The sequence below is a fragment of the Rutidosis leptorrhynchoides genome, chromosome 2 (assembly GCF_046630445.1).
Source record: "Rutidosis leptorrhynchoides isolate AG116_Rl617_1_P2 chromosome 2, CSIRO_AGI_Rlap_v1, whole genome shotgun sequence".
In the NCBI taxonomy this organism is placed as follows: domain Eukaryota; kingdom Viridiplantae; phylum Streptophyta; class Magnoliopsida; order Asterales; family Asteraceae; genus Rutidosis; species Rutidosis leptorrhynchoides.
In genome coordinates, this window is record NC_092334.1 from 343,800,476 (window position 1) to 343,872,564 (window position 72,089).

Consider the following 72,089-nt stretch of genomic DNA (forward strand, 5'->3'; position numbering starts at 1 on the left):
CTTTTATTATTACCTTGAGGTGATACTATTCTTAATTATACCGTGTCTTTATATTGCTATTCGTATTAATATCCACGGTTTGTAACCTCCGTGTTGTTATTGGGCTTTATATTTTCTCTTATATTTTGGAACTCTTTGCCCTTTTATTATCTTCTCGACCTCTAGTAAAGCGAGTAATGGTCCAGAATTCGTAAGTATGGAGTTTCAAATGAACTTAATGTTCTAAACAAGAAAGAACGTAATCGCACGATTTGATTTGTCAAATTACCTGAATCACTGAGAATAGAACTATCAAGAATATACTTTCTTGATATGTTCAGAAGTTAAGCAGAATGAAAAAGTTATGTAACATGGCACATGATGATGTTATGATCTGTGAATCATCACGTTCCATTAGAAACTCAGCATGACTTACTGTAATATAATCACATTGATCAAGTGTCATTCATTATATTATACTAATTCATGCATCAATTTCTTTATATTTCTCCAGAATTCATTCATTAATTAAACTTAAATTTTACAGAAGTTTCCAATATAATGAAACACATGAAGCACGAAGAGGTATATAATTTCAGACGAGATTATTTATGAAAATATCCTCAGAAATATCGAAGATATTTATGATGATATTTTGAAATTTCCAAGTTCAAAGGTTGATGAAGAAAAATTTTCCGCAAGATTTTAAGATGACTTTGGAGCAAGATATTCTCTAAAGATTTCAACGGATCAAGAATTACCTGGATTCTTTGAATATAGGGTATGGTCCTTATATTTGTCCTTGGTCTCCTTCGTGGTTAGCTCAATCCGTTTTCCAGTTCCAATTTTTTTGAGCTTTTCCAACATACTATTCTTTATCATCAAACTTCCGACGATTAAGATCGTTTACGGTTATCTACAGTTTCTGCTGCTTCATTTCAGCTTTTTCAAAGTTCAATGTATTGATTCGTAGGCTGGGTGCTTTTCAAAATTTCAGAATTGTAAGTCATGATTCTAAGAGATAAATGTTATATGTATACATATAACTGTTGATGTAGGCATGCTGCGAGATTTCAAAATACCGATTGTCGATTCTTGATAATTGGCATGGCTATTCTTGTTACAATATGCGGATGAGTATATGATAGTGTTTTAATGAGCAAATATAATGATTCTTCGGAGAGATTTAAGTCAATGAGTAACGAAGTTGCTGGTAAGTTTACTGCTAATGTGGTGGAATATAAACGGTAACGATGACGAAAGGTAAACTTATATATCAAGGTTATAATAAGGCTAATCCGGATGAAAGTCGAAGTTGATTTGTTGGAGCTGCGACAAAATTGGCTAATTTGAAAAAGAGTTGCAACGTTATTTTCGGTAATAACAATGCCAAAGGAGCTAGCACAGACACGTGTTAAACGTTTACTCAGGTTCCGAGTGTTTTCAGGTGCATAACTATATGCATCAATCTCTTCTTCCGTAGATGAAGTGCGGTTGGTTCATCCTATCGATTGAAGTGTTTTCAAGAATTATGAAAGGTTTGAATCACAGATTGTAATCGTCAAGATACAAATGAGGTTTAAGATGAAATCAAGTGGCAAACTTGAAGAATTGTTTAGTTTCATATGTTATAATCAATATTTTAATTCACTTTTAATTGTCCAATGTTGGCAGTCCACAGTTAGCAGTCCACAATTAGTAATCCAATAATTCATATATAGTTTAATATATAATATTCAAATTAATTAATAAGTATTCGTGACACATTGTATACATATCTCAGACTCGATCACAACTCAAAGTATATATATTATTGTAGAATCAACCTCAACCCTGTATAGCTAACTCCAGCATTACCGCATATAGAGTGTCTATGGTTATTCCAAATAATATATATAGATGCGTCGATATGATATGTCAAAACCTTGTATACGTGTCCCGATATTTAAATGCGTAAATAACAGTATTTAAATTACGATAAATAAAGTGCGTAAAATAAATAACAGAAATTAAATGACGATAAATAAAATTGCGAGAATATAAATTGCGATAATTAAATTGCGATAAATAAAATGTAATCAGTTAGCTAGGAACAGTTAGATAGGAACAGTTAGTGTGGATTCTTAACAAAATTTCTCATAGTTAATTTGTTTGTTTCTAACAAATTTTATTTTGTCCAATGTTTTCTTCATTATGCCACTTGTTGGATTCTGATAGGTCAAAATCCAATTATGAAATTGAATGAAAATGATTATTCTGCGGTGAACGGATACGTATATCTGTGGATGTAAGTAGGATAGTAAATGACTGTTGAATCAGATTTGAAGAATGTACAGTGTAACTCATTAATGTGAAATCTAAATATTCCTCGGGTATTACCTACCCGTTAAAATATTTTCACCATTAACAGTATGCACAAAAGAATTTTTAAATTACAATCTTTATGAAAACATATATACATATATATTTTCTTCAGATGTAATCATGGATTTAATGAGTAAATATAGTATTAAACTCATATGATTTACCATTAGATCTAGAATACATAATCTCCGAAACATTAGAGATTACATAATCATCATGAAGAACGAAGATAATTGATGTAGAATGTCATGTAGAACGGTGATTATAATCGAGGTACAGAATGAGATGTTGAGGCATGTGATGTTGAAACTTGAGTTGTTGGTGGTACTGTTGGGGCCGGTGATGTTGCTGAAGCTGGTAAGATTTGCACCACATTTTCCAAATTGATTACTCGAGCACGAAGTTCGTTGACTTCTTATATTATTCCGGGATGATTGTCGGTCAGAACGAGTGGATGAATAGGATCTAAAATTTGTGATAGTACGTAGTCGTGACGAGATACTCTGAAGATGAGAGAGAAAATGGTATTACGGGCAGGTTCGCCGATAAGTGCTTCAGGTTCATCGCCAAGAGGGAAATTTGGTTGATGGAATGTATCGCCTTCTTCTCGTCTCCTTTGATTAAGTCGACTACGAACCCATCAGATGAATTGGGGATGAATGATTGGTTGATTCATTCTGATGACACTGCTTTCGGAGCTTAGGTGAAACTCCATATCGGAGTAGCTGTCGGAATCTGAGGAATTCGAACTGATTGAGGGATTCATCTCGTACGATCAGATGAAGGATTTTCGATAATAAATAGATTATAAGATGTAGATTAGTACCCTGAAATACATAATTTACATATGCATATATATTACTAAATTCCCATAAGTTACGGAGGAATCTACGGAAGCTGTCAGGCAAAGGTAACAATAATAGATACGCTAAGATATGAATTTATCTATACACTGTCTATGCAATATAGGCAGTAAGACGTGTCTAGACTTTAAGGATGATAAGCAAATAATTTTTGACACTAAATGATAAGCAAAACTTTTGACATGCAGACACGGTCGAAGTCCAGACCCACTAATGCATCTAAACAACTATCAGTTAGACACACTAATGCAAGACCTGGTTTGCTAAGACTACTGCTCTGATACCAACTTTCATGACCCGTCCTAATCCATCAGGACGAGTACATTACACTTGGTTATATCGCGAGGTACTTGACCTCTATATGATACAATTTACAAACATTGCATTCGTTTTTAAAAGACTAACTTTCATTACATCGAAAGTTGATGGCAGGCATACCATTTCATAATATATCCAACTATAATTGACTTAATAATAATTTTGTTGAACTCGACGACTCGAATGCAACGTCTTTTGAAATATGTCATGAATGACTCCAAGTAATATCTCTAATATGAGCAAATGCACAGCGGAAGATTTTTTCAACACCTGAGAATAAACATGCTTTCAAGTGTCAACCAAAAGGTTGGTGAGTTCATTAGTTTATCATAATCAATCATTTCCATAATTTTAATAGACCACAAGATTTTCATTTCCATTTTTCATAAATATCATTTCATATCAGGCATTTTGCACAAACTGCATAGAGATAAAAATCATTCATATGGTGAACACCTGGTAATCGACATTAACAAAATGCTTCTAGAATATCCCCATCATTTCAGGACTCTCATCGAACATGATAAAATCGAAGTACTAAAGCATCCGTAACCCGGATGGGGTTTGTTAGGCCCGATAGATCTATCTTTAGGATTCGCGTCAATTAGGATTTCTGTTCCCTAATTCTTAGATTACCAGACTAAAAAGGGTGATATTCGATTCGATATTCCAACCATAGAATGTAGTTTCGATTACTTGTGTCTATTTCGTAAAACATTTATAAAAGAAGCGCATGTATTCTCAGTTCTAAAAATATATATTGCAAAAGTATTTAAAAAGGGAGCAAATGAAACTCACAATACTGTATTTCGTAGCAATTATGCATATGACGGCACTGAACAAGTGCAGGGTTGGCCTCAGATTCACGATCCTATATCAATTGTATATATATTAAAATATATAATCGTAATCGAACATGTTTATATATTATATCTTAAATTATATATTATACTTATCTAGTTTGTGTATATATTCAAAGTGTTTAATATTTATATAGTTATATTGATATATATTTGATTAGTATTTTAATAAAAATACTTAATATGTTATATATGAATATTTATATAAACTTTGTTAATTTGATTAAAAACATACTTACAACCTTAATAATATCTTTAAAACTTTCATTTTCATAAACGTAATTATTTTTAGTAATATTGATATAGATAATGTCGATAATAATAATAATGATAGTTTTAATGAAAACAAAATAATAATTTTTGTAAAAATAATCATAGTAATAATAATTATAACTATATTAATAATGATAATATCAGTAATTTTTAATATAATGAATAAATTAATAATGATGATAAAAATAATAATTTTGATGTTAATACTAAATGCCCATTAGTAATAATAATTATAACAATCTTTTTGCGAATGGTAATCTTAATAGTGATACTTTTGGTAATAATAATAATACGTCAAAAATGATATTGATGTTAATATTAATAGTTATAATACTTATAATAATAATAATAATAATAATAATAATATTAATAATATTAATAACAGTAGTTTTTAATAAAATGAAAAGTTTACTAACTAAGACAAGGAAAATAATACTTTTGATAATAGTACCTACTACATAATAATAACGATCCTATTGCCAATGATAATATTAATAACAATATTACTTATTAATACTACTAATGGTCATAATATTAGTAATAATAATAATATTAATCACCATAATGAAAATTATAATTATAAATGATAACTAATACTTATAATAATAATAATAATAATAATAATAATAATAATAATAATAATAATAATAATAATAATAATAACTAGTAGTCCATAACTAATTAATACTAATAATAATTATGATAATTATAATACTTGTAATGACACTAATTAATAATAATAATAATAACAACATTAATAATAATAGTAACAATAATAATAATAATACTAATAATAGTAATGATAATAATAATAATAATAATGATAATGATAATATAATATTGGTAGTGATCGTAATAATAATATTATTAATAATAATACTTATTAATATCTTAAGATCTAACGGTTTTATATCTATATTTACATATGTATAGATACTTTGTTTACAGTATGCACGATCATAGTTATTTTCTAATCAATATAAATCTTATATTTATCTAAATACTTATCTTTTTCAAGATCATAAGAGTTTCCAAAATTTCCAAGTTTAGTTCATAAATAAATAATACTTATTAATAATCATAACCATAATTGTACTATAATAATAATAAATGATAATTAATACTTATATTTATGGTAAGTTTATATTATATTTTTAATGATAATAATAATATTAGTAATAACAAAATGATAGTAATATTAACTATACTAGTAATCTTATTACTTATGTTATTAAATAACAACACTCATAAATAATAATAATAATAATAATAATAATAATAATAATAATAATAATAATAATAATAATAATAATAATAATAATAATAATAATAATAATAATTTTTTTTTTTTTTTGAAATTGAAACTACCTCTTAAAAACGAATCCTAAAAAATAGCCCCCTTTAGGGCTCGAACCCGTGACCTCTTGATAACCCGTCAACAGTCTACACCACTCCTCCGTTACTGTCTTTCTGAATTAAGCTACTAACTAAAAACATTTAACCCGCTTTCCTGTATCTCCTTCTTCTTCCTAAATCCAGGGATCCAAAAATTCAAACTTCAACTCGAATCCATTTTGGGTAAACATTTTATTTAACTCAGAAGGTAATTAACAACGATTATTATCATTCGTGAATTACTCAGTCTAAAAACAGCACGAAAATTTGATTTAAAAAGAAGAACATGCCCGTTTTTGAACTACAATTCAAATTTCAAAATTTACAGAGTTTTAGCTCATGATTTCTTTATGAGACCTGCTTTAAATCACAATTACAATATTATTGAGTTATCAATTGAACCAAAAACATCCTACAATATCCTAATTTGAATGAAGAAATTTGGTTTTACTTTTTGTTATAAAGCTTGACTATCAAAATTAACAATCAATTTGCTAAATTAAAGCCTGAAAATTTACCAATAGTTTCACTAGATGATTCCAATTAACTCTGCATTTTTTGATTTTAGTGAAGGATTCAACATTGAATTATGGATTGAATCTTACCGTGACCTGAACCGTTTCTGCCTTCATCTATTTAATTCATTCGATTAGCAGCGGTTATGATTGATAATTGATAATAATGAATCGAATGGTTTGGTGCAGAGAATATGAGGTAATCGAATGAGTTTAGGTAGGGTTGATGTGTCTCTGGTATCACGAGTTGTATAGAACAAAAGAAAGAAAAAAAATAAAGAAGACAAAAGATATACAACTATCTGATCTATTTATTTAATTTTTATTATCTATTTTATATAATACAATATATTAATAATAATATTTATTATAACTACCTTAATAATAATAATGATATAACAAATTAAGTATATATCAATTATATATATATATATATATATATAAGGTTAAAATAACTATAAAATGCTATTATCATTAATATTAATATTAATACTAATAATAAAAGTAATAATGATAATATAACAATTACAAATAACAAATTTCATATTATAACTTTTAATACTACTAATACTAATAGTAATAATAATATAACAACTATAATTAAACTTGTAATATATTAATATTACAATTTATTAATTATGTAATATTATATTATATAATAACATTTATTTAATATTTATATATTATATATATATAATATATATACAAATAATTATTAATATAATTCATGTATATATTTATATTTATTTATTTTAATGGTAACTTAACTATTTTATTTATTATTTTACCTTTTCAATTCCAATTGATTAATGTGTATATGATTACTCAAATATTATATATACTCTTATATTTATATTTGTATTTATATTTAGATTTAGATTTATATATATATTTACATATTTATTTACACACAATTGTTCGTGAATTATCAGGCATAGTCAAAGGTCAATTGAATATATGAACATAGTTCCAAAGTTTTCGGGACTCAATATTACAGACTTTGCATATCGTATCGAAATTATGAAAGAATAAAGTTTAAATTTGATCGGAAATTTTCGGGTCGTCATATTGTAGAAGTAGAGAGGATAATAGATGATTTGCTGAATCAGATTAGAAGAATGTAACATATTAATTGTGAATTTATATATCTCTCGCGTATTACCTACCCGTTAAATTTTTTTTTTCACAATTAATATTTTGTACAAAAGAATTTTTGTTACAGTCTTTATGAAGATATATATGTGCATATTTTCTTTAGATGTAACATAGATTTAATGAGTTAATATCAAATTAAACTCATTTAGTTTACGGTTGAAACTAGAATTGAGTAATCCCTAAAACTTTAGAAATTACATAAGTTTTTCTTCAATGATATTGAAATTATGAGTCAATACTTCGTTATTTGTTGATGCCCGATGTTGGCGTTTGTGGAATTCTTGTAAGGTACGAATGATGTTATTTGAAAAGTTTCGAGTACATCGATGATGAAAGTGTAAAATCAAACATATTTTTGAATAATTCGCTTGATTTATTATGAAATGGAATTTATTGAATTAAAAATAGGGATCGTAGTTAACGATGGTTAAGTTACTGACGAAGAACGTACCTCATTGCATATTAATAATATGAATTAACCGATTAGTTAAGATTCACACATAATAGCTTAGTATAGAAAGTTTTATTATGGTTTAAAAAATTATAAATATAAGATATACATATAAATCTTTCGGTGGAATTGAGTTAATACTTCATAACTCGTTGATACAATATACTCGTTGTTGATTCGTAATGATGTCCACAGTGATTCTTGAACTGACGGAGTTTGTGATGTTATAGGTGCTGCTGACTTTGACGATGCTGACGTCACTGACTGTGCTAATGATGTTAACGGTACTGTTGATGCTGTTGGTAAAACAAATCTAGCTTGTAAATCACGCACCATCTTGTCAGGGTTTCTTTTCTTCCTTCTATCATTTTGGTTCATTCATTTGATTTATGGTTAGGGTTAGAATAGATAATCTCTAAGACTTTAGAGATTACGTATTCGCCGTAGAAGGTTTCTCCAATGAAGTGATGGATTAATACTTCATCGGTTATTGTTGTTGGTACTCGAGGTACAGATTGTAAAGTTGAGGTTTACAACGCGGTTGTGACTAGGGGTGGTAATGGTACTGTTGGCGTTGATGATGGTGGTACTATTTATGCTGCTAGTGCTGCTGCTGGTGTTTGTAATCTTTGCACCATATTCTCCAAAGCCACTACCCGAGCGCGAAGCTCGTTGACTTCTTGTATTACACCGGGATGATCGGTGGTTCGAACGAGTGGGTGAATAAGATCTAGAATGTGAGATAGTATATAATCATCCCGAGATACTCTGGAAATGAGAGAAAATAGTGTCTCGAATAGGTTCTCCGGTAAGTGCTTCAGGTTCTTCGCCAAGAGGGCAATGTGGTGGATGGAAGGGATCACCTTCTTCTTGTCTCCAATGATTGAGAAGGCTACGAACCCATCCCCAATTCATCCAGAATAGATGATGGCTGATAGGTTGATCCATTCCAGTCACACTGCTTTCGGAGCTTGAGTGGGATTCCATTTCGGAATCCAAGGGACTTGAACTAATACGAATTCCATTTCGTACGAATGAATGAAGGATTTTTCGATATGAAATGATTTTCCGGCTATCGGGTGGTATTCTAACTACGTAGAATATATATATATATATATATATATATATATATATATATATATATATATATATATATATATATATATATATATATATATATATATATATATATATATATATATATATAGCAACAGATTTCGTGGATTACGGAGAAATTTGAGGAATATGTCAGGCAAAGTTTACAGTAACAGATACGCTAAGATATGAATTAGCAGATACGCTAAGATATGAATTTTTGTCTATACACTATTTATGAAATCAATGTAATAAGATGTGTCTAGACTAAGAATGATAAGCAGGTAATTTCCTAAGGATGGTAAATAGATGATTTCCGACTAGAAATGATAAGCAAAACTTTTTGACATGCAAACACAGTCGAAGTCCAGACTTACTAATGCATCCTAACAACTATCAGTTAGACACACCAATGCAAGACCTGGTTCGCTAAGACCACCGCTCTGATACCAACTAAAAGGACCCGTTCATATACATTATAAACGATTCACAATAGTTGATTACATCGCGAGGTATTTGACCTCTATATGATAAATTTTACAAACATTGCATTTGTTTTTAAAAGACAAACTTTCTTTACATCCAAAATTGACAGGCATGCATACCATTTCAAATATCCACTATCAAACTTTAATTGACTTTATAATAATCTTGATGAACTCAATGACTCGAATGCAACGTCTTTCGAAATATGCCATGAATGACTCCAAGTAATATCCTTAAAATGAGCTAATGCACAACGGAAGATTTCTTTAATACCTGAGAATAAACATGCTTTAAAGTGTCAACCAAAAGGTTGGTGAGTTCATTAGTTTATCATAATCATTCATTTCCATCATTTTAATAGACCACAAGAATTTCATTTCCATTTTTCATAAATATCGTGCATGCAAAAATCATTCATATGGATTGAACACCTGGTAACCGACATTAACAAGATGCATATAAGAATATCCCCATCATTCCGGGACATCCTTCGGACATGATAAAAAAACTCGAAGTACTAAAGCATCCGCAACCATGGATGGGGTTTGTTAGGCCCAATAGATCTATCTTTAGGATTCGCGTCAATTAGTAGATCGGTTTACTAATTCTTAGGCTACCAAGCAAAAAGGGGCATATTCGGCTTCGATCATTCAACCATAGAATGTAGTTTCAATTACTTGTGTCTATTTCGTCAAACATTTATAAAAGCGCATGTATTCTCAGTACCAAAAATATATATTGCAAAAGCATTTAAAAAGGGAGTAATGAAAATCACAATACTGTATTTCTTAGTAAAAATACATATGACGTCATTGAACAAGTGCAAGATTGGCCTCGGATTCACGAACCTATATTAAGTATATATATTTATATGTTGGTCAATATTTGTCTAACAATTTAGGTTAAACCGTAGTGTATCACAATCCTAATGCTCGAGACTAATATGCAGAAGTTAACAAAAGTCAACTTAATCTTAAATGATTTCAAAAATCTATTGAAAGGACCCGTTCATATACATTATAAACGATTCACAATAGTTGATTACATCGCGAGGTATTTGACCTCTATATGATACATTTTACAAACATTGCATTTGTTTTTAAAAGACAAACTTTCTTTACAATGAAAATTGATGGTATGCACACCATTTCATAATATATCCAACTATAATTGACTTAATAATAATCTTGATGAACTCAATGACTCGAATGCAACGTCTTTCTAAATATGCCATGAATGACTCCAAGTAATATCCTTAAAATGAGCTAATGCACAGCAGAAGATTTCTTTAATACCTGAGAATAAACATGCTTTAAAGTGTCAACCAAAAGGTTGGTGAGTTCATAGGTTTATGATAACAATCATTTCAATATATTAATAGACCACAAGATTTCCGTTTATAAATATATGTACACTCGCAAGTGTATAAAAGTATTCTATAAGTTGTAGGCACCCGGTAACAAGCCTTAACGTTCATGTTTTACCCTCTGAAGTACACCAGATCAGGTGTGTTTAAAATAACCTCGAAGTACTAAAGCATCCCATAGTCAGGATGGGGTTTGTCAGGCCCAATAGATCTATCTTTAGGATTCGTGCCTACCGTACATAGACAAGTAGTTTAATGTTACCAAGCTAAGGGTATATTTCTGGTTTAAACCCACGTAGAATTAGTTATAGTAGTTGTGCCTATTTCGTAAAATATTTATAAAAACAGCGCATGTATTCTCAGTCCCAAAAATATATATAAAAGGGAGCAAATGAAACTCACTTTTGCCTTGAAGGTATATAATTCGACTTGGTCTCCGATAGATATCACGAACCTAACCATATATATAATATATCAACATGTTTTCTTTTTAAGTAATCGTTACATATATATATATACTTTTAATACTTTTAATATTTTCTTAGTCCGTAGTTAACAGTCCGATGTTAGTGGTCCACAATTAGTTGCTTAAATAAAATAAATAAAGACCCCATCGTATTCGTATTGATCAGAATTAATCTCGACCCATGGTACCATGTTGTCAAATGACGTGTTGCGTACATAAAGTACCGTGTTGTCAAATGACGTGTTGCGTACAATCATGAGGTCTTATGATTAATCTTCTCGTGTTGTTTACGGGTGGTCCTGAAATATATAAAATCAAATCATAAGTAATTATATATAAAATATCATATTAATTAGAAAAGATATGATTAATTTACTTTTTCTTCAAATATTTTCGTAGCTAAACTAGCTTCGGATACCCAATCTTGTTTTAGTCGTAGTTTCTTCATTACAACTCCGTTTTTGTTGGTTCAACTTGCCACTTCCTTGGATCGAGTCAAATTTTAAGAATATGAACTGAAAATACCTTAGTTTGTATTCGAAGTTATAGGTCAAACTTTGGTGAAACTTATGAAAGTGATCATTTTCAATCATAAAAACAACATTTAATGATCATTTTTATAAAAATACTTACACTTTGAGTTAAACCATGAAATTTTTATGTGTTAACATATTCATAAGAAATATCATTTTTCCAGAACATGAACTTCTAATTCAAAGTTCTAGATGGTTTTTAATTATCCAACTCAAACAGCCCCCGGTTGCACTCCGACGACGTAGATTCAGTTTTTACGATGTTCTTTGTAAAACCAAGTTATATCTTGTTAGGTTAGCATATCATTATGATATATTACAGGTCTTGAAGTGTTTTAAAATTCAAGTTAGAAGGATCTATTTAGTTTGCGAACAAGTTTGAAATCATTCAAACTATGTTCTTGTTGTTAAAATTTTATACCACAAAATAAGATAGCTATATGAATATGAATTGAATAAGATTATGAACAAGGTTACTACCTTAAGTTACTTGGACAAAGTTACTGCAAAAGATAAGAAATAATCTTGGAATCAAAGAGTGGTGGAGTTAGATCAAAAGGTTGGAAGTAAACTTCTTCAAATGGGTGGTTATTTTGATATGTTCTTGAAAGAGTTTTCTTATGGTGTTTAAGGCTTGTAATTGAAGCTAAATGATAGGGAAAATGCTTGGAGATAATCAAGTATGAAGTTAGGAGTATTTTGAGAGAGAAATGAGGGTGTAGGTATGAGAAAATGGAGTGAAGAAATGGTGTTCATTTATAAAAACGTTTTTAGTTTATAAAGAAAGAAAAGGATTCCTAATTTTGTTTTCTTACTAATAATTCATACTACTTGACAAATCTTAGTTACCTCATATCTAGGGCAGTAATAATGTTGATTAGGATGTTGATTTGATGTGTATATACCAATAGTAAATACGTATAGAAGCTGGGTATGATACGGGTACATATACCCTAGATATACGTATAGAAATCTTGAGGAAACGGAACGAGAATTCAAATATAGCTATCTTTTGTGAATATTCTTATATTGTTTTATGTATTTAAGTCCTTAAAAAGTGATTAAATACATTATATATACGATATGTGTATAAGCATTATATATTATAAGTATATATATCAATGAATGTTACGTATAGTTATCGTTTTGAAAACTTAAGTTAGTAGTTTCAAAATATACTTATAACTCATTGTCATTAGTACACAATGAGATGTTAAACTATCCTTAGATCATGTTAAATATATATAAATACATATATATACACAAACGTATAATTATCGTATGTTATATAGTTCGTGATATCATCGGTCATATTGGACGGTCAAACGTTGTGTAAAACTCTTTCCAAAAACATAAGTCTCAACAATTTGGATTGATTATCATGTTGGTATGGTTTAATTTATGTAAATATTAATCTCATAAGTATAATTTGGTCGGAAAATTCCGGGTCATTACAGTACCTACCCGTTAAAGAAATTTCGTCCCCGAAATTTGATAGAGGTTGTTATGGATAACAATAAGAAGATTTTCATGACAAATATAAGGTGATAATGGAGTTTTATCATCATTGAGTAATGTAGATAAAACGATTCGATTATGCGAAGAATATAAATGAGACTATCGTAAAAGAGTGAGATGAGTAAAATATATTCGTCTTAACCGATGACGTAGTTATGATTGATTTCCGGGATTTAAGGGATTTAAAGAGAATCTTACGTAATAAGATTTGGTTCTTTGGTGATTAAGGAAATCAGGATCTTCTTTGATTATATGCAATAATCTGTTTCGATTGCTCTGTCGGATATTTCACTATAAATTCACCCCTTCGTTTCCTTATTTTCCACGACTCACACCTTCTATTCTTTCTCCTTTGATTCTTATTTTAAAGCATTCATCAATATGCTCCATCCAGTTCTGATTCTTGATATACTCCTAACTTTTATATCTGTCATTCTTCTTTTTCATCTACCACCAGAAGAATCTATTTACTTCTACTATACTCTTGTGTTTATAGTGTTTCTAATTCTCCCGTGTCTCTATATTGCTATCTGCATCGATATACACGGTTTGTAATTTCGGGGTTATTATCGAAGTTTATATTCTTCATTATTTTTCGGAGCTTCATGCTTTCGTTTTCTCTTCCCGACTTCGAGTCAAGCGAGTAATGGTTCGGAATTCGTAGATATGAAATTCAGAATGAACATAGCTAATGCTCTAAGAAGAAAATGGTAATAGAACGATTTTGATTTGTTAAATTACCAGAATACCCTGGAGAAGACCGAGTCATCCAGAAAAATATTCTCTTGATATGTTTAGAGATTAGATAGAATGTAAGAGTCGTGTAAATGGCACATGATGACGGTACTATGAATCATCATGCTTCATTAGAAACTCAGCATGACTTACTGTAATATAATGACGTTGATCAAGTGTCATTATATTATACTAATCCATGCTTCAGTTCCCAACACTACTTCAAAACATTCATATTTTAAACTCGAAGGTTTCAGAATTTAGAAACTAACACAGTTTCTTTTATGTTGCAGATATTACGGAGAGATAAATGATCTCAGAAAAGAATAGTTGTGAAAATATCGCCAGAAATATGGAGGATATTTATAATAGAACATACGAGAATATCTTAGAATTTCTAATATCAATGGATGATGAAGAAGATTTGTCTGTGAAGGTTTAGAATGAGAAATAAGATGTTTGCTAACGATTTCAGCAGGCACAGAATCATTTGGATTCTTTGAAGGCAAACTTATTCTTTGTGATTTGTCCACGGCTTTCTTCATAGTTTCGCATAATCCGCTTTTCGGTACTAAATTTTCTATCGAGCATTCCTAACACTCCTTTCTTTATCATCAAACTTTTGGCCATTAAGATCATCTACAACATGCTGCTTCGTCAGCATTTTCAAAGTTAACTGATCTGGGTCATCGGTTATCAAACCGAGGTAGTTTTAGGAGAATTGTGTTTTTAGAATGATTAATCGCTGATGGTAATATTGTGAAATATAAAAGGTTCCCCAGTAACAATAAAGAGTACGCATATATATCGCAGTTATAATAAAGTTGTTTCGGATGAAAAGTCGGAGTTGACTTGCTGGAGCTGTGACAAAATTAGCTACTTTGGAAAGGGATTGCAAAACGATCTTCGGTAATAACAATGTCAAAGGAACTAGAACATATACGTGTCAAACGTTTACTCAGTTTCCGAGGGTTTTTCAGGTGCATAACTATATGCATCAATCTTTTCTTCCGTAGATGAAGTGCGGTTGGTTTATCCTCTCGATTGAGGTGTTTTTAAGAATCATGATAGATTTGAACGCTGATTGTAATCGTCGAGATACTATGAGGTTTAAGATGAAATCAAGTGGCAATCTTGAAGAAATGTTTAGTTTCATATGTTATAATTAATATTTTAATTCATTTTAATTGTCCAATGTCATTAGTCCACAGTCGATAGTCCACAGTAACAGTCCAATAATTCATATATAGTTTAATATATAATATACGAATTAATTAATACGTGTCGTGACCCGTATACCTCTCAGACTCGATCACAACTCAAACTATATATATTATTGTAGAATCAACCTCAACCCTGTATAGAGAACTCGATCATTACTGCATATAGAGTGTCTATGGTGATTCCAAATAATATATATAGATGCGTCGATATGATATGTCAAAACATTGTATACGTGTCCCGATATTTAAAGTGCGTAAAATGATTACAGAAATTAAATGACGATAAATAAAAGTCCGATAATTAAATTGCGATAAATAAACTGCGATAAATAAAATGTAATCAGTTAGCTAGGAACAGTTAGCTGGAACAGTTAGCTAGAACAGTTAGCGTGGATTCTTAACAAAAATTTTCATAGTTAATTTGTTTGTTTCTAACAGATTTTATTTTGTCATATGTTTTCTTCATATGCCACTTGTTGGATTCTGGAAAGTCAAAATCCAAATATGAAATTGAATGAAAATGGTTATTCTGCAGTGAACGGATACGTATATCGGTGGTTGTAAGTAGGATAGTAAATGACTGTTGAATCAGCTTCGACGAATGTACAATGTAACTTATTAAGATGAAATCTAATTATTCCTCGGGTATTACCTACCAGTTAAAAAAAAAATTTCACCATTAATATTTTGTACAAAAGAACTTTTAATTACAATCTTTATGAAAACATATATACATATATATTTTCTTCAGATGAAATCATGAATTTAATGAGTTAATATGATATTAATCTCATTTGCTTTTTGGTTTGAGATAGAATAAGAAATCTCTAAAACTTTTTGAAACCACATATTCTTCGCAGAATATCAATGAAGTTATGGATCAATACTTCATCGTTCATTATTGTTGGTACTCCTTGGTATCTATGGTGCGTATGATGTTGTTGTTTGTGGGACAGATTATGATGTCGAGACGTGTGATGCGGATGTTGTTTGTTAGTGGTGATGATGGTATTGTTGATGTTATTGATGGTGGTGCTGATTATGCTGCTGGTGCTGCTGCTGGTGTTTGCAACCTTCGCACCATGTTCTCCAAAGCCGTCACGCGAGCGCGAAGTTCGTTAACTTCTGCTCGTACACCGGGATGATTGGCAGTTGGAGCGAGCGAATGAACAAGATATGTAATATGGGATAGTATATAATCGTGACGAGATACTCTAGAAATGAGAGAGAAAATGGTGTTTCGAATAGGTTCGCCGGTAAGTGCTTCAGGTTCATCGCCAAGAGGGCAATTTGGTGGATGGAATGGATCACCTTCTTCTTGTCTCCAGTGATTTAGTATATTACGAACCCATCCCCAATTCATCCAGAATAGATGATGGGAAATTGGTTGATCCATTCTGGTGACGCTGCTTTCGGAGCCCGAATGGAAATCCATATCGGCATAACTGTCGGAATCTGAAGAATTCGAACTAGATGCGGAATCCATCTTGTATAATGGGAAAAATGAATTTTTGGTATGTAATATATTATAGGAGTTAGATTTGGTACTCTTCAATACATAATTTACATATGTATATATAATACCAAAATCCCGTAAATTACGGAGAATCTTTGAAAAGATATCAGTCAAAGTTCGCAATAACAGATATGCTAAGATAAGAATTTGTCTATACACTATCAATGTAGTAAATGTAGTAAAACGTGTCTAGACTTATGAATGATAAGCAGGTAATTTCCTAAGGATGTTAAGCAGATGATTTCCGACTAGAAATGATAAGCAAAACTTTTGACATGTAGACACGGTCGGAGTCCAGACTCATTAATGCATCATAACAACTACTAGTTAGACACACTAATGCAAGACCTGGTTCGCTACGACCACCGCTATGATACCAACTGAAAGGACCCGTTCATATACATTATAAACGATTCACAATAGTTGATTACATCGCGAGGTATTTGACCTCTATATGATACATTTTACAAACATTGCATTTGTTTTTAAAAGACAAACTTTCTTTACAACGAAAATTGATGGTATGCACACCATTTCATAATATATCCAACTATAATTGACTTAATAATAATCTTGATGAACTCAATGACTCGAATGCAACGTCTTTCTAAATATGCCATGAATGACTCCAAGTAATATCCTTAAAATGAGCTAATGCACAGCGGAAGATTTTTTTAATACCTGAGAATAAACATGCTTTAAAGTGTCAACCAAAAGGTTGGTGAGTTCATAGGTTTATCATAACAATCATTTCAATATATTAATAGACCACAAGATTTCCGTTTATAAATATATGTACACTCGCAAGTGTATAAAAGTATTCTATAAGTTGTAGGCACCCGGTAACAAGCCTTAACGTTCATGTTTTACCCTCTGAAGTACACCAGATCAGGTGTGTTTAAAATAACCTCGAAGTACTAAAGCATCCCATAGTCAGGATGGGGTTTGTCAGGCCCAATAGATCTATCTTTAGGATTCGTGCCTACCGTACATAGACAAGTAGTTTAATGTTACCAAGCTAAGGGTATATTTCTGGTTTAAACCCACGTAGAATTAGTTATAGTAGTTGTGCCTATTTCGTAAAATATTTATAAAAACAGCGCATGTATTCTCAGTCCCAAAAATATATATAAAAGGGAGCAAATGAAACTCACTTTTGCCTTGAAGGTATTTAATTCGACTTGGTCTCCGATAGATATCACGAACCTAACCATATATATAATATATCAACATGTTTTCTTTTTAAGTAATCGTTACATATATATATACTTTTAATACTTTTAATATTTTCTTAGTCCGTAGTTAACAGTCCGATGTTAGTGGTCCACAATTAGTTGCTTAAATAAAATAAATAAAGACCCCATCGTATTCGTATTGATCAGAATTAATCTCGACCCATGATACCATGTTGTCAAATGACGTGTTGCGTACATAAAGTACCGTGTTGTCAAATGACGTGTTGCGTACAATCATGAGGTCTTATGATTAATCTTCTCGTGTTGTTTACGGGTGGTCCTGAAATATATAAAATCAAATCATAAGTAATTATATATAAAATATCATATTAATTAGAAAAGATATGATTAATTTACTTTTTCTCCAAATATTTTCGTAGCTAAACTAGCTTCGGATACCCAATCTTGTTTTAGTCGTAGTTTCTTCATTACAACTCCGTTTTTGTTGGTTCAACTTGCCACTTTCTTGGATCGAGTCAAATTTTAAGAATATGAACTGAAAATACCTTAGTTTGTATTCGAAATTATAGGTTATAGGTCAAACTTTGGTGAAACTTATGAAAGTGATCATTTTCAATCATAAAAACAACATTTAATGATCATTTTTATAAAAATACTTACACTTTGAGTTAAACCATGAAATTTTTATGTGTTAACATATTCATAAAAAATATCATTTTTCCAGAACATGAACTTCTAATTCAAAGTTCTAGATGGTTTTTAATTATCCAACTCAAAACAGCCCCCGGTTGCACTCCGACGACGTAGATTCAGTTTTTACGATGTTCTTTGTAAAACCAAGTTATATCTTGTTAGGTTAGCATATCATTATGATATATTACAGGTCTTGAAGTGTTTTAAAATTCAAGTTAGAAGGATCTATTTAGTTTGCGAACAAGTTTGAAATCATTCAAACTATGTTCTTGTTGTTAAAATTTTATACCACAAAATAAGATAGCTATATGAATATGAATTGAATAAGATTATGAACAAGGTTACTACCTTAAGTTACTTGGACAAAGTTACTGCAAAAGATAAGAAATAATCTTGGAATCAAAGAGTGGTGGAGTTAGATCAAAAGGTTGGAAGTAAACTTCTTCAAATGGGTGGTTATTTTGATATGTTCTTGAAAGAGTTTTCTTATGGTGTTTAAGGCTTGTAATTGAAGCTAAATGATAGGGAAAATGCTTGGAGATAATCAAGTATGAAGTTAGGAGTATTTTGAGAGAGAAATGAGGGTGTAGGTATGAGAAAATGGAGTGAAGAAATGGTGTTCATTTATAAAAACGTTTTTAGTTTATAAAGAAAGAAAAGGATTCCTAATTTTGTTTTCTTACTAATAATTCATACTACTTGACAAATCTTAGTTACCTCATATCTAGGGCAGTAATAATATTGATTAGGATGTTGATTTGATGTGTATATACCAATAGTAAATACGTATAGAAGCTGGGTATGATACGGGTACATATACCCTAGATATACGTATAGAAATCTTGAGGAAACGGAACGAGAATTCAAATATAGCTATCTTTTGTGAATATACTTATATTGTTTTATGTATTTAAGTCCTTAAAAAGTGATTAAATACATTATATATACGATACGTGTATAAGCATTATATATTATAAGTATATATATCAAAGAATGTTACGTATAGTTATCGTTTTGAAAACTTAAGTTAGTAGTTTCAAAATATACTTATAACTCATTGTCATTAGTACACAATGAGATGTTAAACTATCCTTAGATCATGTTAAATATATATAAATACATATATATACACAAACGTATAATTATCGTATGTTATATAGTTCGTGATATCATCGGTCATATTGGACGGTCAAACGTTGTGTAAAACTTTTTTCAAAAACATAAGTCTCAACAATTTGGATTGCTTATCATGTTGGTATGGTTTAATTTATGTAAATATTAATCTCATAAGTATAATTTGGTCGGAAAATTCCGGGTCATTACATCTATACATGAATATTATATAACTTAAATATAGTCGTTTAATATATTTAAATATTTTTTAACAGATTTTAATAGAGTAAATAATATAATTCATTCATTAATAAATAAAATTTTATATTAAAATTTTTGTAATAAAAATATACTTTTATATATATTAAATAATAAAATTTATAAAATTCAATTAATATCATAAAAATAATATGATAGGAATTATTAATGTAATTATTTTACACATAGAAAAATATCTTTGTTTCACATATTTATTTGATAAAATAATATCGATAATAATAATAGTAAATAAAAGTTGTATTATTTTATAATAATAATTATTATTATTCTACTAATAATAATAACAATATTTTTATTTACGAAAAAAATAGTATTATGATAAAATGATAATTCTTATTAATAATAATAATGAAATTTTATATTAACAATGATATTCCTATTACGAATAATAATTTTTGTAAAAATGATTGTTTTAATATTAATAATACTTTTAGTAATAATAGTGATAAAAATAATGAAAAACGATAATTTTATCTAAATCAATATCTTACGATATTTTAAATTTCATCACGATACCCATACTCATTATTTCCTAATCAATTCGTTTAATAGCTTTTAGTACTCTTTTATATCGCATTCATAATAATGATAATAATAGAAATAATAATAATTAGTTGATACTAATATTAGTTTTAATAATATTAATAATAATAAATACTATATTAACATTAATGATAATACTAATAACTATTTTAATGATAATAATAATAAAAATAATAATAATAATGTTAATAATAATCTTAATGATAATAATGATAGTAATACTAATAAAAATGAAAATTTGTAATGATAATACTTATAACGATAATGATAATAGTAATAATAATTATTATTATTAGATAATAATAATAACAACGATAATAACGATGATAGTAATAATAATCACTTTAACAATAATGCAAACATTTAGTTGACTATAACTTCTAATCTGTTCATCGAAACCATTCGAGTTCTAAATGAAAAGTTCTTAATTTTTCGCTAGCTTTCCAACCACATGCATATCATATACTATATCTCAGTAGCATTTGTATCTAATTCAGGATTCAGCACTATCTAAAGACAAAATTAAACGTACAAGCATACATAATCCTAAATACTCGAGCACGAGTCAGGGATACACTATTAATATATAAAAGTTAAGTTATGAGTGCTCACGTATCAATATTGAGATTCAATATTGCAGGAAAGGTACGTAGACGCAACGGAGATGATAAACACTAAGTTGGCCTCACGAGCATACCCATGAAGTTTACCCATAACCTCCATAGCTATAACCCATAATTTCCTTAGCCATATCCCACGAAAAAAATACATTTTGAAATCACGCGAGCAGAACCTCGTCGTAGTATTTTATGTAATAATAATAATACTAATAATAACGCTACTCAAAAATAATAATATCAATATTAATAAGATTAATATTAATAATAATATTATTATTAATAATATATATTAACTTTTACGGAGTGATTGAAGGAAAACATGAAAACTGATTCATCCGAAATCAAAATCGTTCGAAATATAAAGGATTTTTCACCACCTACCCCTCATGCGATCGCATGAGGTTTGTGTGGTGAACTCATGCGATCGCATGAGTTAACCATCCAGCTCACAAACACAAATTAGATTGCCGACACTTCTTTATTATATATATATATATATATATATATATATATATATATATATATATATATATATATATATATATATATATATATATATATATATAATTATATATTATATTATATTTATGTGCATCGTTAATTTGTAATTTCCATTCCGAAGTCTTTTACGTTGTCACTCGACTAGTGTCTCGGTTTTGGTTTCTCGAGCGCATGTTCGTACGTTTAGAAAACTAATACTTTACGTTACGCGACGTGTACCTTTAACAATAATTAGACCTACTCTTCGATAAATTATTTTGTAATAAATGTAACTCGTAAAATTGACCGTTGTGGTCATTTGCTTCTATAAATCAGTGGCTCATTGTTTATCAAAATATATTATTTTAAATCAGGATGTTTTATGTCTAAGTTAATATATATATATATATATATATATATATATATATATATATATATATATATATATATATATATATATATATATATATAGAATTGTAAATTTATACGTAATATATATATGTTTGAAATATTTATCTAATGATATAATATTTAGTCTTTCAAAACTAATTATATTTCAAAGTTCGTTTTAAATTTCGTTTAGAAAATATTATAACCCGTAACGTTTTCATTGGAAAACTTAAGTAGGTACAATTCATTTATGTACTAACTTTTTAAATATCAATCGCATCACTAAGCGAGTGTTACTATCGTGTACTAAACTAATTTGAAAACATATATATTTAATGAACACGTTTTAAATATACGTTGCTAGTTATCTATATATTCAACAACTCATATTCCAACATACGTTATTTAAACAAAGACACTAATAGTCTAGTTCTATTATATCGAATTTTTTTTTTCGTAAATTTGAAATTAAGTCAATTGATTCTTATGTAATTTAAATATTCCACTAACTTTTGTCTAATCCTTGTTAATGACACTTTTGTTCTTATTTATAAATCACATTAATAAATATTCCGAATACCGTTAAAAGGAACAGATTTCCTAAATCAAAGTGGACCTCTCAACAGAGACTTGTAATCATAATTCAATGTATCTGATAATTCAATCATTTGATCTTATCTTCTAATTCCATCGATAAACATTTTGAAACAAATACAATCATGTAAAGTATTAAATTTAATATTTTGTTTACGTTTTCAAGTTATAATATATATATATATATATATATATATATATATATATATATATATATATATATATATATATATATATATATATATATATATATATATAAAATCATTTTCATTTAATGGCTCGTGAATCGTCGAGAACAGTCGAAGGGTAATTGGTCATATGAACATAATTCAAAGTTTTTGAGATTTCAACATTACAGACTTTGCTTATCGTGTCGAGAACATATAAAGATCAAGTTTAAATTTGTTCGGAAATTTCCGGGTTGTCACATAAATTATATTTAAGAAAATAACAATAAACCTTACAACTTCCGATTTGCCTATATATAACATGAAAGAAAACCACAATTTGTACCTTTTATTTTTAAACATCAAAAACAAAAAACAAACAAAAACAAAAAGAAAAAATGGATTCAAGTATCTCTCCACCACCACCAACAATCCAAGAAACCCAATACTTTGCAAACAGCAAAGTAGATCAAGATTTCATTAACCATTATGTTAAAAAAGCAAACAAAAACATTGAAGAAATGAACATAATCTGGAAGAGAATGGAAAAGATGAATAAGGACATAACATACTTCAAGGGGCCTTTATGGAGAAAGTATGGAGATGGTGTTTGGACCAGCTAGAGGTTATTAAAGATGAAGATTATTGTATTTTGGTAGAAGTTATTTTTTGTTTTGTGGAAATTTTAATGTCTGATGTCAAAGTTTAATGACTAAAGTTGTATGAATGAAGTTTCGATTAGTATGTATATTATTTTTTAATCTTTTTGTTAAAATGAATATTATGTTATGCATATACAGATTTATAAATGAAATTCTGTTAAGAATAATAAAAAAAAAAAGTTAACATGTACATGTAAGAATGAATATATGAAACATCAAATGTATCATATATTCATTAAAATTTATCAGAGTTTTAACTTCGATTCCAGCACATTGATAATCTACATAAAATGTATGTTAAAAACCAGCGATCTAAAAAAATAAATATATTAAATTAAAAAAAACTGAATAAAATAAGTTTTTAAAACATTGATATCATTTAAGAAAAAAAGGTAATATATATATATATATATATATATATATATATATATATATATATATATATATATATATATACATTGATAATCTACATAAAAATGTATGTTAAAAACCAGCGATCTAAAAAAATAAATATGTTAAATTAAAAAAACTGAATAAAATAAGTTTTTAAAACATTGATATCATTTAAAAAAAAAGTAATATATATATATATATATATATATATATATATATATATATATATGTATAATACGGTAAAATGGAAAAATTAATATAAAAAAGGTAAAAAAGAAAAAGGTAAATATAACCGCAAAGTAATACCTGCACAAAAAAAAAGTAACCGCAATAAAAAAACTTATACTCAGTAAATAAAGTATAAAGTAAAAAATTCAAAACACGATAAAAAAACTCCCAAAAAAGAATACACTCACACACATCACTCAAAGTTTCAGAAAAACACACACAATTATCGCTCTCATATTTGAACGAACCCTAATTACGAACTCAGAGAAAAACTCCATACAAAATTTACAGAAAAAAGAAGAGTAACAGGATGGAACGAAAAGGTGAACTTATAAAACACAAATTCATTATGATCATCCTTTCTATATTTGTTTTTAAATATTCTGAAAAATATTGATTAACGTTTCATATACAAACTTAAAAAAAGCAGGACCAGGAAGCCTGAAGATTGTATTCAAGCGCAGAGGTAAACAATAAACACATCTATAGTTTTGTTATAATTCATGTACTGTATGTTAATATGATGGTTCACTTATATGATGATGTTTTTTTGTTATCGTTCATCTACTGTATGTTCATATGTTTTTTTTCATCAGATTTGTAGTTTTGTTATCGTGCATATGATGTATTTTATTAATTTCTTCTATTCTATTATATTGTTTTGTAGTATAGATAATCTATAAATAAATAAAAACATATGAGTTATCATTCATCTACTGTATGTTAATATGATGATGCATTTATATAATGATGAATTTTTTGTTATCATTCATCTACTGTATGTTCATATAATTTTTTTTAATCAGCTGTATAGGTTTGTTATCGTGCATATGATGTATTTTAGTATTTCTTTTGTTCTATTATATTGTTTTGTAGTATAGATAATATATACAGAGTCAGCTTGTCTAAAAAACAATGAAAGTTTCTTTTATAAAACATTAAATGTCTGATAATACAACAAAGTTGAAAAAAAATTTGGTTGTGATATCATTTATAATACTTATACATGAATCCAAGTAACAAAAAAAAAAAAAAAATAACACAAAGGAATATAGATGCATTACTACTATTTATCATACAATCAATAATGTAAAAGATACATTGATAGATACATTGGGATTATCGAGCATTGTTGGAGAAAAAGATAGAGAGAATCTATCATATGAGAATAAAACTCGAGAAGAAGTACTCGTAAACGAGCAACATGGAAAGAGTGCAGAGAAAACAACATACAACTTGAATGAAAAAGGTAAGACATACAAAAATAGTTTTATCAAAATAGATTGTTTCATCTTTAGAATTGTGAATAAGATAAACTGACAATTACTAATGGTTCAATATTCATTTCATAATAAACACAGAGAATAATGTGAATGTAGAAGAAGAGTATGTGTCTGATTCAGACAATGTTACGAATGAAAAAGGTAAAAGAAAGCCTACGAGATTTAATAGACGAATAAAAGATGTGAAAAGGGCGAAAAAGGAGAAAGGTATAAAAATAATATAAGCTTTATACATCTTGAAATATGGAAATGAAAAATATTAAAAATATACATTTCAGGTGAACTATTGGATAAAAAGGAGCGGTGCAAATCAATAATAAAGAAGAGTAGAAAACAAAAAACTGAAAAAGAAAAGAAAAGTGGAAATAGAAGAAAAGAAAAAACACTTGTGAACCATCGAGAACTAAAAAAAATGCCTTAGAAACAAGAATGTCTCCCAAATCATTATACGAAACAATTAAAGTGATGAATGATGAGCAGAAAAAGTTGTAAAGAAGATTGGTTTTGGACAAATTCTACAAATGGAATTCTGTGAAATACCTACAGCGCTAGCATATTTCTGTTTGATGAAATTCGACTATGAACAAAGCCAAATTGTGTTGCCGAATGGATCTGTAAGTGTAACATAAAATAGTTTGCACAAGCTATTTGGTGTTCCGATGGGACCAAAAAAGATAAACCCTAGTGAAAGGGCACTAAAGGGAGACGAGATGACTCAAAAATGGAGAAAACAATACACAATCGAAGGGATTAGATCAAAGCATGTAGCAGAAAAGATAAAAGCGTCAAATGAATCAGGATGGGAGTTTATATTGGATTTCTTAGTGTTCTTCAGTTCGATAATGATTCAAGGAAATAAAAATGGGAATGTCAATCAAAACTTTCTGAGTAACATTATAAATGACGAACATATAAAAGAACTCAATTGATGTGAATATATGCTGGAAAGTTTGAAAAAAGCTGTGAAGAAGTAAAAAGAAGGGCAAATGTTTGTCGAAAATATATCTGCTTTAATTGTAAGTTTAAAGAATAAATAGCACAACAATCTATTAATACAAATACAAATTATAGATGTAAAAATTACGTTATATAAAACTAACAAATGTTTAAATCACAGATGCACTATGTGGAATCAACAACTATTGGGACCATATACGTCCCAGATAAAGGCTTGACAATCAACAAATGGACAACATCTCTATTGAAGCAAAGAGAAGAGACAGAAATGAAGCTTGGATTTGTTAACGTTGAAGTGACTGCAGAAAAGAATGTAAATAATGATGAAGAAGACAGATTACCTGAAATCAAAGAGGTAAGCACTGAAAATGATGATTTATTCTAAACAAAGATGAAAAAATAATAACACACGTTTAATGTGTGTTATAAAAAGTTGAATATAAAGAAGTTTATAACACATAATGCTTTATGTATAGATTTTGATGATCAAATACAAAAATGTCGAGGAGGAAGGAAAGCAAGAAAAAGAAGAGGTAAAAAATAAAAAAAAAATAAAAATTATTTATAATAAAAAATCAAAAATTTTGCAGTACTTGTGATTGTCAAACAAGCTTGATGTTAAACGATAACAATATTCGAATGTATGTTAACTGATAACATAAATTAGATGTATGTTAACCGATAACATTGATTGTATGTATGTTAACTGATAAAATTCATTTGATGAATGTAAACTGATAACATTCATTGAATATATGTTAACATGCATACGTATAATTTTAAACATGCATCAAAATGCATTCGAATTTTAGCTTGTTGTATACAATCAAATGGATGTATGTTAACTAATAACATTCATTACATGTATGTTAAATAATAACATTGATTGGATGTATGTTAAATAATTACATTGATTGGATATATGTTAACTAATAACATTCAAATAGATATATGGCAATTGATAACATTAATTGGATGTATGTTAATTGATAACATTTATTGGATGGATGTTAACTGATAACACATGTAATGTCTATTAACTGATAACATTGATTGTATGTATGTTAACTGATAACATTCATTTGATGTATGTTAACTGATAACACATGTGATGTTTGTTAACTGATAACATTATTTGATTGTATGTTAACATGCATTCGTATAAATTTAAACATGCATCTAATGTATGTTAAAAAATATACGAATTTTAGCTTGTTATATTCAAGTGGTGGTATCATACAAATCAAATGCATGTAAAAAAAAAAAGCTTCATCAAAACTATAAAAAAATGACATGTATTATTTGCAGCAATGTGAGAAAGAGATTGATGAAGGATATGAAGATGTGGAAAAGTATCTTAAGAAAGTTAAAGAAGGTTTGATCAAGTATCCAGATAACATGAAGATTAAAGAAGTTTCAAAAAAACTTCAAAGTATTTTTGAAGGTATGAATTCAACATCGTCTGAAGAAGGAATCCTTTGCATTTGATTGTAACTGAAGGAAGATGTAATAGCTACAAAGAATATTCTGGAGTAGAATTCAATTTAGATTATGAGATTGAAGGAATAAACAGAGTAAACACCGAGAGAGAGAATGAGGGAGAAGATGTGAATGTTGAAATGGATACAGATGGAGTGGAAGGTTTGTTTGAAAATGAGGAGATGATAAACAATGTGAATGTGGAAATGGATAGTCATATTGTCGAAAGTGTGAACGAAAAGCAAACTGATGATTTGAATGTTACAATGGAGGATGTAGTAGTTAAAAATTTGAGTGAAAATGAGAAAACTGGACAGAAAGTGAATATTAAATTGGATAAGCCAAATGATGAGGTAAGTGTTGGGATTGAGGAAGATTTAAATGAAAGACTGAGAGAAGAAAACAACAAGAAAAAAGATGTGAATGATGAAATGGATACATATGAAGTGGAAGGTTTGTTTGAAAAAAAGGAGATGACAAACTATGTGAATGTAGAAATGGAGAGTCATATTGTCGAAAGTGTGAACGAAAAGCAAACTGATGAGATAAATGTTACAATGGAGGATGTAGTAATTGAAAATTTGAATGAAAAGGAAGAAAATGTACAGAAAGTGAATATGGAATTGGATAAAAATGAACAAGAGATTATATTTGAAAAGACAAATGATGAGGTAAGTGTTGGAATTGAAGGAGATTTAAATTTAAATAAAAGAATAAGATAAGAAAACAACACACAACAGGATGTGAATATTGGAATGAATACAACTAGAGTGGAAGATTCATTAGAAACAGAGGAGATAAAAAAGAATGTGAGTGTGGAAATGGAAAGTCATGGTATGAGTGCTGGAACGGAGAATGATGAAATACAAGATAAAAGTTGTGATGAAGAAGAAGCAGCACAAGAAGAAGTGATGGAAAATGTTTCCAAAGAGTCAATCAGGATAGTTGAAATAGAGACTGAGAAAGAAGAAAATTTGGTTGAAAAAATCAGAAAGAAAAAAGTGTGAATATGGAAATGGAGACAAAAATTATAGAAGATTTTAGTGAAAAAAATGCAAACAATAGTTGAACAGCAGAATACAGTAATAGGTGTGAATGTGCCATTGAATAGTGAAGTAGTGAACAGTTTGTTTCAAAAGGCTAGTGGTGATGATAGGGGTGTTCACGGTCCGGTTTGGACTAAGTCTCAAACCAAACCGGCAACCACGGTTTCAAAAAATGTAAAACCAGAGCAGACCAAGAAAGTCGTCTAACTGGTTGGTTTGGTCTGGTCCGGTTTACGATTTTGAACTTCACTTTTTTAATAGAGCATTTTTTACTATAACTATTAATAATTTTTCATTGTTTTGGTTGCAGTAGTTCAATGGTGTATATGTAGAAAATAGCTGTGCTTAGTGCTTGTAAGGTTCAACTTTCAACTAATATTAATTAGTAAAGCAGATTGCATAATTACTCTTATATCTTACTTAGTGTGAAGCTTAGTAAACAACCAAATTATTTGAAAAAATAACTGTGTTCGGGACTCTTGTTAAAACAAAGAATCAAAGGATAGTTTTGAAGTTTTGTCTAAATGCTTTGCATATGATAATTGATATTGCGTAAAGAGGCTTGTGTTTAGAAACTAGATAACATGAAGTTTGGTAAGACATTAGTAGACTAGCACTATGTTGGTTGTAATTTGTAAATAAGTAATGTCATACTTCGTACTTGTGTATAGCTATTGAAACCGTAAATCGAGAACTCTACATTCATCGTATTGGTTAGTCCGGTCCGGTCCGGTCCAGTTTAACCGGCTGGTGGCCTAATGAAACTACAAACCGGATCGAGTTTCACGGTTTGGAGATCTTAAAACTGGCTACCGGACCGCTAATATTCAAAACTGGACCGAACCAAAAAATTGGTCCGGTCTGGCCGGTTTTCGCGGTTTGAAGGTTTTGTGAACACCCCTAGGTGATGAAGAAAAAATAGCAACAAAAGAAGGATTTCCAAATGTTTCAGGAGAGTCAATAGACATGGTTGGAATGGAGACTGAGAAAGCAAAGAATTTGGTTGAAAAGGTTGAGAAAGAAAAAAGTGTGAATGTTGAAACTGAGACTAAGATGGATGAAGATTTTAATGAGAAAACAATTTATAATGATGAAGAAAATACAAATGCAGTGATAGCAAATACTTTGGGAGATCTAAAAAATGATACTTTATTTTCAGGTGCAATAGATACAAATATAAGCAGAGAAGGGGGAAAATGGGAGAAGAAGGAGTTGTCAAAGAAGGGAAAACAGAAAATGAAGAAAATAAAGGAGGAAAAAGAGAAAAAAGAACAATACCATTACCAGCTGTATATAGATCACCTTTTAATAAAAGGGAGGTTGAAATCACAAAAAATGTTGAGAAGGGAATCTTAACTGTTGCAAGATACTTCATGAGCTTTGGAGAAAAAGAAGGGTAATGTGATGAATAAATCATATCATAGTTATTTATTATTAGACATAAAATATCATATTATAATATATTATATAAAATTTACAGGTCGTTTGTTTACTATAACAAAGATGGAGAGATGATAACAGATGAAGCAATAGCAAGCTTAATGCACCGCGTGTACGTGGAAGCAATTGTGATAGACGTATGGGCAGGAATTCTAAACAGGCAAGAGATACATGCTGGGATAAACACCAGAAAACGATTATTCATGCCAACATGTATAGTGGTAAGAAAAATTAAAAAATTGAACATATACATAAAAAATTTATTGATGAAAATAAATGCTATCTAACATAATTCCTAAAAATATAGGCAACCGATTATCTGAATCATAACAGAATACTCCACAAACATAAAGATGATTTCAACATAAATGTGGAGGGTTATCTGAAGGGCGGAAAACTGAATGTGGATATTAGAGGATATGATACGGTAAGAAATGAAACAAATACGGTATATGTTATATATATAAAAATATATACAAGTGCTACTTATTTTATTATAAAAACATACTGAAAGATAAATTTCAGGCAATGTTCCCGATATGCAAATCGAATCACTTTTACATGTTGTGCTTCAATCTTAACACTGGTGTTCTGGAGATAATCAACAATTCAGCAAAAAAAGAAAACTTGAAGACAAAATATGGAAATATTCCAAAAAAATTTGTAAGTACTATTTATGTAAGTACATATTGTAAAACCTATATAACTAATACGTCAATGTTGACTTAGGTGGCCATATTGAAAGGATATATAGAAAAGAAAGGTAACAAGAAAGCAGCGGAAAAGATTGGATCAGGTATTACAACCGAGCTACAAATGGCCTGGAGAACAGTTGACAATAAGGTTGACTGTGGGGTTTTCTTAATGCGTCACATGAAAACATACAAAGGTGTTTAAATGAACTACGATTAAAGTACGGAGTGAAGATATTGAGCGATACAGAAAATACATTTTGGCCTGATTGGATGCGAGAAGAAAAGAGTACGAAAAAAATCATGATGAAAAAACAAAGATGCAAGAGCTAAAAGAAGGGATAACTAAGGCGACAAAAATGAAAATTTGACTGTTTTAAGAAGGAATGAATTGATGTAAGAGGAAATAATGTTTTGTGATTCATATAATCTGAAACAAGTAGTATGAATGTATTTTGTGATTCATATAATCTGAAACAAGTAGTATGAATGTATGTAAATGTACTTGATGCATGAAAAAAGTAGAAATTTATTAAACAAGTAGTATAAAACATACGCGATGTATGAATGTTGTAAGTGTTAGATAATTTTTTTTTTGATAAATAAACAAAAATGCAAAATTTTAACATACATTGGATGTATGTTACTTTTTTAGCATTTTAAAAATCATTATTGGTTGAAAAAAACATTAAGATACATATGATGTATATTTATGTAAATTGTACGTGATATATATCCTTGTAAAAAAAAAATACAATGCATGTAATGTATGTTATTGTAATGTAAATATTTTAAAAACCATTATTAGTTAAAAAAACATATTAAGAAAGATATGATGTTTAGTAATGTAAATTGCACGTGACAAATAGGTTTTTACACACAAAAATGTATATATATATATATATATATATATATATATATATATATATATATGCATGTGATGTATTTTATTGTACGTTAACTATATACAAAAACAGTTATAGAAAAATCTGTAGAAAAAAGTATATATATTACAAAATTTCACTAATAAAAAAAAAAAAAAAAAGAACATTACTATGTATTAAAGTGAATGATATAAAAATATTCATAATTATTGATAAAACTCAAAGTCTAAGTAAAAAAAAAAAAAACAAATAGTTCTTTAATCATCAACATATTAAACTCACATAACATGTAAAAAAACAATGTGCTTAATGATCATTGTCTTCGCCTTTGTCTGATTAAACATCTTCGTCATCATCCTCGTAATCAGTAAACTCTGAATCAAGGTCTACAGTGCAAGTACGAACATTATGACCAATCCCTTGACAACGATGACACTTTCTCCTATTTACAGACGATTTACTTGCAGCCTCTTCTCGAGCTGTTTTATACCTTTTACTGCTGCATTGACCTTTGTTTGGAACAACAACTGGAGCACGAACCCTAACATTACTTGGCTTTGAAAATCCCAAAACATTCTCAATTTGTTGAACCTTTGTAGTTGAAGAATGTTGGTCAGGGATGGAAGGTGCAAATTCTTTAACAAAGCCATCAAACTTATTACTAAAAAGCTGAAGTATTTCTTTGTCATTCTTACAATTAGAAACAACTCTTCTAAAATTATTGAAAAGATGTTTGGTAATCATGTAGACATCAGAATGGTAATTAACACCAGCAAAAATAACATTCAAAGATTTAGATGCATCTCTAGTCCACCTCCTCAATATATGTTGTTTAGGAATTTCAAAAATGTCATTTTCATAAACATGAAATATGTGACGACACAAATGGCCTTCACGGTTGAACAACAGACACGAACAATGTGCTTCACCAGACACAAAATGAAGAGTAATCTGAGGAAATGTCAAAATATACATATATATAAACAAAAAGAAAAAACAAAAAGGGACATAAATAACAAAAACAAACAGGAAAAAAATGAAAAACTAACCTTGTAAATCATTTTTTTACGAGGAGGAATTAACTTTTCCTGAACTTCACAAATCTTCTTAAGTTCATCATCACCATCAGCAACACAACTTATTTGAGAACACATTTTATTAGATTGAAAAATTTCATCTTGAACTAACAAAAAAAAAGGTAGGAGTGTACACGTCTCTTGCTTAAAGCTCAATCGGCTTAACAGTTCTACACTTAATAGATCTGCTTTCCATTTGAGAATCTATCAATCTTGTATTATGATGCTGCTTATCCATGGCAGCATCAAATCTAGAAAAGAAATCAACTAAATTTGAATGCTTATTTTTGCATTTAGAGAAAAACGAATTCTCACTTTCAAATAATGAGGATGTTCGCATTAAGCCATTCATTGGTACATCTCTAAAAAAGCAAGGAATCCACATCTCCTTGATTGCATACATATCGTCAAACCACTTTGCATCGTCTGACTCAAAATCTACAATTAACGACTTCCAATGTCTTTCTAAAGATGATACAGACATTTCTTTATTCCAAAATATGCAATTCATACGTTTGCGAAAAACTTTATTATTATATAAAACATAACCAAACTGAAAAACACATGTAACAAAAGAAAATATTAAGATACATCATATGAAAATTAACAAAAACAATTAACTTAGTGATGAAAAAACAAATAGATATTAAAATACAACACATGAATGATAACGAAAAAATGAATAAAAAGTTTCCATTTCATTTAAGAAAATTTAAAAAACAACAGATGAATGATAAAAAAAATACATAAAAAGTTACATGTTCTTTAAGCAAACAAAATTAAAATGCATCAAATGAATGATAACAAAAATAAAAAAATTAAGTTACCTTATCCTTTAACTTCTGACTGATGTGCCACAAATATAATCTGTGTTTTGAAGTTTTAAACTTCTCAGCTACCGCGTCCAACACTGCAAGGTCTTGATCAGTAGTAACCAAACCAGGTTCAGTAGAGAAAGTTTTTAAAAAACAGTCAATAAACCATTTGTACAAATCAATAGTTTCACGCGATAGCAATGCAACACCAAATATAACAAGCTTCTTGTGATTATCAATACCAGTGATAGGAACAAATCTCATATTTTACCTGAAAAAGAAAACCAATACAAAAAACAACATTAAGAGCTAACATGCAACTAATGAATGTTAAACCAAACAAGTTCACATAAAAAAATACCTATTGGTACCATATGTTGCATCAAATGAAACAATGTCACCAAATTCTTTGTAATTCATTTTAGACAACTGATCAGCCCAAAAAACACCATTTAAACAACCTTCTTCATCACATCTATACTCGCAAGTAAAATCGGGTAAAACCTCCTTCTTCCTTAGCAGATTTTCAATGACAATGTGAGCATCAGTTTCACCAATATGCCTTAGCAAATCACGCCTATATTTTTTGTAATCTACATTAGTAGGACCAACCATATCATAACCACCACTAATATCACAGTTAATATGATGAGCAAGCATAGGGCCAATATTAGACTTTGAAGCAAGATCTTGAACAAATTTCATATCAAAATACTGCATCTTTCTCTTCTTGTTCATCGAATTCTTATTAGCTTCAGAAACGAGCTTATGATTGTGCCCCTTAAAAAACTTAAAAATGAATATCTTACCGTTTTCATATTTACACCTTAGACTAGCCTCGCAACCACACTTAACTATTGAAGACTTACGGTTAGCAAATTTAGGAGGTTTATTCGAAGAGTTTTCATCATTAACATGATTATCATCAACTTCTTTACCTTTCCTAGATTGTCATTTCGATTTATTGTTCACAACCTCAGCATGATTAGAAATAACACTTGAATTCATTTTTGATATATCAACATGACTAGAAACAACACAGGGATCACGAACAAGAGTATCAACAGCTAATCTTTTAGGAACACCCGACCTGATACATCTGAACACAACGTAATTGATAGTACCATCAACCAACCTATTATATGAAGCTTTCTTGACATCAAATCTAGCAAATTCAGCATAACTCTCATAAAAATGTAAGCAATGATAATAAAAAGGATAAACAGAATCAACAACATGCTTTAATGCATCAGGAACTACGGGAAACAATAACCTAGAACCATTTGGAGTTCGATGCTCAACTGAACTCAGTATATGATTATATTCATCAATAACAGGGGAACCATTCAGAACATCTGTGAGAAAAAAAGCATAAGAATAATAAAATATTAACATACATGTGATGTACGATAATAAGTAACACGAGAACATGAAAAATTAATAAAACGTTTTGGATCAAAAAGTTAAATGCATCTGATGTATGATAACATCTAAAGATAAAATAAATAATGTATAGGTACCAACAGTAACATACATATGATGTATGTTAATATATTGATGAAAACAGTATTGTATTAAAGTAAAATGCATCTGATGTATGATAACATCTAAAGATAAAATAAATAATGTATAGGTATTAAACAATAACATATATATGATGTATGTTAATATATTGATGAAAACAGTATTGTATTAAAGTAAAATGCATATGATGTATGATAACATCTAAAGATAAAATAAATAATGTATAGGTATTAAACAATAACATACATATGATGCATGTTAATATATTGATGAAAATAGTATTGTATTAAAGTAAAATGCATCTGATGTATGATAACATCTAAAGATAAAATAAATAATGTATATGTATTAAACAATAACATACATATGATGTATGATAATATATTGATAAAAATAGTATTGTATTCTATAAAAATTGAAAATAAAATAGTAACATACATTGAATGAATGATAGTATAAAAAGTAAAATATAAAACACAAAAAAAAAAAATAGAATCAACTGCAGAATAATTGGATAATGAAGCCATTGAATGAATTGAGGTAGACGACGGAGAGTGAACTATAAAATGATCGATTAAGATCAATAAATTGAAGGATGACGACGATAAAAAATGAATTCAATACGAAGGAGGGGGACTGATATGACTACAAAGATACGACTGAAATGGACAGATTTATTCATGCGGTGTCGTTAGGCCGCAGGACGTCATATTCAGTTGATCAGGGTAGCATACAGTGGTTTTGTTTATTTATATTGTGCGAGGCCTAAATTTACTTTTACTTTCTAAGGTGTAGAAGGTGTAAGTTAATCAAGTGGATAATTGTATTTTATTTAAATTACCTGGATAAAGGATAGTAGTTGGTTTAAGCTAATGGTCCTAAGTGTGGAAAAGTAAATAAAGTGGAAGGATATCTGGAGTATGCAGATCAAGGAAATGTTGACCAAGATATTAGTTTTGGGTTAGTGAAAGGTAATTATGCTTATGTTTAAGGCTATGTTTGGAATGATGTAGATCTAGTTGGATGAGCCAATTACACAGACCTACTTATCTCTAAACTCTCAAAGTTCTCTTTGAGCAGTGAAAAGTATGTCACTTGGTTGTATAATTGAAAGGTAGCTATACCTTGGAGGTTATCCTCAGTAAAGTACTAGGCTTATTAGTGAGTTGAGCTCTAATCCTAACCCTCGTTATCAGTTTAGTTAACTGAATAACAACGTGCCATGTTGATTGAACACTAATCATAAACAGAAGGAGTCCGTCGATTTAAGTTGGCAAAACCTTAAATGAAAACTAACAACCATTTTATCATACTAATGAGATCATATCAATTCAAAAATTATACAGCATTACAGTTGATATACTAAAAATAAAGCAGATAGAAACTTAATAGATACCTTGAGAGTAGATATGACTTAGTCCTAAGGCAACTATCAAACAAGAACATGTAATAGGCTTGGGTCACACAGTAAAGGCACTAATTAGATCTTAACAGCTCCTAAGAGGTCTCTTTGGAATAGTCAATAGGCATACTAGGTCATTCATGTCTCGATTCCTAAGTTTCGTGTCCTAAAAGCACATTAAATGCCTTTCGGGAACTCCGGCCATACCGAGTTCATAAAATCTTCAGATACAGTATAACCAGGGGTCTTAATTCTATAATGTAGCTAAGTTTATATAGGTGGACAAGTCCTGATCACAACCTAGGTTGGTCAATCCTTAAGATGCTAGCATACAAATCTATCTGACTTACTAGTTCAATATTATGATAGTAACATACTAAATTAACATAATTACGCTAACCCAAAATTCTATCATGGAAACATACAGATTAATTAAGCTATCATGGTAATATCGGAATGTGTTATTAAACATAAAAGGTAAGAACACATGTTTAATATAAAAGACAAGCGTTACGGATAAAAACCTGAAAAGGCTGAAGAAATCTGTCCGGGATCGCAGGGACTCGCCGGGATATCCTCCAAAAAATAAAAGCTAAGCTAACTACTACTAAAAACTAACTAAAAGCTTGAAAACTTAAAATGAATTACAAATTGAGTGTGTGTTGAAATGGATGGAGAGAGCTCTTTAAATAGACTTGATTTTTGCCAGCAAACGGCTGACAGGCCGTTTGGCAGGCCGTTTGGCAGGCCGTTTGGCAGGCCGTTTGTTGGTGCTGTTTGCTTGTTTTGCCCATTTGTAATGCCCATTTGTTCAAGCCGTGTGGCAGGCCGTTTGACATACAGGCAATCCGTTTGGCAGGCCGTTTGTCTTGCCTGGTCAGCTGAAATCACTGGATCATAACTTAATTTCTTGTCTTTCACTGTTTTTGCTCTAGAATCTTCGTTTTAGCTCCGTTTTACTTGATCTTTTTGCATTGCCTTCGTAATTACTTAATCTACAAAATCAACCGAAAAAGCGATAATTTTTCCAACAAAGTTTGAATCTTTATTGATTTAGGGCTTAATATCGGGGGTAAAAACGTGACTTTTTGGCCGATATCAAATACCCCACACTTAGCTTTGCTTGTCCTCAAGCAAAAAGCGTAAATATAAGGTTCTTTCTTATAGATTCTTCCTTGCCACCCATGGATCCTTTTATTATGCCTTCATCAGAAGTCGTCACATCTTTCGAAAGTATTAGAAAAAGTTTCAAGCTTCGATGATTTGGTTGCTAGATTTCAATCGCGTCCATTGTGAAAAAGGAGTACTTTCCAACTTTCAGATGTAGAGTATATACGACCAGGCTCCTCACTAGCTGATCACTCATATCACTCAAGTGTTTAGGGTGCCCTAATCTAATTGTATCGTCGCTCAGAAGCCAGTCGTGTAACAGTTCTCATCATAGGCTTGGTAAAGCCTTGATATCTCCACCGGTTAATTAAGGACGACACTGATCTTCTTCCTAGGTATTCTTTCAAGAGGAAGACGGGTTGTAGGGTTTGTTTGAGAAATGTTTATGGAACGGTGAAAGGTATCCAGATCTTTTGATTTAGAGAGAGAATTGATAGATTTTGATTCTTCAGAGTATCCATTTTTGGATAGAGAGTGGCTTGGAATCCGTAAAAAGTTTCTTCGGAAGAGGCGAATTTTGCTAAGACTTTGTCTAGAATTTTCTTTGGCTCTTTCGGTAATTCTTCTTTGGGGAAACTTTTCGGGTTTTTCTTTGCCTTTATTCTAGAGACATTGCTCTGTTATCATCATTCATTTTTTTTCGGCATACCCTTTCTTCATAACTTTTGTCTTTCATTCCTAGTGCCTAGAGAGGAAGTGATAATCCACTGAAAATAGTTCTTTGACCTATCAAAAACAATCAGGGGTTCAGAATCTTTTAACAAGTGCTTTTGAAGCGAATTTGATCGATCTATTTCTTTATTAATCTCTGGATCTTTTGATAAGTGGAAAGGGGAATGAAGGTGATTGGGTAGTGTATTTTTGGGAGTGAATTTGGGGTGAATATTTCTGATTCATCAACTCTTTATGAGTTGGTTGGTTTAAATTGCTTGAAGTGGAAATGGAAATGGATGGCTTTTTGTCTTCTCTATTCAGAATGATTCAGAAGGAGTATCGCACCTGCACCACGTATGGTGCTTACTAACCATTGGCCTTGAAACGTATGTCAAAGCCAAGTTCTAACTTGAACCGTACACTGTCACTCTCATCTATTGAATTAATAAAGTACTGTAGATTTGATGGGTCATACAGATACTTTAGGTCCAAGAGTCCTCACTTTTTGGGAGTAGGGGTCGTGCTTGGTCATGCGTAGCCTTTTTCATATTTTCTTGAAAGAAATCTTTTTACACAAACATGAGTTTCAGCTTAATCGTTCCGTTCTAGTGAATGTTTTGAAAACCGATTTCTAGCAATTTTATAGAATCTTTTAGGCAAAACAAGGTAAGAATTTTTCAAAATCACCCAATATTCGTTGCTAATTACTTTTTAGACAAAAGAATTTTTCAAAACTTGGCATTTTACAGTTACTTGTCCTTTAAAACCTTTACCCAATACCCTACACTTAGAAGAACATTGTCCCTAATGTTCTCTGAAAAAGAACATTTTATATTTAATATAAATTAAGGATAGTGTCTTCTAAAATTTCTAAGTTGGTTTTGGGGGGAGGGGGTGACCCCACACTTAGAGATTTTAATGTTTAATAATTGAAATAGGTTTGAGGAGGGATTACTTTCCTAGTGTTGGGCCTTCCTACGGTCAGTCTCTTAATTGCTGGAATGGACCAGTCTCTTTTGATAAAATTTCTGCATGAAGAACAAAATGAGAAAGGTGGCATTTCAACTATATATATAACTTTTTAATACAATGCTTCAAAAAGATAAAACTAAAAGTAAAGTAAAGTAAAGTAAAGTAAAGTAAAGTAGTCTACGGAATACTATCCTGGCCAATGTGCTGAGCAGTGTCTGCGAAGTATCCATGAAATCCGAAGGGATCATCATCATCCTCTAGTCTCGGAAAATACTCAAGCGCTGTCCTACATCCAACTCAGGGCCTAGCAGTGAATCCAGACAAAGGTCTGATGGCAACTCCAGGTGTGACAGGCTCGGGAAAGGATCCTCATCTGGGATGTTCCCGGTAATCTCAAAGACCTGGGTCGTGGGTGGCTCAAATGATATAGGGACTGTGACTAGGTTACAACCCTCAGGTAGCTCAGGGACTGGGACTGCCTCAGTGACTGGAGTAGGTGAAACGGCTAAGAAAGGCGGCGTGATGGGAGCTGGAGTAGCATGTTCTAGGATGGTAGCTGAAGCGACTGAGTGAACTGAGACAGGTGTGGAACGCCTGGGGGTAGCTTTTCGTGTTAGCTGAACACGGCCCTCTAGCCTGAATGACGACAGGCCCAGAGTACTACGTGGCATCCCCTCGCGATGAAGGTATGTTCTAAGAGCTCAATAAAGTCTCTGCTGATCTCTTAGTAATGCCCATGCAACATCTGGGTCATTCAAGGTGGCTCCATAGTCTATCACAGTCTGTGGCTCATGTGTCTCTAGTGGCTCTGCATGCTCAGCAGGTCTCGAGGCTAATTTTCTGGTGCGTCGCACAGGAGGAGCTGGTGGTGCTGTACTAATGCCCTCCTCAACACTCTCCAGTATCAATCGCCTTGGGCCTAACTGCCCTGTTGACGGCATGTTCTGATCAGCGATGCTTTCCGATAAGTAAACTCTAGGAATCCTCCTCCTGCGAACCAGGATGTTAATTGAAGCTCCTGAACTTGGCATTCTGCCTGAACACATTCAACAAACTCGTAAGTACTAAGTGCAAGTATGACGCTTAGTTGTTAGTGCACAGAGATAATATTTTGTAAACTGAAAATAATTGAAATAAAAATAAAGAAAATAAAAGGATAAGCAATGGGTACCTCCCAAGAGCACTTTGTTTATCAAGTCGTTACATCTCGACTTTTCTTTGTCAGATCTTCAGAATGGATCAAAGGAGAAGAGGTGCTCCTCCTTATCATGGTCTTCTAGATAAGCTTTTAGCAGGTGGCCGTTGACTTTGAAGTTGCCAGTAGGTCCTTCTAGTTCCATGGCTCCGTGTGAAAAAGCATGTATAACTTTGTATGGCCCACTCCATCTTGATCTAAATTTTCCAGCGAACTTCTTGAATCGAGAATTAAAGAGCAGAACTTTATCTCCAGGAGCGAACTTTGTAGGTATTAGTTTTTCATCGTGTGTCAGTTTCGTCCGTTCCTTGTAGATATATGACGTCTCGTACGCTTGGTCTCTTAATTCAATGAGTTCATTCATCTGTATCTTCCGATGCCTAGCGGTTACTAAGGGATCGAGGTTGCAGGTTTTAAGTGCCCAGAAAGCTTTATACTCTAGTTCCAGCGGAAGGTGACAGGCTTTTCCGTAGATCATGCAGTAGGGTGTAGTTCCTAGAGGATTCTTGTAAGCAGTCCAGAATGCCCACAGAGCATCGTCTAGTTTCTCGGCCCATTTATTTCCATGATGGCTGACGGTGCGTTCTAGGATTCTCTTGAGTGCTCTGTTGGTGACCTCTGCTTGTCCGTTTGTCTGCGGATGATAGGCAGTGGACATTTTGTGGGTAACTCCATATTGTTGCATCGCCTTCATAAATTGGGTATTGCAGAAGTGTGTGCCTATATCACTTATTATAGCGCGGGGTGGTCCAAATCGGCAGAGGAGTCTCTTCAGGAAGTTAGTGATGACCTTGGCATCATTGGTTAGAAATGCTTGGGCTTCGATCCATCTGGAGACGTAATCTACTGCTACGAGGACATACTCTTTCCCATTAGACTTCGGGAATGGCCCCATATACTCTAATCCCCATATATCGAAGATCTCGCAAGCTTGGATATTAGTCCGAGGCATCTCATTCTTCGTAGAGGTAATACCTTGCCTTTGGCATGCATCGCAATGCTTTACAAGCTCTTGCGCATCTCGAAATATAGACGGCCAATAAAATCCTGATTCGTAGACTTTTCTTAAAGTGAAGTTTACTCCATGATGACCTCCAGTTGGTTCGTGGTGACATTGGTGAAGAATCCCTGCTGCTTGTTTTTCATCTACATACCTCCTGATTATCTGATCAGGGTAAATTCTAAACAGGTACGGATCTTTCCAATAGTAGTACTTGGCATCCCTGAAGAACTTCCTTCTTCGGGATGTGCTCATTCCCTTTTATACTACTCCAGCAACTAGATAGTTGGCTATGTCAGCATACCAAGGAGTATTAGTGAATTGTGATCTTATGTGAGCTTGTCCTAAGCTCATAAGCTGTTCTTCCGAAAATTTATCTCTGATATCTTATTCAGCAAGTTGTTCCATCGTTGGGTTTTCCAAACGACTAAGATGGTCTGCTGTGACGTTCTCTGCTCCTTTCTTATCTTTGATTTCAATATCGAATTCCTGAAGGAGTAAGATCCATCGTAGGAGTCTTGGTTTAGGGCTGAATGATATTTAAGGGCTGAATGATATGAATAAACCGTAGTTTTGGACAAGATGAGATAGGAACGGAATTTGTCGAAGATGAATACTACTGCTAGCAGCTCCTTTTCCATGGTGGTGTAATTCTCTTGAGCTCTGGTTAAGGTTTTGCTGGCGTAATAGATTGGATGAAAGTGTTTATCTTTCCGTTGTTCGAGTACTGCTCCAACTGCGAAGTCACTCGCATCACACATGATCTCGAATGGTAAACTCCAATCAGGAGCTATCATGATAGGTGCATGTGTGAGCTTTTCCTTCAGATAGTTGAATGCTTTAATACATTCTTTTTTAAAGACAAACGAAACTTCCTTTCTGAGGAGATGAGTGATAGGTCGTGTAACCTTTGAGAATTCTTTAATGAAACATCGGTAGAAACTGGCGTGTCCAAGGAAACTCCTTACCGCTTTTACTATGGTAGGTTCTGGAAGTTTGGTTATGGTATCAATCTTAGCCTTATCAACTTTTATTCCTGACTTTGAAATCTTATGTCCTAAAACTATCCCTTCTTTAACAATGAAGTAACATTTCTCCCAACTTTTATTAAATGTACTACCAAAGACCGAGAAGTCGTTCATGAAGACTTCCATACAACGTTCAATCATGTCGTGGAATATTGCTACCATGCATCGCTGGAATGTATCAGGTGTATTGCATAACCCAAAGGGCATGCGTTGATAGGCAAATGTTCCATAAGGAGAGGTGAATGTTGTCTTTTCTTGGTCCTTTCGATCGAGGGGAATCTGAAAGTAGCCAGAAAAACTGTCAAGGAAACAGTAGTACTCATTTTCTAATAGACGTTCCAACATTTGATAAGGTAATGGAAAATGATCTTTTCGGGTTGCATCGTTTAGTTTACGATAATCTATGCAAACCCTCCAACCGGTGACTTCCCGTATTGGAATAAGCTCATTATTCTCATTTTAAATTACAGTCATCCCTCCCTTCTTGGGTACCACTTGAACAGGACTGACCCATGGTGAATCGAAAATGGGATAGATTAGACCGTCTTCCAAAAGTTTGATTACTTCTTTCTTGACGACTTCTTGATCATGGGGTTGACCCTTCTTTGCCTCTGAACTGACGATTTGAAATTGTCTTCCATGAAGATCTTTTAGGTGCAATAGTTGGGACTGATTCCTTTTATGTCAGAGATCTTCCAAGCAATGCCTTCTTATGTGATTTCAAAACCTGAATCAATTTAGCATTTTCTTGTGGCGTGAGGTCTTTCGAGATGATTATGGAGAGTTGCGATTCTCCTTTTAAGAATGCATACTCCAGATTGCCGGGTAACTTCTTCAATTCCAATTCCGGAGGTTCCTCGATAGATGGCTTCATTCTAGCGATTTCCTTTCGGTCTAACGAGTCATATCTCTCCTGAAATTATGATTCTTCTTCAACAGTGATTACTGATGCTATCTGTTCTTTGTTCTTGGAAATTGTCCTTCTTAATGCTTCCTCTTCAGAAACGTCTTCCTTAGTTTCGAAGGTTGGTTCAGGAATTTCAACACAGTCCTCTTTTGACTGGGGTTCCTGAAATACCGAAATGAAATATGTCTCTTCATTTGGTCTTCTCCTTAACAGAGGTAGGGGAATACCTTGTCCTATCGGTGCTATCTGGATAGTCCTTGCTAAGAAAATTACTTTCGGAGATGGGAGATTTATGTTAACTACGGTTTATGGATAAATGGATATCGAGATTTTCTTCAGGTGGTGTAAAGAACAGATCCTTAGAAATTTGATCTTGACTACATAAAGCCATGGTTTCTTCCAGGTATTCGTTGACGAGTTCTTGAAAAGAATCAGTGAGATTTAGATCTTCTTCGTGAGGATGGTTCATGAGACGGTCAACATTGATTGTGACTTTTTCACTTCCCACTCTTAATTTCAATGATTTCTCGTTTACATCAATTACGGCCTTGGCAGTATTTTGGAATGGTCTGCGAAGTATGAGTGGGACTTTCGTGTCTTCCTCAATATCCATAATGACGAAGTCAATGGGAAATGCGAACTTATCCACTCTGACAAGGACATCTTCAGCTATTCCTCGAGGAATCTTAACTGATCTGTCCGCGAGTTGGATATTCATTCTGGTAGGCCTTAAGTTATTTAATCCTAGCTTTTTGAATAATGAATAGGGCATTAGGTTTATACTGGCTCCTAAGTCTGCTAACACATTGCTAATTTGGACATCTTGCAGGTAGCAAGGTACCGTAAATCTTCTTGTATCTCTCCTAACTTAGAGGGAATACCATGTTGTAACACTAATGAGCATTCTTCACTTAAGGGCAAGCTAACTATCTCTCTTAATCTCTCTTTGTTTGAAAGTAATTCTTTGAAAAATTTAGCGCAGTTTGGCATTTCTACTAAAGCATCTACTAGTCGTACATTCAAATGCAGATTCTTGATAACATCCCAATACTTAGCGAATTGCGCTTCTATTTTTCCTTCCTAAGCCTACCTGGGAAAGGTATGCGGGCGCGCGGAATAATTTATGGGGCCTTAGGAGAGATAGGTTCCGGTGGATTCACAACAGGGTCAATTGACACGGGTTCCTTATCAGAAAAATCTTGTATGAGTATATTAACAATTGTTTCCTTCCCATCTCTAGTGATTACTAGGGCATGAAACTCACTACACTCTATATCAACTTTAGCGGTTAAATGTTTGAGCATAAGCTAAAAATTGGTTATTAATTCTTCAAAAGTCTTTATCAAAGTGTTAAACTTATTTTGACATTCTATGACTTGAAGGTTTATCGTGTATTTCTTTTTCATAAATTCAACTAAAATTTCCTTAGAGTGGAGAGTAGGTTTATGTAATGGGAAGATTATATTATGGTCCGAGCTATTTTGCTGTTTATGTGCCCATCTAGGATAAGGATACCTTAGATTGGTTCTAGTAGCATCGAAGTTTTTAGGAATTGGTAAACTTTGAAGAGTGAGGGTGAGATCTTGTAACCTGATTTCCAGAATTTTTACCGTGTGAGCGAAGACGTCATCCTTCTCAGCAGCTTCATTGCTCCAATCTTCTTGTTGTGCAGATTTTGTGTCTAAGAGATTCCATGCTTCGTCCGCTGTTCGTGACATGAAATTGCCTTGCGAGGCCATGTCTAGGAGAGACTTATCATCCTTGGTCAAACCATTGTAAAGCGTACACTGCCCGACTTAACGAATGATTCAGACATCTTTTAAGCATCACATGTATTGTATTCCATGCTAGACACAATGACTCGTTTTCTTTTTGAGAAACGTTTGTGATGTCATTTTTTAAACAGGTTTGTAGGGAGGGTGGATAAAATTTGTTTAAAAACTTAATGGATAGTTCCTCCCATGAATGTATTGAATTCGGGTTAAGTTCGTCAAACCATGTTAAAGCGCGCATAGATAGAGAATATTGAAAAAGATTAAGTTTCAAAATATTTTTATCGTTTTCTTCTTTCTTAAAAGAGTCAACTAGACTGATAAATTTGTTTAAGTGAAAGTTTGGATCGTCAGTCGGTAATCCTTGAAATTTACAGATCATACTGACTAGTTTAACCATGTTCAAATTTATTTCAGGGACTCCTTCGGTTCCTAAGATGATTGGTCCTCCTCTTTCCTCTAAGCATGACTTATGCATAGAAGCAAGGGTGTTTTGTTGTTCCATTTTTAGATTTTATGTTTAAAAAGACTTAAAAAGTAACTTTTAGAAAATTTTAATTGACTAAAAGGATCAATAATTTAATAAAAAAAATTATGCTTGAAATTCGGTCGCTAACCTTATCGGATATCTTAACTGATAGACTTCTTACAGATTACTTCGTATCTAGGTGGCCAAGCCGACTATGGAGAGGCATGATCCTTTTGGTTCCAATATAATTGGAGACTGTTCGGAAAATCCAACAACCAAGTACGTATATAATTGTCTTTCTTAGACACCACCAAACAATATCTTTGTATGTTTAAAATCTTTCTCAATCAAAATATTCGATCCCCGACAGCGGCGCCAGAAAACTCTGATATGATTACAAAGATACGGCCGAAACGGACATTTTTATTCGTGCGGTGTCGTTAGGCTGCAGGACTTCAGATTCAGTTGATCAGGGTAGCATACAGTGGTTTTGTTTATTTATATTGTGCGGGGCCTAAATTTACTTTTACTTTCTAAGGTGTAGATGGTGTAAGTTAACCTTGTAACATCCCGCGTTTTTCCGTTAAATTTATTTTTAACACCGTCTTTTTATTTTTAAATAATATCTTTCGTATTTAAATAAATAGTTTTCGTGAGTAACGTTCATTATATTCCCGCTATTTAATTTTGACATCACTCGTTTACTCGAGCGTTTTAAAAATATTCGTTTGGTTAATTCCCGCACCCGCTCTGAAACTTGAGGGACTAGTTCCGCCACTTGACCAAAGAGGTGGCTAGTAGTTGACTAGTCAACCACTCACCACCTCCACCCCTCATTCATCCATTTCTTCTTCTTTCTTTCTTTCTTTTTTTCTCTCAAGAACACAAACATAAATCATCATCTAAATTCGGATCGGGAAGCAAACTTCAAAACAAATTACATATTTGGAATCCTCTCTTCATCCTCTTCGATTTGGTACCAATTTCATCAAGTTTGGGTAACATTTCTAAAACTCTAGATTTCTATAAATTCGTGTTTTAGACTTGAAATTGTGTTAGTTAGTGTCTATGGCTCGTAGGGATGTCGTGTATGTAATTTGTATGCTCGTTCTTCGTGTTTTGAAAATATGACATGAACACCCAAATGGGTCTAGCTTAATCTTGAGTTTTGGTTGCTCAAATGATGTTATAAGATAAAGTGTATGTGTTAAAAGTGTTAGTTACTTCCTTAGCTTCGTTTTGATATGTTGGATGATGAAAAACTAGCTCAATAACATGAAATGTGTTTTTTGGTGAATCGATTATCGTTTTGGTAGGAACTTGATGCGGTTGAATGCTAGTTGAGACACTTGTTTGAATGTATGCTAGTTAACTAGTTAAATTGTATGCATTATTACCTTCAAAACGGCATATCATTTGTATGTTAAAAGTTCCCGAATCATAAAATACGTTTTACGAACTTGAAACTTTGAAAATGGACTTTTAAATGATCACTTGACGAGAAATCGGTTATGGAAAATGTTGTTTTTGTTTGATGATACATGTTTAGTTGTGTTCCTTGTCAAAAGAGCTTTCCAACGGTATAAGATACGCCTTCTAGTTGTTTACGGTTTGCGTTTTATGGTTGTTTGAAGTTTTGACCAAGACTTGAACATTTGAAACTGACCAGGCACCAGACCACGTTATTTGTCGCGCCGCGGAGCAATTTGTCACGCCGTGGCCCAAAGGGTGATTTTAGAACATGTTTTTCAGGCTTTCTGACCTTCAACATAGGCATTTGTCGCGCCGCGGAGCAATTTGTCGCGCCGCGACAATTGCCTGTTTCATCCGAACTTCAGCAAACTTGTTTTGGCCATAACTTTTTGACCGTAACTCCGTTTTCGATGAATCAAATATCGTTGGAAACGTAATAAGATTTCCTTTCTAATGGTAAGGTTTTGAAATGTCAACTCAAACTTTATTACAATCGTTCTAACATGCTTTTATACTTGATTCTTGCATGAAACTTGACAACGTGATTCACATGCTATACTATTCGAGTCGTAACGAGCCATAGGACTAATTGAACACATTTCACCCGACCTTGTGTCGTAACCGGTTAATTGATATAACTTACTTGTTTAGGTCAAGGCTAAGCAACTTTCATGCATACGTTACTTTGTGAAGTACTTTTATACTCGTGCACTCGAGGTGAGATCATAGTCCCACCTTTTCAACAACTTTTTATACTTTAAATTGTGGGCTGAGAAACATACTTTGTTACATTTGATGCTACTTACTTTTATACTTTGAACACAAGTACAAGGAAAACAAACATTCCACAGCGAGTTAGAACAAAAATCCTCAATTCGATTATCATTAGTTACACTTGCAGGGTGTAAGCGAGAACTTATATTGTGTGGCCATACGGGTTTGACAAACCCTCACTACGGACGGTTCGCTACCGTCTACGGGTGAAATATATTTTTGAGAAACAGTGTATGTTCTAACACTATAGTGATGGGGTTCAATGGAAGGAAACGTTAAGTCTTGATAATTGGGTGCTCGCGAACAATACTTTTGGAATGCAAACGATTTTGATAATCAACTATGGGAATACTAAATCTTGTGGTTCAAAATATACGTTTACAAACACCTATGATTTCACCAACGTTTTTCGTTGACAGTTTTCTATATGTTTCTCAGGTTCATACATGGCTATTTGATACATGCTTCCGCATACACTCTGATTATTTGCTTGGAGTCAAGATACATACATGCATACGCTAGTGATAGCACCTTTGGATTCAAACATATTGTTTACATACTTACGCTATTTATAGCAACTGTGTTTTTCAACTTATTTTATGTCGCAAGTTATTTCATTTATACTTTATGACTTTTGTAAACTTAGACTTGTTGTCGAACGGTTTTGTAAACTAAACTTGCAAGTCTTGAACCTTTCAAATGAATGCGACATAATTTTGGTCAAACGAGTCTCATATAGGGACTACGACCACGTAATGGGACCTAAGTTAGCGGCGCCGTCAATGACGATTTTGTCGGGTCGCTACAGATGGTATCAGAGCGTTGGTTGTAGGGAACTAGGATGTGCATTAGTGTGTCTGACAGAGTCGTTAGGACGCATTAGTGAATCTAGACTACAACCGGATAGTTAGCCATTGCATTCTGACATACATTTGCTATAGATAGCACTTACTTGACTACTTGTGCATTATACTTGAATCATTCTTAATCAAACTTTTTAATGGTACCCAACCTTCATCATACGAACTCGTATTCCGCCACTTTTTGGTAACACACGTGAATTCAAGGTTCATACGCGTACGGATGACCACGACTTCGTTAGTCACTCTAGTTCGGGAATTCTGACTCCTTGGTTGTTATCCACCCCGTCTCAGCTTACTATCCACAAGTGTTGTAAAGTTACCACCACCACTTTAGATGAGTATCGTCATCACTGTTTATCACTACGGTTGCGTACTACTTGTTATCATGACTCGTTACTCTTTTCATATCTAAATACATTATTGTCTGACTCGAACCGCATTGACGTGAACAATCATTTATACACTTCCCTCGGGGAACGCTTCCTTAGAGTTGCAGAAATTCTTTCGATTTAATACGAGTCACGTTTGAGACGTCGTTACATTTTGTTCATTTTAGATTTTCACGATGACACGAACTTGAACTCATGGAGTGATGTGGGAATGGAAGTATGATTTGGCGTAATATAACGACACTCGATCAACGTGGTTATATTACGGTAAGACATACCAAAGTTCTAGTGACGCGTGATGGTGGTTAGACTCGATCAACCTAAACACCACCATGTGCCATGTACATGACTTCATCTTTTCATGTTTGGACATCCGAAAACTCCGAGAATATTTATAACAACCATACCGGGGACACACCTTCAATTATTGTCAAATTATATTTATGCTTCCGAATGAATTACCGATTCCATTCGACTTCAACCGTATGTCACACGGGTATACTAGCTCGTCCTCGCGCAGTCTTATTGACTAACTACAATTTACTCGTTATGCTCACATCGGGGCGGGAACTTCTTTTGCATCACCCTCGTACTTCCGGTTCAGGAGGTCCTTATTCTAGATTCTCAATGGAGAGCGACTCTTCACGTCATACAAGTATTCGCCGCGAGGGTGGATAGTCCTAACAATCGTTTTCAAAACCCGATAAGAACTTGCCCCGACGAACGTTTTTGGAAACCGATAAATCTTCCGCGACGCGAATTTTCTTGAGAAACTTGTCCTAGCTAACGTTTTCAATTCCTAGCAAACGTGTTCAATATGCCTTAGGGAAATATACCCCGTTTCGGATTGAGATCCTCGTTTCACTTCTAGATTTTGGAGTACCTTACAAAAAGCCTCGGGACCGCGTTTAGACACGAGTACCGCGTACCATCCACAACCCGACGGACCGAACAAACATGCGATTTAAACCTTGGAAACCATAATACAAGTTTGTATTACTAACTTCAAATTTACTTGAGAAAAGTATTTTCCTTTAACCGAATCCTCGTACTACAATGATTTTCATTCGAGTTTTAACGTCACTCCTTTTGAAACCACATGTGACCGGAAACGTCATTCTCCTTTGTCGAACCAAGCAAACGATGATCAATTCACCGGGGCCGAGGTTATTCATGAGCAACCGAGAAAATTTATTCATATTCAGGTAAAACCCTACGCGACTCGTAATCACCAAGAGCTACGCCGATGTTAGACGTAAACATTTCAAATTCCACGTGGGAAACCGCGTCACGTTAAGAGTCGCACCTTGGAAAGGTGCAATCCATTTCGGGAAAACGTAGGAAGCTAAATCCGTGATATTTTAATCCTTTTGAAATCTTGGGGCGTTTTAGACCCGTTGCTAGCCGTTTAGATTTTCCGACTCATTTTGGGTCTCCGTTTATCCTACATTCGATGTATCAACTCAAAGACGTGTTTTGCGAAACGAGAACTTGTTATCTCCTTTGATGGACTCACTATCGACGATAAACCTCACTTCCTAGGAGGACCGGAAACCATAAAATCAAGGAACCAAACCTTAAAACAACATACGACCCCGACCTTCAGGTTCGTTGAAATACCCAAGGACGTACTTCTCCCTCATTCGTAGAATTGGCAACACAAAATCTCGAGGAAGATTCAACAACTACTACTTCCAACTAAATTTCGGGACGAAATTTCTTTTGAGGTGTGGATAATGTAACATCCCGCGTTTTTCCGTTAAATTTATTTTTAACACCGTCTTTTTATTTTTAAATAATATCTTTCGTATTTAAATAAATAGTTTTCGTGAGTAACGTTCATTATATTCCCGCTATTTAATTTTGACATCACTCGTTTACTCGAGCGTTTTAAAAATATTCGTTTGGTTAATTCCCGCACCCGCTCTGAAACTTGAGGGACTAGTTCCGCCACTTGACCAAAGAGGTGGCTAGTAGTTGACTAGTCAACCACTCACCACCTCCACCCCTCATTCATCCATTTCTTCTTCTTTCTTTCTTTCTTTTTTTCTCTCAAGAACACAAACATAAATCATCATCTAAATTCGGATCGGGAAGCAAACTTCAAAACAAATTACATATTTGGAATCCTCTCTTCATCCTCTTCGATTTGGTACCAATTTCATCAAGTTTGGGTAACATTTCTAAAACTCTAGATTTCTATAAATTCGTGTTTTAGACTTGAAATTGTGTTAGTTAGTGTCTATGGCTCGTAGGGATGTCGTGTATGTAATTTGTATGCTCGTTCTTCGTGTTTTGAAAATATGACATGAACACCCAAATGGGTCTAGCTTAATCTTGAGTTTTGGTTGCTCAAATGATGTTATAAGATAAAGTGTATGTGTTAAAAGTGTTAGTTACTTCCTTAGCTTCGTTTTGATATGTTGGATGATGAAAAACTAGCTCAATAACATGAAATGTGTTTTTTGGTGAATCGATTATCGTTTTGGTAGGAACTTGATGCGGTTGAATGCTAGTTGAGACACTTGTTTGAATGTATGCTAGTTAACTAGTTAAATTGTATGCATTATTACCTTCAAAACGGCATATCATTTGTATGTTAAAAGTTCCCGAATCATAAAATACGTTTTACGAACTTGAAACTTTGAAAATGGACTTTTAAATGATCACTTGACGAGAAATCGGTTATGGAAAATGTTGTTTTTGTTTGATGATACATGTTTAGTTGTGTTCCTTGTCAAAAGAGCTTTCCAACGGTATAAGATACGCCTTCTAGTTGTTTACGGTTTGCGTTTTATGGTTGTTTGAAGTTTTGACCAAGACTTGAACATTTGAAACTGACCAGGCACCAGACCACGTTATTTGTCGCGCCGCGGAGCAATTTGTCGCGCCGTGGCCCAAAGGGTGATTTTAGAACATGTTTTTCAGGCTTTCTGACCTTCAACATAGGCATTTGTCGCGCCGCGGAGCAATTTGTCGCGCCGCGACAATTGCCTGTTTCATCCGAACTTCAGCAAACTTGTTTTGGCCATAACTTTTTGACCGTAACTCCGTTTTCGATGAATCAAATATCGTTGGAAACGTAATAAGATTTCCTTTCTAATGGTAAGGTTTTGAAATGTCAACTCAAACTTTATTACAATCGTTCTAACATGCTTTTATACTTGATTCTTGCATGAAACTTGACAACGTGATTCACATGCTATACTATTCGAGTCGTAACGAGCCATAGGACTAATTGAACACATTTCACCCGACCTTGTGTCGTAACCGGTTAATTGATATAACTTACTTGTTTAGGTCAAGGCTAAGCAACTTTCATGCATACGTTACTTTGTGAAGTACTTTTATACTCGTGCACTCGAGGTGAGATCATAGTCCCACCTTTTCAACAACTTTTTATACTTTAAATTGTGGGCTGAGAAACATACTTTGTTACATTTGATGCTACTTACTTTTATACTTTGAACACAAGTACAAGGAAAACAAACATTCCACAGCGAGTTAGAACAAAAATCCTCAATTCGATTATCATTAGTTACACTTGCAGGGTGTAAGCGAGAACTTATATTGTGTGGCCATACGGGTTTGACAAATCCTCACTACGGACGGTTCGCTACCGTCTACGGGTGAAATATATTTTTGAGAAACAGTGTATGTTCTAACACTATAGTGATGGGGTTCAATGGAAGGAAACGTTAAGTCTTGATAATTGGGTGCTCGCGAACAATACTTTTGGAATGCAAACGATTTTGATAATCAACTATGGGAATACTAAATCTTGTGGTTCAAAATATACGTTTACAAACACCTATGATTTCACCAACGTTTTTCGTTGACAGTTTTCTATATGTTTCTCAGGTTCATACATGGCTATTTGATACATGCTTCCGCATACACTCTGATTATTTGCTTGGAGTCAAGATACATACATGCATACGCTAGTGATAGCACCTTTGGATTCAAACATATTGTTTACATACTTACGCTATTTATAGCAACTGTGTTTTTCAACTTATTTTATGTCGCAAGTTATTTCATTTATACTTTATGACTTTTGTAAACTTAGACTTGTTGTCGAACGGTTTTGTAAACTAAACTTGCAAGTCTTGAACCTTTCAAATGAATGCGACATAATTTTGGTCAAACGAGTCTCATATAGGGACTACGACCACGTAATGGGACCTAAGTTAGCGGCGCCGTCAATGACGATTTTGTCGGGTCGCTACAAACCTAGTGTCGTATTTTTGAATACATTAACGAATTGAAGATCAAGTGGATAATTGTCTTTTATTTAAATTACCTGGATAAAGGACAGTAGTTGGTTTAAACTAATGGTCCTAAGTTCGGAAAAGTAAATAAAGTGGAAGGATATCCGGAGTATACAGATCAGGGAAATGTTGACCAAGATATTAGTTTTGGGTTAGGGAAAGGTAATTATGCTTATGTTTAAGGCTATGTTTGGAATGATGTAGATCTGGTTTGATGAGCCAATTACACAGACCTACTTATCTCTAAACTCTCAGAGTTCTCTTTGAGCAGTGAAAAGTATGTCACTTGGTTGTATAATTGAAAGGTAGCTATACCTTGGAGGTTATCCTCAGTAAAGTACTAGGCTTATTAGTGAGTTGAGCTCTAATCCTAACCCTCGTTATCCGTTTAGTTAACTGAATAACAACGTGCCGTGTTGATTGAACATTGATCACAAACGGAAGGAGTCCGTCGGTTTAAGTTGGCTAAAACTTAAATGAAAACTAACAACCATTTCATCATACTAATGAGATCATATCAATTCAAATATTATACATCATTACAGTTGATATACTGAAAGTAAAGCAGATAGAAACCTAATAGATACCTAGACAATAGATATGACATAGTTCTAGGGCAACAATCAAACAAGAACATGCAATAGGCTTGGGCCACACAGTAAAGGCACTAACTTGATCTTAACAACTCCTCATATGTCTCTTTGGAACAGTCAATAGGCATACTAGGTCATTCATGTCTCAATTCCTAAGTTCCGTGTCCTAAAAGCGCATTAAATGCCTCTCGAGAACTCCGGCCATACCGAGTTTATAGACTCTTCAGATACAGTATAACCAAGGGTCTTAATCCTATGAAGTAGCTAAGTTCATAAAGGTGGACACGTCCTGATCACAACCTAGGTTGGTCAATCCTTAAGATGCTAGCATACAAATGTATCAGACTTACTAGTTCAATATTATGACAGTAACCGTACTAAATTAACATAATTACTCTAACCCAAACTTCTATCATGGCAACATACAGATTAATTAAGCTATCATGGTAATATCGGAACGCATTATTAAACATAAAAGGTAAGAACACATGTTTAATACAAAAGACAAGCGTTACGGATAAAAACTTGAAAAGGCTGAAGAAATCTGCCCGAGATCGCAGGGACTCGTCGGGATATACTCCAGAAAATAAAAGCTAAGCTAACTACTACTAAAAACTAACTAAAAGCTTGAAACCATAAAATGAATTACAAATTGAGTGTGTGTTGAAATGGATGGAGAGAGCCCTTTAAATAGACTTGATTTTTGCCAGCAAACGGCTGGCAGCCCGTTTGGCAAGCTGTTTGCTGGTGAAGTTTGCTTGTTTTGCCCGTTTGCAATGCCCATTTGTTCAGGCCGTGTGGCAGGTCGTTTGACATACAGGCAAGTCGTTTGGCAGGCATTTTGGCTTGCCTGGTCAGCTGAAATCACTGGATCGTAACTTAATTTCTTGTCTTTCACCGTTTTCGCTCTAGAATCTTCGTTTTTGCTCCGTTTCACTTGATTCTTTTTTCATTGCCTTAATTACTTAATCTACAAAATCAACCGAAAAAGAGATAATTTTGCCGATAAAGTTTGAATCTTTATTGATTTAGGGCTTAATATCTGGGGTAAAAACGTGACTTTTTGGCCGATATCAAGGACGATGAAGAATGAATTCAAAAAAGAAACAACTAAAAATTGAATAATTAACTGATCAGTAATTTAAAAAATAATAAAACAAAAAAGAAAAATATAAAAAGGAAAAGACACAAATACCCTTACCTCTGTAAATTAGCTTGAACGGAAAATAAAACAAGGGAAGAAGGAAGAATGGTGGCGATGAGAGAAGGATGACAAGATCGACGACGCGGAGCTGCTTATCCCCTTATCGCTGGACATACATCTTAGCGCTGGATCGCAGCATATATATATATATATATATATATATATATATATATATATATATATATATATATATATATATATATATATATATATATATATATATATATATATATATATATATATATATATATATATATATATATATATATATTATGAATAAAGTTTTTGAGAAAAGGAGCAGAACCAAAAAGATTCAAGAAAAGAACTCCTGGCAGTAAAAAAGAATGATGCTCATTCTGAAATTCCTGATAAAAAGCTGAAAGGATTATCAAAATCGGTCCTTAAAGAACTCCTATCTATCAAAACCCTCTCACAAACCAAACCTTCAGATCACTATCTCTTCAAGAAATAAGCTGAGCCTATAACCAAAAATTCTCTCAAATAAGTGATGGAGATTTGAGTCTTGATTAAGCCGATGACGAAGAATGCAAACATGATTGGCTATGAGCAATTTCATTTCTTAGAACTATAGGACACCCAATACACTTTAGTGAATTGAGTGACCCGAGTTAGATAGCTTTAGTTATGTAACCACCCCTCATGCTTGCGAAAAAAGATTCGGGAATAACAAAAAGGATAAAACCAAGTTTTCGCTCCTACGTCTTGCGAAACAAGGATCGCTTTATCACTACGAATAGGAATCTTATGTGCTAAAAGCTCTAAAGTTTGCTTGAGGACAAGCAAAATCTAAGTGTGAGATATTTAATATCGGCTAAAAGTCAAGTTTTTACCTCGATATTAGAGCCCAAAGTCATAAATTTACAAGCTTTTTCGGCAAAATATTCACTTTGTCGGTTAATTTTTTAGAATTAATAATTACGAAGACGATGCAAAAAGAATCAGGAGAATCGGAGCTAAAACGAAGATTCTAGAGCGAAAACGGTGAAAGACAAGTTACGACCCAAGAAAACAAGTTACGATCCAGGAAACACAGCTGACCAGGGCAGGCCATACGGCTTGCCATCCGGCTTGCCATACAGCCTTCCATTATGTAAAATGGCCTGCATACGGCTTTGGTAAACAGGCACACAAAACGGCTTTCCAGTACATACGACCCGGCCATACGGCCTGCCAGCCGTATGCAGGAAAAAATCAAGCTTATTTAAGGAGCTTTTGTCATCCATTTTTGACACACCTCTTTTCACTTTAAGTACCTAGAGGCGAACGCCGAAGATTGTACTAGGAGCGGTCTAGAAGATGTCAGCACTTGTAATGGTCCAGATCTCGTCTGTAAAGGGTGAACGCTTTCCTTAATTTAATAAAGTTATCATTTTTACTTTAAGTTACTTTCATCTTGCATGCTAATCTACCCGTTGAATATCTTATCTGAAACTTATGCTATTGTTATTCAGAAACCTTGACGGTTTAGAAGTCTAATTTGCGGATCACCCTTTCCACTTATTCACGTGGCTATAACCTAGTACTAGGACTTGATCAACCCTAGGATACGAGGTAAGTAGTTAGGTGTGCTTAACGACACAATAGGGATATAGTACCTACGTACGGTTAATCATTTATCCGTCAAAGAAGAGCTGCCTATTTAGGTTGTGATTAGAGTAGGCAATATAGAGTACAGTGAACACTGGCTTACTCAGAAGCATGATTTGCGTCAGAAGCAACGTTCTTGATGTTGTAAGATGATCCGGGGTTGAGTAAGTGATCGCAAAGGAGAGACCTCTAATCCAATTAGCAGTACCTTAATGTTAAGGCATAGCTTAGTATTAAGTGGAGGAACGTTACTTTAGTTAAACCAACTAGGATTAAGAAAAGCTGAGACTTTCCTTTAGGGATATACCACTTTATTCATGTACCTAGGATTCTATCCATAAGGTCGTTTAAACCCTCTAAGGTTAACGTTGGGAGTAGGGATATCCGTCTTAGCCAGAATCTTAAAAGCCTAAACTCTTAGTGACAAATTGATTAAGTTCATAACCCAATTGATTAAGGTTTAGTGTTCATTCTAGGAAGTTAAACTCTTGTAATATTTCTCCATCAGTATTCTATTCTTCATACATATCCCCTTTTATCTTTATAGTTTGTATTACCTTAGTTAAGTTTAATCTATCACCACTTGTCACCAGGGTTAACTATTTAGACACTTTTATCCCACATTACTGAGCAAACATACAAAAATACGAACATATGTTATACTTGCCACTTACTCGTTAAAAGGAAGGAAAGTAGGTGAATTATAGCTACGAAACCAAGCTAAATATAAATATTAAAACCATTACTCCCCCTTAGTAACTAATTCTAACGTTTTGCGACCTAACAACACAGCGCAAATAAAACCGTCCGTTTTGGCCATATCACTATTCTTTCACATTCATCGTGTTCATGTAGATCTATGGTCCTACAGAATTGAAGAATAATGACGAAGGCAGTCAACGGAGCACTTTATCGAGTGGGTGGCGTTGCTGAATTATACACTTTGTGCGTTACCTCAGTTAATAATGATATGTTGGATAAGGTGGCTGCTAGTGTTCAAAATGATATGGATTCGCAACTGTTGACAGATGTAGTCAAGGCTGGGGATCCTAGATACCATAATTATAGGGCTGTAAACGAGCCGAGCCGAGCCCGAGCTTGGTAGTGTTCGAGCTCGGCTCGTTTAGTTTTCAGAAAGCTTGAGCTCGAGCTCGGCTCGGTTCGAGCTTTTAATTTTTAGCTCGAGCTCGGCTCGTGATTCATGTAAAAAGCTCGAGCTCGTTATAAGCTCGTTAATTATCTAAACTAAATTTAGCTCGGCTCGTTAAACAAAGCTCGAGTTCGTTAAGTGATTTGAAGAATGGACCTTGATGTTTGCTGAAAAAGATTAGTGGTTTGAAAAGAAGAAATAGTAGAAATAATTTGAAATGTTGAGATGAAACTTACTACCTTACGAAAATTTGAAGATGCATATTTGAAATGTTGTTGAAATTCAAAAATTGCATGAAGAATGAAAATGTAGATGAAGGAAATTACCACTACCAATCTCTTTGCTGGTAGGAGTATTAATTATTATTACTGATAAAAATTTCAAATGGTGAATAATATTGGAAATTGTATAGAAAACTGAAACGTCTATAGTCAGGAGGAGTGAGGTTTAATCTTTATTGGCTTTTCGTCATTGGGAATCAAAGTTAAGTTTTCTATACATGATTAATCATTACAGTTTTTATAATTAAACAGTTTTTATAATTAAAACTATATATATATATATATATATATATATATATATATATATATATATATATATATATATATATATATATATATATATATATATATATTACACAAAAGCTCGTTTAGGCTCGCGAACTTAAACGAGCTCGACTTATAAAGCTCGAGCTCGAGCTCGTTTATTAAACGAGCTTTACCTTAGGCTCGAACTCGGGCTCGAGCTCGTTTAGGCTCGACTCGAATCGAGTTTTTAACGAGCCGATCTCGAGTAGTTCGCGAGTAGCTCGGCTCATTTACAGCCCTACATAATTACTCTATTCAATAGAACAATTTGTAAAAAAGATGCATTAGAATTAAGAATATGATATCAAAAGAAACGGTTTGCAATATATTATACCTTCAAAAACTCAAGAAAACTGTAGAATTTCCAAGAGGATCTTTGACAAATGCACGCATTGCATCAAGTGAAAGCATAGGAACAAAAAATGGAAGAAGTAGAGGAAGTGGTATCCTGGGGATCAAAGGTGGAAGGAGGACTCTCTCTAAAGAATCATCATCATCATCATCATCATCATCATCATTCTTGTCAACATCATCTTCATCTGGAAGAACAATTGCTAAACAAAAAAAATAAAATAAAACTGCACATCAGAAAATAGCATATGAAGAAAATTGTGATACATAATTTTGGAACTTTTAGCACGCCTAGCTTTCACCGGAGTCTTTGCAGGAAGCTTTTCAACTTTTTTCTTTTTCTTTGGTGAAATACCAGAAGCAAGAGTAGTTAAAAAAATCAATCTCTGTAGTTTCCTCAATAACATCTTCTGTATTGCGTTCAGGAGTTTTTTCAACAACAATCCCAGAAGCAATACTGATCTTCTCAGTCTCGACTTTTGCGGCAGATTTTGGCCGCTCAGAAATTACAACCTTGTTTATATAACGAGCATTAAAAGTTTCAATAACCCTCATCTCTTTTTCTGAATAAAGCATATATATATATATATATATATATATATATATATATATATATATATATATTGTTTTAATTTAGAGGGAAACATTTTTTGGGGGGAAGTAATTTTTTTTATTTTTTGAATTTTTTTTCAAACATTTTACCTGAAATATGAATATTTAATAAAGACACTTTGTGATAAATGTTATTATTTTGGCGGAAACACACTCGAAGAAATAAATGATAAAATGCATCATATGTAATATTTTAATTAAAGTTTTTTTAAGGGGTTAGAATTCAGGATTTTGAAATTAGTGTTCAAAAATTAGGGTTTAAAAATTAAAGTTTAGAAATTAGGGTTTATGGTTTAGATAATAGAGTTTAGATTAAATTTTTAACACGAACGGTTTAGGGTTTTGAGTTTAGGGACTAAACTCAAAACACTAGACCCTAAACCCAAAACTCTAAAGCGATCTAAATTTTGAAAAAAAAAAAAAAAAAAACTTCACATAAGATGAAAAAAACTATAATTAAAACATTACTTATGATGTATGTTATCATTTATTTCTTCGAACATTTTTCCGCCAAAATAATAACATTCATCACAAAGTGTCTTTTTTAAATGTTTATATTTTCATGTGATCTTAATGTTTAAAAGAAATTTTTCAAAAAAAACAAAACAAAAAAACAAAAATAATAAATTTGCTTCCTCTTTCCACTCAAAAAAGTGCTTCCCTCTTGATGATGACCTTATATATATATATATATATATATATATATATATATATATATATATATATATATATATATATATATATATATATATATATATATATATATATATATATATATATATATATATATATATATATATATATATATATATATATATATATATAAGTTTCAAACTTATAAATTATAGTAAAATCCTACCATGGCCTTTATTTGACGAAGTTTTCAGTCACTAAGTTTCTCAACAAGCCTACGGGCATTTTTCCAAGACACTTGACTTTCCCAGCAATAGTAGCAGCACGAGACCACTTTCGAATAGACGCCCAATTTTTATCAATAATATTTTCATCAACGAAAAAGAAGAGTTTTTTTTCAATCATGCAAAGAGCAATCCTTATCTCCAACAAAGGCTTTCCTTTTATTAGAGTCAAAGGTATATCAACATTTGCTAACACAACGAGGGCGGAAAAGAGCATGCAATTTTTTTATTTTGTGGCTTCTATTCAAAGAGTTGAAATACATCGGAAAATAAAATTTTCTAAAGACCATGGGAATGAATTTAATAATACTCTAAAACATTTAGAGGAAAAGGAAAAATTTGGAATTCAAAGGTTACCAACAGTTATTGATGGGTGTAAATGGTAATTTTATCCGAAGGAGGGCTATTGGCTCTATCAGAAGAAGAAGGAACTATCGGATGATATTTATCAAGATTTTTAAAAGACGACCGAAGAAGATCTAACCTATCTTGCGTCATAGAAGTGTAGATTGTATCCGCATTCTTGTTATACTTTCAACAGTACTCGAAGTTCCGAGCATGGTAAAATTATAGACCAAGCAATAAAAGAGAAAAAAATGTAAAACGTTGATCTTAGAGTTGCAAGGGAGAAACCCTAAAAGCTTCACAGGTAAATCGACAGAGAAGATGACGATGAAAATTTTATAAAAGAGGAAAAGGTAAACAACTTGTGAAAAAGATTAACAAATAGGTATATGGGATATTTATAGGGCCGATCAAAAGTTGAAAAAAATAGTCTAATCAACCGCTAAAAGTTATTGTCGATAGTCAAATCAATTCAGAGAAAAACAACACTGACAAAACAACCTTCCTAATGCAAAAACACTATATTTCTATTAAGTTTATTATTTTATTGTTACAAGATAAAAACATCAAATGGGGGACTTAATGGTGCGTCATATGATTTACACGCATAAAAACTCATTGTAAGGCAGTAAAAATCATTTAAAATGCATAGAAATAGCATGAGAGGCATCTTTTATGATAAAACCGATTAACGCTTTACGTACAGGATACATTATTAAAGCTTGACGTAGGCCACCCAGTGCATTGCATAAGCCTTGAAGGCAGTTTTCTATGCTTAGCCCCAAAATAAACACGGTAGCAACGCATATGTCACGTGAGCCTAAAGCATCAAGTTGGTTATACATTATTCACATGAGTCAACTGATGACAATGTGACACGTGTCTCTGAACATTTTGGAGAACTCATACTTATAAATTGACCCACTGGGTCATCACTTCAGATCATTCAGTAACTTATGAAAGATAATACACTTTCTCTCTCAATCTAGAATCTTAATGTTTAGCCACATAGCGCTAGACGAGCCATATCATAGTTTGGTTCCGGAAGATTGATAAAGTTACCCCACGGCATCCTGGCTGTGATCCGGGTCTACAGGGATTATTTCTCAAGAGTAAACATCAATCGACAATCAGGCCCTCCACGACTTAGAAATCTAAGACCTGCACTGATGTGACGACCCGAAAATTTCTGACCAAATTTAAACTTAATCTTTATATGATTCCGACACGATAAGCAAAGTCTGTAATGTTGAGTCTCGAAAAATTTGGAACTATGTTATGTATTCAGTTCACCTTTGACTATTGACCGACGATTCACGAACATCTATCTGTAAATAGATATATATATATATATATATATATATATATATATATATATATATATATATATATATATATATATATATATATATATATAAATATATATATACAATAAGTTGGAATATTAAAATTTATTTATAAATAACTTGCAATGTGTATTTAAAAACTGATTTATGTATATTAAATAAAGATATATACATATATATAATTTCAAGTTATTTAGTAAACGATAGTAACATTCGATTATTGATTCGATTGATATTTAGATAAGTTAACTAAAACATTTAAGATGAACAAGTAAAACACTAATTTGCTACAGTATTTTTGAATTGCTACAGTACCCGAAAAGTTACAGTGTTTTCGAAAACTACTATTTGCTACAGTAAAAATCATTTTGCTACAGTAAAACACTATTTCAAAATGAAAATGTATGTATATTTTATAAATGGTATAAAATATAATTTTAACTTAGATATAAAACATTTTGATTTAAAATAATATTATTATATATTAAGACGTTAATTTATAAACGCAAATGACCAAAACACTCAAATGATTAAGTTATACTTCGGGTAATATAGTTTATCATTGATTAAGTCTAATTATTGATAAATGTACACGTCGCGAAACGTAAAGTACAGGTTTTCTAAGTGTACGAAAGGACGTTCGAAAAACCGGAATCGGGACATAAGTCGAACGTAAACGTACAAGACATCGGAACCAAAATTATAAGTTAATTAGGTACGAGAATATAATATAATATATAATTAATTAATATAAATTATATATATTATATATATATTATAAAAATATGTCGACAAACAAGAAAACAAAACGAAGTGGGTGCGTACCAGCTGGCCATGCGATCGCATGGAAAATGGGCATGGAACCCATGCGATCGCATGGGGTTCAGTTTCAGGCCACATCTATAAAGCTCGCAGTTTTTGCTCCGAATTCATTCACTTCGCTTTTCATTTCTTCTTCTGCTCTATAATATATATATATATATATATATATATATATATATATATATATATATATATATATATATATATTATTAAGATTAATAATATTATTAATCTTATTATTATTATCAGTAGTATTAATATTATTTTAATTAGTATTATACATAAAATACTACGACGAGGTCATGTTCAAACGATTTCAAAAATAGTTTTCGAGTGAGTTAAAGCTAAGGAAATTATGGGTTATAACTAAGGAGGTGATGGGTATGGTTCGGGGGTATTGCTCGTGGGATCAAACTAATGTTTATCATCTCCGTTGAGTCTACGTACTTCCCTACAATATTGATACGTGAGCATTCATATCTTATCTTTTATAGTCTAGTGCTCGAGTATATATGTTTATGCATGCTTGTATGCTTTAATTTTGTCGTTAGATAGTTTATGATGAATCACGAATTTGATACATATGCTACTGATATAAAGTATATGATATGCATGTTTTGGAAAGCTGGCGAAAAATTATTAACTTTTCATTTAGAAATCGCGCGATTTCGATGAACGGATTAAAAGATATGGTCAACTGAATTATGGTTAATGTTAATTGAAATTGTGTTTGAAACTGTAAATTAATATTTAAAAAACTTGTCTATGAGATTGATAAATTGGATTTTCAAATATTACTAATCGAGTAAATGAATTTCTATATAAGGCACGTCTCGTCTGGTTGAGCAATTGTCAAAGTTGACTGTCTTATCATGTCTTAAAGCTTTATAAACACTATAATCTGATTTTACAAGTATTGGAAAATTATGTGAAATAATAAAATATTTTTGATTTCCATGATAATTCAAATATAATATAGCTCCTGAAATAAATAATATTTTGAGTTTGATAAACTATAAATTCGTTCAATTATCAAGACTTATACTATGATAATAAACATGTATAGATTTAAAGATCATATTGGGTCAGGTTGACTTTTGAGATGACTTTTGTTAACTTTTGCATGTCGGTCTCGAGCATTAGGATTGTGATACACTATGACCCGTCCTAGCCTGTTAGACATTTATTGACCAACATATGTTCTATATGTTGAAATCTATGATTTCTTTGCATTCCGAGTTTCGGTCACATTTTGATGAATGACCTTATGTGCTGCTAAGGTGAGTTTATAGATCTTTTTTAATTGCTTTTGCAATCTATATTTTTGGGCTGAGAATACATGCACTTTATTTTAAACGCAATGGATACAAGTACATACTAAATTCTACACTGAGTTTGAACCGAAAATCCCTTAGCATTGGTAACTAGTAACTGCCAGTTATAAGAACTGGTGGGAGTGAATAGTTGTATATGGATCCATAGGGCTTGACATCCCCGTCTGTTCCAGGTATAGAAACCCTAGCCTGAACTATAAAACAGACGTATGCTATTTGAGTTTAGTACACGTTGGATTGCGTGTATTGTACATGTTGGTTGCATGTATGTTAAAACATGGGTACTTATTATAACGTTAAAGTTTAGTTACCAGGGTGCTCAATTTTGTAGAATATTTTGATAAACGTTTCAGATGAAACAACTGAAATCTTGTGATCCACCTTTATATACAGATTATGTTCAACATTAAAACTATGAACTCACCAACCTTTGTGTTGACACTTTTAAGCATGTTTATTCTCAAGTTCCTAGAAGTCTTCCGCGGTTTACTTATACATTATACAAGCTATGTGCATGGAGTCATACATGCTTTATTCGAGAAAACTTTGCATTCACAAAATCATCGCCATGTATCTTATTTGACTGTATTGTCAACGGATGTATTGTTAAAAACTATTATATACGGTGATTGTCTATACGTAGAAATAATCAGACGTCGAAAACCTTGGATTTATATATTCATATATGGTGTGTCTTTTCAAAAGAATGAAATGTTTACAAAACGTATCATATAGAGGTCAAAACCTCACTATGAAATCAATGAATTTTGTATTCGTCCAAGTGGATTTGGACGGGTCATCACAGTTGGCATCAGAGCTTGAGGTCATAGGGAGCCAGAATTTGCATTAGTGTGTTTAACTGATAATTGTTAGGATGCATTAGTGAGTCTGGACTATGACCGTATTTGTTTTTACCGAGTTTTGCTTATCATTTCTTATCAGAAATTACTTGCTTATCATTCTTAAGTCTTGACACGTTTTCCTATATTTATTTGCATAGATAGTGTACAGACTAATTCATATCTTAGAATATCTGCTACTGTAAACTTTTCCTGACATCTTCCGAAAATTTCTCCGTAATTTATGGAATTTTGGTATTATATATACATATGTAAATTATGTATCGGAGAATACCAAACTAAATTATATAATCTATTACGTATCAAAATCCATTTCCCTGATCGTACGAGATGGATCCCTCGACTAGTTCAAGTTCATCGGATTCCGACAGCTATTCCGATATGGATATCCACCTGAGCTCCGAAAGCAGTGTAACCGGAATGGATCAACCCATTAGCCATCATCTATTCTGGATGGATTTTGGATGGGTTCGTAGCCGACTCATTCAATGGAGACAAGAAGAAGGCGATCATTTCCACCCACCAAATTGCCCTATTGGCGAAGAACCTGAAGCACTTACCGGCGAGCCAGTCCGAAACACCATTTTCTCTCTCATTTCCAGAATATCTCGCCACGATTATATATTATCTAAACTTCTAGATCTTATTCATCCGCTCGTTCCAACCGCCAATCATCCCGGTGTAATAGAAGAAGTCAACGATCTTCGCGCTCGAGTATTGGCTTTGGAGAATATGATGCAGAACTTACAAGCATCACAAGCCCCACAACCACCAACTACACCACCAGTATCAACACCAACAGTATCATTACCACCACCAACAACAACATCCGCATCCCACACCTCAACATCACAATCTGTAGCTCGAACATCAACGTCATACGCATCATAGATACCAAGGAATACCAACAACAACAAACGATGAAGTATTGATTCATAACTTCATCGAAAAATATTCTGCAGAGAATATGTAGTTTCTAAAAATTTAGAGATTACTTATTCTAGTTTTAATTGTAAACCAGATGAGTGAGCGAATAGAAATGATGAAATAAAACCCTGATCGGAATGGTGCACGATTTACAAGCTATATCTATTTTACCAGCAGCATTGTCAGCATCAGCAGCATCTACAACATCACAAGCTCCACCAGATCCATAATCACCGCAAACATCATCACTAAACAACAACGCGTATATTGTATCAACGAGTTATGAAGTATTAACTCATTCTTTCTGAAGAAATTATACGTATATTATATATATATATATATGAATTTTGAGATCAAAATAAATCTTTTCGTACTAAGCTATTACATATGAATCTTAATTACTCGGTTAGTTCATGTTATTAATATGCTATGATGTACATCCTTCTTTAATGACTTAACAATCGTTAACTATAATCTCTACTTCGACTTAATAGATTCCACTTCATAATAAATCAAGTGTATTATTCAAATACATGTTTGATTTTGCACTTTCATTTTCGATATACTTGAAACTTTCCAGAAAACATCATTCGTACCTTGCGAAGTTAGCAAGAGTTCCTTAAGCACCAACATGATTCACTGAGGAAATATCAATAAAACTGAATAACAAAGTATTGATTACATTAGTGAAATACTCCGCGAAGATTATTAAATCTTTAATGTTTTAGAGATTATTCATTTCTAATCCAGTCGAAAATTAAATGAGCTTAATATGATATTAACTCATTAAATCTATATTACATCTGAAGAAAATATACATGCATATATTTTCATAAAGACTGTAATAAAATTTTCTGGTACAAAATATTACTTGTAAAACTTTTAACGGGTAGGTAATACCCGAAAGATATATAAATTCACAATTAATATGTTACATTCTTCAATTCTGATTCAGCAAATCATCAACTATACTCACTACTTTCACAACGATATACAATCTTTCTTAGAAATCGAAACAACCATTCGCATCCAAATTTGATTACATATTCTGATTTTGAAAAATCAGAATCCAAGCCAAGATTTAACAGAAAACATCACTCTTAGATTCTTACATCTTTCAAATGCCATACTTTGAATTCAAAACTGTACTAGAATATCATATATATACATATAACATTCATCTCTTAGAATTATGAGCTTTCATTCTGAAATTCTGAAAAGCAACCAGTCTACGAATCAATACTCTGAATGTTGAAAAAGTTGAAGGAAGCAGCAAAAACTGTAAACGACCTTAACAGTCGAAAGTTTGATGAAAAAGAATAGTAGCTGAAGAAGCTCAGAAGATGAGAAAATTTGGTACTGAAAAACGAATAGAGCAAACCATGAAGGAAGCTGTAGATAAATCACAAGGACTAAACCTACCTTCAAAGAATTCAAATGATTCAGTATCTGCTGAAGTCATTAACGAATACCTTTTTCCTGACCCTAAACCTTTACGGACAAATCTTCTTCATCATCCATCGATATTAGAAATTCTAATATATCATCGTATCTTTCATTATAAATATCCTCGATATTTCTGAAGATATTTTCATAACTATTCTTATCTAAAATCATTTATCTCTTCGCGCTATCTGCGTTACGTCATAAGGAGAACTGTTTTAGTTTCTAAATCTATGAAAAATTCGAAATTGAAAATATGAATGTTTTTGAAGTAGTGTTGAGAATTGAAGCATGAGTTAGTATAATATAATGACACTTGTTCAATGATATTATATTTCAGTAAGTCATGCTGAGTTTCTAATGGAACGTGATAAAGGTTCACAGATCATATCCTCATCATGAACCATGTTACATAACTCTTTCATTCTATTTAACCTCTAAACTATCAAGAAAAATATTTTTCTTGATGATTCGATCTTTTTCGAATATTCTGGTAATTTGACAAATCAAATCGTGCTATTACCTTTCCTTTCTGCTTGTATATTATGATCATTCGAAACTCCATACCTACGAATTCTAGACCATTATTCGCTTGACTTGAAGTCGGGAAGAAGAAACAAAAGCATGAAACTCCGAAATAGAAGGAAAATAATAAAGCCCAATAACAACACAGAAATTATAAACCGTGTATATCTATGCGAATAGAAAGATAAAGACACGGAAGAATTAGAAATACTATAACCCCAAGGTAATAGTAGAAGTGAATAAATTCCTCTGACGGTAAATGGAAAAGAAGAATGACAGATGTGATAGTTAGGAAAATATCAAGTATCAGAACTGAATTTAGCATTTTTCACAATCTTTGGAAGTATGAATTGAAGAAGAAAGTAAAGAAGTGGTAAAAATAATGGAACAAAAGAGGTCAATTTATAGCGAAATATCAGACATAGCAATTGAGGCAGATTACCGCATTTAATCAAATAGGATCCTAATTTCCTTAATTAACGAAGAATCAAATCTTATAAAGATTACGAAGATTTCTTCTAAATCCCTTGAATTCCAGAAATCAACCGTGACTACGTCACCGGTTAAGACAAACCTTCATTTACTCATTTCACTCTTTTGTGATAACTTCACTCGTACACTTCGCATAAACAAATTGTTTTATCCATATTACTCGATGATGATAAAACTCTAATTTCCAACTCATATGAGTCATGAAAACATATTTATTATCAGCCATGACGATCCCAATCAAATTTCGGGACCAAATTTCTTTAACGGGTAGGTACTGTGACGGCCCGAAAATTTTCGACCAAATTTAAACTTAATCTTTATATGATTCTGACACGATAAGTAAAGTCTGTAATGTGGAGTCTCGAAAAATTTGGAACTATGTTATGTATTCAGTTAACCTTTGGCTATTGACCGACGATTCACGAACATCTATTTGTAAATAGATATATATATATAAATAAATATATACAATAAGTTGGAATATTAAAATTTATTTATAAATAACTTGTAATGTGTATTTAAAAACTGATTTATGTATATTAAATAAAGATATATACATATATATAATTTCAAGTTATTTAGTAAACGATAGTAACATTCGATAATTGATTCGATTGATATTTAGATAAGTTAACTAAAACGTTTAAGATGAACAAGTAAAACACTAATTTGCTACAGTATTTTCGAATTGCTACAGTACCCGAAAAGCTACAGTATTTTCGAAAACCACTATTTGCTACAGTAAAAATCATTTTGCTACAGTAAAACACTATTTCAAAATGAAAATGTATGTATATTTTATAAATGTTATAAAATATAATTTTAACTTAGATATAAAATATTTTGATTTAAAATAATATTATTATATATTAAGACGTTAATTTATAAACGCAAATGACCAAAACACTCAAATGATTAAGTTAAACTTCGGGTAATATAGTTTATCATTGATTAAGTCTAATTATTGATAAATGTACACGTCGCGAAACGTAAAGTACAGGTTTTCTAAGTGTACGAAAGGACGTTCGAAAAACTGGAATCGGGACATAAGTCGAACGTAAATGTACAAGACATCGGAACCAAAATTATAAGTTAATTAGGCACGAGAATATAATATAATATATAATTAATTAATATTAATTATATATATTATATATATATTATAAAAATATGTCGACAAACAAGAAAACAAAACGAAGTGGGTGCGTACCAGCTGGCTATGCGATCGCATGGAAAATGGGCATGGAACCCATGCGATCACATGGGGTTCAGTTCCTTGCCACATCTATAAAGCTCGCAGTTTTTGCTCCGAATTCATTCACTTCTCTTCTCATTTCTTCTTCTGCTCTATAATATATATATATATATATATATATATATATATATATATATATATGTGTGTGTGTGTGTGTGTGTGTGTATATATATATATATATATATTATATATTATTATTATTATTATTATTATTATTATTATTATTATTATTATTATTATTAAGATTAATAATATTATTAATCTTATTATTATTATGAGTAGTATTAATATTATTTTAATTAGTATTATACATAAAATACTACGACGAGGTCATGTTCAAACGATTTCAAAAATGGTTTTCGAGTGAGTTAAAGCTAAGAAAATTATGGGTTATAACTAAGGAGGTGATGGGTATGGTTTGGGGGTATTGCTCGTGGGATCAAACTAATGTTTATCATATCCGTTGCGTCTACGTACTTCCCTACAATATTGAATCACAATGTTGATACGTGAGCATTCATATCTTATCTTTTATATATTAATAGTGTATCCATGTCTAGTGCTCGAGTATATATGTTTATGCATGCTTGTATGCTTTAATTTTGTCGTTAGATAGTTTATGATGAATCACGAATTTGATACATATGCTACTGATATAAAGTATATGATATGCATGTTTTTGAAAGCTGATGAAAAATTATTAACTTTTCATTTAGAAATCGCGTGATTTCTATGAACGGATTAAAAGATATGGTCAATTGAATTATGGTTAACGTTAATTGAAATTGTGTTTGAAACTGTAAATTAATAACAACTTGTCTATGAGATTTATAAATTGGATTTTCATATATTACTAATCGAGTAAATGAATTTCTATATAAGGCACGTCTCGTCTTGTTGAGCAATTGTCAAAGTTGACTGTCTTATCATGTTTTAAAGCTTTATAAACACTATAATCTGATTTTACAAGTATTGGAAAACTATGTGAAATAATAAAATATATTCGATTGCCATGATAATTCAAATATAATATAGCTCCTGAAATAAATAATATTTTGAGTTTGATAAACTATAAATTCGTTCAATTATCAAGACTTATACTATGATAATAAACATGTATAGATTTAAAGATCATATTGGGTCAGGTTGACTTTTGAGATGACTTTTGTTAACTTTTGCATGTCGGTCTCGAGCATTAGGATTGTGATACACTATGACCCGACCTAGCCTGTTAGACATTTATTTACCAACATTTGTTCTCTAGGTTGAAGTCTATGATTTCTTTGCATTCCGAGTTTCGGTCACATTTCGATGAATGACCTTATGTGCTGCTAAGGTGAGCTTATAGATCTTTTTTTAATTGCTTTTGCAATCTATATTTTTAGGCTGAGAATACATGCACTTTATTTTAAACGCAATGGATACAAGTACATACTAAATTCTACACTGAGTTTGAACCGAAAATCCCTTAGCCTTGGCAACTAGTAACTGCCAGTTATAAGAACTGGTGGGCGTGAATAGTTGTATATGGATCCATAGGGCTTGACATCCCCGTCTGTTCCAGGTATAGAAACCCTAGCCTGAACTATAAAACAGACGTATGCTATTTGAGTTTAGTACACGTTGGATTGCGTGTATTGTACATGTTGGTTGCATGTATGTTAAAACAGGGGTACTTATTATAACGTTAAAGTTTACTTACCAGCGTGCTCAA

General features: G+C 32.2%; 2 protein-coding genes across 2 annotated transcripts; both read right to left on the reverse strand.

Annotated features, from left to right (window-relative positions):
* Positions 1–32,586: 32,586 nt before the first annotated feature.
* LOC139888884 (uncharacterized) lies at positions 32,587–33,404 on the reverse strand. The gene is made up of 2 exons (XM_071871866.1): positions 33,300–33,404; positions 32,587–33,201 (listed from the first exon to the last, which is right to left on the reverse strand). Exons 1-2 carry the CDS (start codon positions 33,402–33,404, stop codon positions 32,587–32,589), a joined length of 720 nt encoding a protein of 239 aa, XP_071727967.1.
* Positions 33,405–33,471: 67 nt separating this feature from the next.
* On the reverse strand, positions 33,472–34,405 carry LOC139888885 (protein FAR1-RELATED SEQUENCE 5-like). Its single transcript, XM_071871867.1, has 2 exons — positions 34,154–34,405; positions 33,472–33,879 (listed from the first exon to the last, which is right to left on the reverse strand). The coding sequence occupies exons 1-2, from the start codon at positions 34,403–34,405 to the stop codon at positions 33,472–33,474; spliced, it is 660 nt and encodes a 219-aa protein (XP_071727968.1).
* Positions 34,406–72,089: the final 37,684 nt, after the last annotated feature.

Coding starts and splice junctions, on each gene's coding strand:
- LOC139888885 (XM_071871867.1), bottom strand. CDS start 34,405: ATGAGATTTGTTCCTATCACTGGTATTGATAATCACAAGAAGCTTGTT. Junction 33,880..34,153: donor GTCAGAAGTTAAAGGATAAG/GTAACTTAATTT, acceptor TGTGTTTTTCAG/TTTGGTTATGTTTTATATAA.
- LOC139888884 (XM_071871866.1), bottom strand. CDS start 33,404: ATGTGTTCTCAAATAAGTTGTGTTGCTGATGGTGATGATGAACTTAAG. Junction 33,202..33,299: donor GTAAAAAAATGATTTACAAG/GTTAGTTTTTCA, acceptor ACATTTCCTCAG/ATTACTCTTCATTTTGTGTC.